At 45.4% G+C, this 71,895-nt stretch overlaps 1 protein-coding gene across 1 annotated transcript; it reads right to left on the reverse strand.

Moving 5' to 3' along the window:
• Positions 1–24,994: 24,994 nt before the first annotated feature.
• On the reverse strand, positions 24,995–42,924 carry LPL (lipoprotein lipase). The gene is made up of 11 exons (XM_068928232.1): positions 42,887–42,924; positions 42,587–42,789; positions 35,530–35,693; positions 35,217–35,396; positions 34,395–34,506; positions 32,359–32,592; positions 31,809–32,051; positions 30,559–30,679; positions 29,554–29,736; positions 28,222–28,326; positions 24,995–27,230 (listed from the first exon to the last, which is right to left on the reverse strand). Exons 2-11 carry the CDS (start codon positions 42,654–42,656, stop codon positions 27,185–27,187), a joined length of 1,458 nt encoding a protein of 485 aa, XP_068784333.1. The 5' UTR covers positions 42,657–42,789; positions 42,887–42,924; the 3' UTR covers positions 24,995–27,184.
• Positions 42,925–71,895: the final 28,971 nt, after the last annotated feature.

Genomic DNA, 71,895 nt, shown 5'->3' on the forward strand with positions numbered 1-71,895 from the left:
TGCTGAGTCAGACGCTGCCTTACGCTGCGGCAAGGGTTGCCCACAGAAGGGTCTCAGAAGGGCCTTTTTTCATATATGCTAAAACAAATAGACGGTTGTCTTCTGCTAGGCACCTTTGGACTGTTGTAACTACCTTTTTTAACTATAGACTCAGAATTTTCTCCAGAAGCATGACTGTGTTTTCACTCCTGGAGTTCTTGCACAGGCCTATTTAGATATCAAGACATAGTAAAGCAATAATAATCACCAATAATGGATAGAAGTGCTTATATTGACACAATTGGAGAGTTTAGCATGTGAGAAAATTTATAGTCAAGGGAAGACGTCTTGCTTTGTCATTTTTAATTCTGACATTCAAGATTGTGGTTGAAAGCATGATTTATGAAGTGGGATTCAACAAATAAAAACCACACTTCCTGCAACAGAAGAACAATCAAGTTTTTGTTCTTTGCTTTTTTTAGCAAAAATACAAAAGGGGAACAAAATAGAGGTACAGGTGGACAAAATAGAAACGTAAGTCTCAGATGAGATGCAGAAAATACTGCTAGCTATGCAAAGACGTGGCTTAAAGGCTTTATTTAAAAGATCTAAGATGCAAATTCATGAATACTATTTGAAGTTATTTACAAGTCAGTGACGAGCCGCATGGAAGAAATCACATTATTGCTTGAAAAAGACGTAAGTGAAAAATACCATGCATTTCTTTCTATTTTTCTTGCCGATGAAACAAAAAATTATTTTCATGTCTCATCTAAAAGCTGGATATTGTTTATTTATGATAAGTAGATTTTTCTTAATACTTTCAAGATAGTGCTCCCAGAGTAAGCAGTTTCTTAAAAACATCCAGCTGTTGCAAATACAGAGTATGTTTTCATTATCAGAATAGAATAATTTTTTGGTGTGTACAGTGACAGTTTGAGATAGCCAATATTAGTGAAACAGATAAGAAGAGACTTTTTTTAACCAAATACTCTTTTACAGAGATGGTGGTAATTTCACATTTCCTTGACCAAGTGTCCTGGCCTATGGAGCTGGTGTCACTAGAGTATCTAGGGTGACGCTGGAGTCCCGCACTTTGATCTTTGGGGTGTTGCTATGTAGTTGTTAGGACGTAACTTCTGTTAGATAAAGCACAGTTAGGCAGGTGGTGTGAAAAAAAACATGCCATTGGTAGAAATGGCAAAACCACACTTACTTACACAAGGCTATTTGCTCAGCGACTCGCAACACCGATCAACCAGCAAACAGCTCGGAGCGCTCTGCCCACTGGTAAAGATCAAGTGGTCTGGAAGATGCCCTCCCCTTCATAAGCCTCACCCACCTCCACCTAAAAGCGGGCCGGCAGGACTCTGCCCTTGGGGACGCCTGGCTGAGCAGGACCTCCGGGAACGGCTAGGACCAAGGTCATGTGGCCGGAGACACCGCACTCTGCACCCTGCTCCTCCCAAGCGCTGGCACCAGCGCTCCTGTCAGAAGGAAAGGGGAAGCAGAGATAACCGCTCTTCTGAGACTTTGCATTAATAAACACTCTTTCACAGATGCAATAAACATCTGAAGTCCTTCACATGGATCCAACTATGGTGTAGTCATTAATGCATGTGTTTCATCTCTCCTGACCTAAACCACAACGCTAGTAAAAATTGCGTCAGAACTGGGATCCAGAGGATGTTTTGGACGGTGAAAAGAGGACGGTACAGCTGTGGTACTGTCCAATGAATGTCAGCAAAGCTGGGATACCCTGCAGCTGCCACGCTACTTCGCCTGGGTATAACCACGCAAAGCCAGGTGGTGGGCGCTCAGGGGCAGCAGTTTGGAGGGGCACACACCCAATACTTGCACTGGAGGTAGTTTGTGAATGGTGTACATAAAATAGCAGTAACTGTCCCTCTGTATAGCGTGTTGATAAGATATTGCTATCTCCTGCACAATATAACATCTCAATAGTGTATATAGGATAACACCAACATTCTGGAAACACATTCAGATGTTTGGACCAGCAAGGAATGGACTGTAACTCTTCTCCTTCCTCGTATGTTTCTGTAATCAGTCACAGCGCCTGGTACACAGTCCAGTGAATCCTCCCTGCGCTGTCTGGGACATCCTTGGCACGAGACCATGCCTCCCGGGGAGGTAGTGGAAGATTGCATGCTCCTTGAGGAGCAGTGGGAGGAACTGGCGTCAAGGTTGGGTGGCTGAGCTGTGGGCAGCACAGCTTAACTCTCCCCATCCCAGCATCTGCGTGTGGGGGTTGCTCCTTGCAGCTGTTTCTGCCAGGTTGCGAGAGGCACTGAGAGCAGTTAGGCAAAGCACTGGCAAGGTGTGAAACGGAAGCCACAAGGACCCAAAATAGTGCCAAACTATGAAACTTAAGGATTGATTTTGAAAAAGCAGTAGAGGAAACCCCTGGGCATTCTCCACCCACCCCAGTCCCAGCCCCCGTATCAGCCCAGCCTGGGGCCATCAGTCCCTGCCTGCAACCCCACAGCGGTGCTGAGCGCTAGCCCTGCCATGGCCCTGCCCCTGCCCAACCACCTAAAAAATTTTGAGGAGACTTAGTATACCTGAAGGAATAGAATATTACAATGTCAGAAATGAAAAGATAAAGTTATGGACAAATAAAACATAGAATTGACTGGATATACCACCTCCCCTATTATCACAAGGCCTTGAGAATACTTAATTACCAACACTTTTATAATTCTTTTTTAAGAAACCAGAAAGGACTAAAAAAATGTTCCAAGATATAACAAAACCTCTGATCATAAAGAAAATCTCAGTGTAAAAAACAGTTCATACTTGAGCAGTAGATGGATGTAACCTTGAGTAATCTTAAGAAAAATAGTTTCAATAGTCACAGTTAAAGCCAAACTCTAATAACCTCATGGCCCTGGTAGGCCTTTTTGTTTTGTTTTACAGGGTGATCCTTTGAAGAACAACTTGCAAAGAAGCAGCCAGACCTAGTGATAAAATTGTTAGTTTCAGTAATGTTCTCTTAAACAAGTGTGTAAGTGACAGAAAAAACCTAGAAGAGAGTATTAAGAAGATTAAAAGTTTGAAACAAAGGGGAAACCAAGTAAGCGCTACCTGTACTTAAGTGATAAAAAGTTAAAAGAATTGTGGGTTTAGCAAGAGCATATGAAAGTTTAAAAAGTGGTAGTGGATAACAAGATATTATGACTGAATCAAAACAGAGGTAAAATCGAAGTAAGCATTACCAGATACTCGTACTTACTTAATAACCAATGAAAAGAAAAATGGAAAAACTGTGATGGCGTTTGTCCAAGTAGCAGAACTCAAGATATGTGGACTATCCTGTCATTCAGAGTAAAATGATTTGCAACCAATAATTTGTACAGGAGTCTTCAGGTAATGTCTGCAAATCTACCAATAGAGTGGGACAATGCCCATGCGAGACTGTAAAACCAACACTTCTGTGGCTGGAACTGGTAAACACCAGCTATTATGCCCCTGTAATCACACTGATGGATGTGAAAAGCTGTCTAAGGAAAGTGTTCATTGGCAGTACTCAGCTATGAGACTGGAGGACACCTAACTAGCATCCTCCGCAAACAAATAGACTTAGAGACACAATTCTCGAAACTACTAGAAGGCCTAAATACGCATCAAGAAGTAAAACTCAAGGTGTTACTTCAGCAAGGGAATGTACTTACGACTGCTTGCAGTGTCACCACTGCAACTGAAGCACACTGGTATGAGATATTCCCTGGTAGGTGCTTAAAAGCTAATACTTTATTTGACCTTGCTCACCATGTTTTCGTTTTGTTGGGAGCACATACAAGCTTAACCATCATTGGTACAGTCTTGTCCGTAAAGACGTGGAGACTGTTACAGGGGTCTCATTTACCGTTCAAGGAACCTCCCACCATGTATCATTAGATGACTGAGTGTTATGGCGGTATAGAGCAGGGGGTACGTTAGTGTCCTGGCCTATGGAGCTGGTGTCACTAGAGTATCTAGGGTGACGCTGGAGTCCCGCACTTTGATCTTTGGGGTGTTGCTATGTAGTTGTTAGGACGTAACTTCTGTTAGATAAAGCACAGTTAGGCAGGTGGTGTGAAAAAAAACATGCCATTGGTAGAAATGGCAAAACCACACTTACTTACACAAGGCTATTTGCTCAGCGACTCGCAACACCAATCAACCAGCAAACAGCTCGGAGCGCTCTGCCCACTGGTAAAGATCAAGTGGTCTGGAAGATGCCCTCCCCTTCATAAGCCTCACCCACCTCCACCTAAAAGCGGGCCGGCAGGACTCTGCCCTTGGGGACGCCTGGCTGAGCAGGACCTCCGGGAACGGCTAGGACCAAGGTCATGTGGCCGGAGACACCGCACTCTGCACCCTGCTCCTCCCAAGCGCTGGCACCAGCGCTCCTGTCAGAAGGAAAGGGGAAGCAGAGATAACCGCTCTTCTGAGACTTTGCATTAATAAACACTCTTTCACAGATGCAATAAACATCTGAAGTCCTTCACATGGATCCAACTATGGTGTAGTCATTAATGCATGTGTTTCATCTCTCCTGACCTAAACCATGACATCAGGTTCCAAACACTTTGCAGAGGAGTAGCAGTATGGGATAGAGTAGCATATACAAATCTTCACAGTCCTTCTTCTTGGGTGATACAAACCAAATTGCCCCACTGCATGGGGCTACACGAGTTGCATCACCTTAGATGCCTGCTCAATGTTATCATTGGTAACTCACTTTTCAGAAAACTTTTAATTTATATTTATATTATTATGTTACGGTAATTTGTATGTATCTTCCTGTAGTTTGAATTAACATGGCCTCAGCTTCATATCTGAGAGCTTCTCAGGAATGCCTCTACCCCCAAAGCAGCCTGATGGGGTATTAAGCCTTATCTCACGGCGGAGGATGTGAAGGCACAGACTATGCAACTTATTTGCCCAGGGTCACACACAAACAGTCTAGGAAATTGGTGCCAGATCTTCTGAAACATTGGACTGGTCCTTAAGCTGCTTTCTGAACCATCTTTTTATCATTTGCCTCATAGTTCACTTTCCTGAGGTGAACAGTTTCATGAAACTGTCTCACAAAACCAGACTGGATGCTGCAGGATCTGGCACTACTCTAACATCTTGTCTTAATTCAGAGATTATTTATCAGAGCTTAACTCTCAAAGCCACAACAAATAAGAGACATCAGGTCTGCACTGACCTTTTGAGGGCTTTGCATAACAAAGCATCTAGCATGCAGATATACTGTTGTGGCTTTCATATCTATTATTTTTTCACCTGCCTTGAAATGGGATCTGAATGTTCTTTCACGAATGCTTTAAAAGGTCATCTGGATCATACAAACCCCGGCATCTTTTGATCGCTGGCTATGTTTTAAGCCTCCTCAAGCCTCTTTCCTCCCTGAATCATTTTACATATATGTATAAAATATGGGCAGGTGGGGAAGTGTGTATGTGGATGTGTGTGTATGTATATATACGTATGTAGTATACATACACACATATAAAGGAAATACCATAGTTTGGTAGAACAGCAGTATGAATGGGAAGCAGAGCTAGTTTAAAAAAAGGCTTAGCCTTAGTTTAAGCTCCTCTTGATTTCGATAGAGAGGAATTCACAAATTCTTTTTCTCAGATGCATTTTTCCTTTCTGAATCCAGAGGAGGGATTAACACTATTATTAAAAGGTTATTTTTAGAGATGGAAGATGTATTCTTCTATATCTTCACAGCAATATGCAAGTTGTTAGTCATGGATATTTAACTCAGGAGGAATGATTGCATTCCGAAAAGTTAAACCAATTTTGATTACATTCTTAATACGACATGATTTATTTTAGGGTAGGCTGAAGACCTAGTCTTTAAGATTAATGTCATAAACAGTCCAGGAATATTGTACTGAAAGTCACTCTTGAAAATTTTCATCAAGCTTCCTGTAAAGTGTCATATTTTCCATTGATTTGCCACTTTTGGAGCAGGCATTATAAATAAGCAAAACACGGTCTGTAGCCTGCTTCAGGCTTTGGACTTTTGCCCTCAGAAGGCTCCTGCACTTAGGCTGCATCTGAGCCAATCTGCTTACAAGCACTAATGTTGGGTGTCTCTGGGCTGCTCTGTCATGGAGGTTTAGCTTGGATGCAGAGAGCTGTTTGCCCTTAGTAGTGTAGACGTTTGTTTTGCGTATGTTTTTCTTCTCATGTGTAAAATATCAGCAGCAATTCTCCACCCCTATTTTTGAAGGCGTCTCCTTCCCTTGGGATGAAAAACATCAGGTAAGTGCAAGCTAGCATTATGTTTAAATCCATTTATGGAGTAGGCCAAGCCATGACATGCTGGCATATATCTGGAGGCTTCAGATGATCATGAGTGACAGCTATCTACCTATCTCCTCTGGGCTTTTTTAAAAAGCTCAGTCTAAAAAATTCTAGATAGACCAATCTGTTGCAATACAAAATCCTTCTGAGAATGTACCTTCTCTTCTCAGCTCGGCATTTACTTTCCTCTTTCCTGGAGCAAGTGAGCTGGTCCCTTCTGCCTTCATGTGTGTTTGGCTTGGAAGTTAGACAATTCAATCTCTTTTGGATTTCCCCATTGAAATTTCTGGACAATCTCTGGTAATATACGAAATGTTAATTCTTTGCATCTGCTGTGTTAGGCTATCTGCTCTCACAGTGCTCTCAGCATGGTCAGGGCTTGAAGCAAAAGCAGCAAACAACTGAATATCCTTTGTACGCTCCTGCAGCCTTTCCATAATGCTGCACCCTTCTTCAGAAAGATAGGACTGTGCAATACTTGGAGAATATGGAACAAAAGCACCTCCACAGCTAAGTTCCTCTAGAATAACATTAATGAGGAATGGTGAGTAACAAGACTTGGGGGCAGCATGGGGCTCCATATGAACAGCTTCTGTTCTTGCTAGTGATCTTCTGTGTGATCTTGACCACTTCCTAATCCTTTGCCTGTGCCTCGATCTCCTTTTCTCTTTCCTCTTTAGCTGGCAAGGCCTGTGAAAGAATATGCAGCATTTATCTAGCACAATGGGGTCATGATCACTGTGTGAGATTCTCAGCATTGTTGCAATAAGAGTTCTTTCTTTCTTTCTGCTGGCAGGATCATGTTAAGCTGTGTTTGGATTAAGTTAGAAGTCCCACGTTTTCTCTTTTGCCATTGATGCTGCTTGGATGGTCCTGCCGGATTTTTACTGTGTAACTGCTACTGTTTTGTTTTTAGTGCCTGCGCCTGGGTTGTGGACTTCATAAGTTGCTTTATTGCAGCATCAGCCTGTAAAAAGAAGGAAGCCCTGCCTCAAGCAGAGTGTGGGAAGATATGTAGATTTTCATTTTGCTCCTCTAGAGGGAACTCTTACTGTGTCTTAAATCTCTGCACACATTTGTCTGTAAGTGCTGCAGGCTGGCTGAGACAGGGAAGAACTGCAACCTATTTTGCCAAAATGAAACCTAGCAGAATCCCACTCTTTGGAAACCAGCAGTAGTTGTCTTCACGTGGCAATGGCCTCTTGTTTTGCTACAGCTCCTCATTCCCACCTAGGCATTTCCACCTCTGAGAAGCATTCAGGACATAACGGTAGGAAGCCCCCAGACATCTCCCGTTTCACAGATTCTGTCTCATTTTTCCTACTGTATGGCTCCCCTGAGGAATTTGTATATGTACCACAGGGTGCTTGGTTCTCTTCTTACTGGATTCAGCACTTTCCTACTCTACTCCATTGCTCTGAACAAAGTCAGATCTGGTACATACCAGCTAGATATTTTCCTTTCACGGAGCAAAAATGGATTAACAGGGCAGAAGTGTATTAGAAACCTGCTGGTCGGGAGGGGGAAGCTGCTTAGACTGCCTCCTTTCTCTGTGTAACACAGACTCTGTTCATCCTTCCTTTGCATACTAGGACAGGACATGAACCCTGAACCCCTCACTAATTGATATAGGCCAGGTTGCATCCTCATGGCTCAGAGAAAAACACTCTTTTTCACGAACTTGTTGCATCCACACCATATACCGTGATCCCAGAAACCCAGAACACAACAACTAATTGTTGTTTTTATTATTATTATTTTAACTGTATCTATTCTGGGGGGAGGCTCTAGCAAGGATGCCCTTTTTCCAGCTCTCCATAGTGATACCCTGGTCTAAAGGATGTACATTCAATGCTGTATGTCATGAGCGGGGGCACAAAGGATTTGCACATTCGAATCCTGCTGAGATGAAGTTGAGGGACTGTCATGCCTGCTGTATGGTGTAAGAGGTGTCCCTCAGTCAGCAAACTGTGCTCCCGGCTGCCTTTTCAGAAGGAAGCCCAGGAGCAATGGACACATATGTGCAATTCGGACAACCAGAGGGCCTGGACCCAGGAGTGAAACAGGGAGTGAGGCAGATGGGCTATTAGACACACTGTTAAACAGGCTGTAACATGCATCTACTTTTTCGAATCAGAGGGTGGCTGGCTCTGCTTTTTGCAAATGCAATTTCTCTGGAAAGTCTGAGAGAAAGCAGGTGGCACAGTGAAGCACATGTGTTGCCTCAGTGCGCTCTGCGGTCATACAAGACACTTCCGGTTTGGTGCAGTCACCTCAGGCCTGCATATGTTTGCACTGATGTGCTCTCCTCAAGTTCACGACCCACCTGTCTTCACAGTCCTTTAATGAGGGCTGCTAACTAGAAATAAGGTTATCTGCACCTCTTGCCCGCTCAAGAGAGAAGCAGAGGGTGGAAAGTCCCATTAATCTGCTGTGTGGGCAACCCCACCACATAACTCCCGGCATGGGGGCAAGTCAGCACTTCTGCTCCTCAGACGCCACACCGTGTCCATCATGGGCAGCTTTCCCCTCTGGTGCTTCTTCCAGGGGAGGAAGTAATCTGAGACCACAAAAACACAGAACAGTTGTGGAAACGAAGGAAATGGGTGAATGTAGACTTCTATTTCCCAGGTTACCGTATGACCTGCTGCTGGGCTGCTGTACGTACGTATTACCCTCACTGTTCCCACACCTGCGCTGTGCCGGGCACCTCTGCCTGACGGGGGTGGAGGGGAGGATTACACCCTTCCCAAGATAGCATCTGTAATTTGGCATTGGGAAGAAGTCTATATGGGTAGCTTTTGCAACCTAATGTTTTCAGACTCCTGTAAATAAGTTGTTTTTTGCCTCAGGAGGAATTAGAAATTTTGCACAGCGTCTCCTCTGACATGGAATGAAGAATGCTTTCTCATGAGCTGAAAAGCCATAAAACCACAACCCAGTGAGTATGAAGACATTCCTGAGCCATTAGTTGACATCTGTCTGTCACATTACCATCCTGGGATCTGGGATCCTTTTACTGTTTGTTTACCCAATGAGACACTCAGGCTGTGTTTACCCTGCAAGACAGAGTGGGTCTTGGTACATCGAGTCCCACTGTAGGAAGAAAGGAAGAGAAAACCTACAAAGACCAATTGCAAGGCCTTAGCTTAAAGTCTAACTCATATAACATGTTAACAAATGAACAGTCAAGGACTGTGTACCTTGGGTTTCAGTATAAACATGTTAGCAGTAGTTGATATCGGTTAACACATTGTGCACCTCTGTATAGTTGCTGTACAGTCAGATAGAAAAATTTTATTTCAGTGCTAAACTTCATAATCTCTCCAGAAGGCATCACCTAATAATTTGAAATCCTTATTGTCAACACTAAACTTTTGAACCTCTGTTAAGGTAAAAAGTGTTAAATTCTTACTAAAGCAGATCAGAGGCATTATTTGTGTACCAGCCATCTATGAAATTTTACATTTTACGGTTTTCTGCAAATAAAAACAAAAATAAAAAAAAGAAAAACAAAAACAAACAAAAACAACAACAAAAAAGGAATGGGCTCATCCCCAGCCCAAACCAAGGCATTTAAATAAACCCAATTTAAGTGTACTAGTATTATTCTAATTTGGAAAGAGAATAGCCAGTAAATATCAGCTAGAATGTATGAAGATGATTGGACCAGGTGACAGTTTGCCCAGCTGAGAATCCTTCTGTGACAGTGTTTGATGGTGGACACCTGCAGAATAGTGCAAGCATGTAGGCAAATTTCTCCAAAATACTCTCCCGGGCTCCAGTCGTCTGATGCCCAGAGATTTCCAGCACCATGGTGTGCTGCAGCTCTGGATGGACTTTTCTTCTGTGAATACATCTAATCACTTCTGAAGCATATAACCTTTTGGCATCTACACATCTTGTGGCAAGGAGTCCCACCTTTAAGCTGTGCATTCTGTGAACTCCTTTGGTTTGTCTTGAGCTAGTTGCTTGATAATGCCATTTTGGTGCATCACAGAAATGTTACTGCCACAACTTAGGCTGGAAATGTGAGGAGAGAAAGCTCCTATCATGCTCCTCAGCACACCAGGGAGCACCCTAAGCTGCTGCGTGGGTGAAGCTTTGAGGTCTGCTGGCTGCATAGCAGGTATTTTGTGTACTGTTAGCCATCAGGTAGGGCCAGAATAATATGGATTTCTTGAGAAGGTCCCAAAAGCTTTTCCAAACACAATAGCACACATATACCAGCAGCATGGCTGGGTGCACATCAGTGCATGTGAAGGCACGGAGTGCTTGCAGAGCCCTTTTTCTCCCTCATGGGGCTGCTGGGGCATTTGCGGGGGAAAGGGGTCCATCCTGAGCTGAACAATGCCTGTGACCACCTTGCCTCATGGTCTGGGAGGTCTCACTGTGGGGCTGTTGGCCTGCAATGGTGGGACAAGGATGCGGAAGCAAGGAGGAGAATACTCGTCATCTAAAAGCGAGAAAGCCAAAGCACACCTGCTTTCAATTGCCGAGCTGTCTATGGTGTCCTTAGGTGAGTCCCTTAATCTACTCCACTATCTCTGTTCTGCATTTCTTTAATAGACTCTAATGAGAACAAAACTCATTAATGTTTTGTTGGTGGGCAGGCAGGAGGAAGAATGTACCCCACAAGTACCCACATATCCCAAGTGATAAGAAATTAAAAGGAAACAATATACCAGTTCCAATATACCAGCAGTGTCCTGGAAATAAAACGGTCTTGGAGCTCTAAGTGTTATTCAGAGTTTCTGCTCAGTTTCCATATCCAAAGCAATCCTTTCAGACACTTTACTTTTAAAAGCAGTTGCCCAAAAAACGCAACATCTCCCCTCAATGTCAAACCTTGCTCCTGCACAAGCAGCAGTCACATGCAAATAGCCATCCTGCCGCTTCAGCAGGAATTTGCCCGAAAGTAACCTTTTTCCCCTGAAGCAGTGGCATTGTTTAATTCCCTTCTCATGTTAGTTTCATGGTGGGGCGCTTTACTGTGGCTGTCAGGCAGCAGCCATCCAAGTGAAAAAAACAAGCTGCTCAAATGAGTCAACAAGCATCAAATATACACATAATCCATCGGTAAATACATACATATGTATGTGTATGTGATGATTTTAGAGAGGGGTGATACTGGAGGCTGCTGCTCTCAGAGAGTTCAAGCCTTGCTTCCCCCTGGAGGTGAAGGAAGGTTTAATTTCCATGGTGGAACTGGCCGGCAAAGGCTCTTTGCTATATATGTACACATATTCCTCTTCACTCCTCTCTGGTTTCCCTGATGTGCTGCATTCTAGGAGAGCTTTGTGCAGAACCAGAACAGCAGCCTGAAGATGTAAAAGGGTCAGAGTGTGACGTACAAACCGCGAAGGAGAGAGAGGTCAGGAAAGGATCAGGAAAGAGCTGTGCCCCTGAGCATTTATCTGGGGGCTGAGGGAGAAAACATATTTAGGAAGGGGCTAACGGGGCAAGGGTGCAGTGAGTAACTTCCCACTGCCCACTCATCCCGTTAGCACATCACTTCTCCTGGTCGACGTTTTCAGATCGTTTCCCCTTCCAGAGCTGCTGGTCCCACGCTCTGCCTGCCGCTGCCTACCCACTCGCGCAGGAAGGGGAGGGCAGAGGCTGCGGGTGTAGGGGTACGTCCCACCACCATCGCCCTTAAAAAGAACAAATGGCAAGTTATTGTGCTACCCAGACCGTTTACCTTAGCCCCCTGTTTCCAAACCTCAGAATTTACCCTTCATCTTACAACAGTTAGTAGGGAGTCCGGTCTTGCCATTTATTTTTTCCTTAAAGCTCCTGGTCTGGAAGCCATGTCATTTATACAGAAATCCTCACCTCTGCTTGCAGTAGTGGTTTTATTTTGCTTCACCTCCTAGCCTGAGAAAAAGCTCAAAAAATATACACCTAGCAGCTCTTGTAATTAAAAATGTAAAATAAAAACATAATGCTGCCTAAAGAAATGTATAGGCCTACATCGTACTTCTGGGAATGCAACAGGAGCCAGCTTTGGTCTCAACTAATTTCAAAACTGTCCCTTTTTGTAGGCATGTCTCCTTTCCCCTAAAAAAAAAAAAAGCTATCAAGGCCAGCTGGTGGATCCTGCTTTTGCTGGATTCCTTTCTTTATCCCTCTCTCCTGGTTCCCCACATGGCCCTCAGAAAGCTCTCCTTCCCTCCTGCAAGGTCCCCCTCTGCTTCTCTCACTGACTTATCTCCCCACCAAGGGGCCTCTGAGGGAGGGAAACAAGTCTCACAGGAACTGATAATCTGTAAGAGCCATTTTTAACATGTGGTCAGAGGGAGACATGTAGCCTGCTTGCAGCTCTGTGAAAACACTGCAGGCTCAAGTCCTGCTTTCTTCCTGTGAGAAGCGTAAGAAGGAGCTATGTTTTAGGGAGAAGTCCTCAAAGGCCTATCTCTCCAGAAAAAGCAAGGTCTCCTAAACTTTTCCATCTTATTCTGCCTTACTCTGCTTACTCTGCACAGCAGGTCTCCTGGGATAGCTGAAGCCACCCATTAGCGGCTCTGTGCAACATGAAGAGCTTGGGCGTTGCTCCTGGAAGTTTGCTTCAGCCACAGCTGAGAGGAAGTTAAAATATGCATGTATGCGTGTGTGTGTGTTCTGCATAGGTTTTATAGCACATGGAGCAGAGATGTGACGGGCAAGTCTAGCAAAGGGGAATGGCAATCCACCCTCCTTACATCAGCAGGACCCAAATATCCATGGAAAGGGCGCAATGCGAGGCCGCCAGACCTCCTGCAAGGCTGCTGTTGTATGAACAGCCCTGGCAGCACCCTTGGTGCTGCTGCAAAGGTCCATTTTCACCTCCAGCTTTATTTCGAGGTGTTCGCAGTCAAGGAGGGAAAATATCTGAGCTTAGGAACACTATCTATAAATTGCAACTTACAAACACAAAAAAGTGGAAAGGAGGGGATTCCTGGGGTTACTGTTATGTCCCCTGAACCCTTGAGAAAAAAAGGGTTGTCCTCATGCTACCCAGGGTAGAAAGAAAAGATCTGGGGTCAGTGACCATCTAAGACGGTATCTCTGGTAAGAGATACCAAGGAAAAGAGACCAAGCTGCACTGTGACTGAGTAAAAAGGGACCTTGCTAATTAGCTGCTGTAATTTCTGGGAGGGGGTGAGTACGCACAGTAGCTCAGCACTGTATGACACGGCTGGCTTATCTTCAGGGTTCAGTCTTCAGAGTACTGAATTACTAGGAAAGCTTTTTTTTTTTCCCTCTCCCTCTGGTTTTTAACTTTAACAAATGTGAAAGGTGCTGATAAATACTGCAAGTGAGTGATACAGTATTTACTCACTACTGCTTTCCCCTTGTTTGTGAAATTATTTGTCTCAGCCTGGTTAAAGATGAAAGATACTTTGAACATTTCATTTCTCTTACCTACAGCAGCGCTTGAAGCCAGAATACTGACCATTTTCTTCTCCTCCTCTACATCAGTCCCTACTGCTTCCACCTGCTCAGCTCAGGGGTGAAACGTTGGACCCTTCTGGCCTTCTGGAAAAGTTATCCTCAGGGTTCCTCCTAGACTCCCTCTTTTCTCTTGCCAGCTAGTTTCCACATGACGTCTTGGTCAGGAGTCTGTATACTCAAGCTGAACTCCTCCAGACACCTTCTAGTGAAGAAGACTCCTTCCAGTCACCACCCAACAAGTGCCGTTGCTGCCTTCATGCAAGGTCATTTGGTTTCTTGTTTAATGCCTTAGCAGACACTCCTCTGTGGCGCTGCTGTGGGATAACGTCTGCTTAGAGTAGTCTCAGCTATGTAGAGTTCGTGAGTTACTGATTTCTAGCATGCTGTTAAACTCATCAGAGGTAGGAAGGACACAGTCATGTTTCTTGCCGACCCCTCTTTACTGCACTTCACATCTCTGTACATTGTGCCAGCAATACTGGCAGGTTTTTTACGGGAGAAGATGGCACAGAATCAAAGGGTGTCCCATACGGAAGGTACTTTTGGAAAGACAATGGAAATGGTGTTAGCAAAAGATGCCATGTGATATGTTCTCCTGCATCAGTCCATAGCCAAAAAATCTAATTTATTCTCGATCCTGGATCTACCCTATTCTTCTCTAAGCTTTGCACCCACTTTCTCTTTCTTGTCATGGTTACTGGTACATTACAGATGGCCTTCCCTAAAGCAGAGAGCAGTGTGATGCCTCCCCTAGGGCTGCAGCCTTTGAAGTCCCAGTTGTGAGTGCTATAGCAGTGATTTAGATGTTCCCACAGATCAAGAAGGTCACTTGCTCAGGGTATACATTTATCCAGTGATAGGACTAAGGGATCTTAGCATCCCAGCTGTGATGTGATGGTCCTCCCCTGCTTGAGACTATTAGGAAAAAAATCTTGAATGGATTCTTCCAAAGTTAAAATGTATCAAATGGGAAAGAACATCTGTCATAGAAAAAGGGTTCAGAAGACTGTTCTTGAACTTTTATCAAGCTCAAATGTGCCACTGGCCAAGCTTGGCCTGTACAGATAGAATGAGCAGAATATTAATCAGTTTTATGCTACTATCAAACAATTTTTATTTAGTTATGGGGATTCCTCAAACCCTTATTTCAATTCTTTAAACCTCTCTTCCACAAACAGCTGTATTCAGAATCCACCTCCACTCACCATCAGCATATGAAATATAGCAAAGATTTATCTGGCACAGTGCTAGGAGAGAACTGTGAATGATGAGGGCTTGAACTTGATCAAATAAAAAGATTGCAATATTTACCCTGCAAAAAGACTTTCATTCAGTCCTGTACAGAGTGCACTCCTTTAAATCAATGATGAAAGTATTTCTCCTCAAAAATTTAATATTCTTTATCCCGTCTCTAGAAACATGAAATGTAGGACTAGAATTCAAGTACAGAAAATATATATTTGGGTTTTTTGACTAACACTAGCCAAGCATGCAAAAATTACTCCCCTTAGCAACATGCACATAAGACCATGTGGAGAGAAATGTGTTCCTGCTTCACAACACAGTATGTGCGTCTGTAACGAATACTACAGAAAACAGGATATGTAGTGGAGAGGATATCCTCCACAGGATATGGAGTCCAGAGTCCTCAAAATGCCATTGAGGCATTGAGACACAGAGGAAAGTCCACATAGGAGACTACTGCTATTTATTTAAATGAACAAACAGTGCAATTGCTGGAAGATGATTTCACAAATAGGTCTGCTTATTCCCATGCATTAGGTGATCAGCACATGGAGAACTTGGAAACACCTATCTCGTTATCTCAGTACGGTGCTTTCCTCTGCACTTCTGTGGTGGTTTAGATCAAAAGTTCAGGTTAAAGGGAACCAGATAGGAAAGGTAAAAAAAAGTCAGTCATTCTTAGAGAAGCAGTTTATGCAGGCCCATGTTCTATCTGGCTTCACGCCGACTGGAGCAGGGTAGTCCGGCTAAGGGTTACACACAAATTCGCCATGCTCCTACGAGGCCATGGGACAAGGAGCATGGGAGTTTTGGTGGGTGGAAGGATGCTGAATTCTGCAAACTGGCTCAAAAGAGAAATGAAAGAAGGAACGGAGAACATGGTTCAGGGTCTGCAGCAGGCTGGCATAAGTCTGGGGAGAAGGTCAGAGGGGCTTAGTCATATCTAAGTATGTCCAAGCACAGTAAGGAAATGTGCTCTCATTTCTGGCTATTTAAATACTATATCTTGGAGCTCTTTGGCAACTCAGTTACACTTGGCTTGGAAAAAAACTGCTGCTGTAGAACTGCAGATACTGCTACTCCAAAGGTGTCCAAGGAAAAGTCTTGCAGCGACGTTCTTATTTTATTACCTTCACAGCTAACAAGGTGCCATCGTAGGGACAGAGAGCAGCTGGACCCACAAGAAGAGACGGCCAAGGGCCAGTCACTCAAAAGAGGTGCCACTAGGAGACTGAAATGTCTCAAAGGAGGCTGACTAACAGTGAACGCTGGCAAAGTGCAACAAATAAACCTTGCGTAGAAGCAACTTGGCCTATTCGATGCACGCCATGAAAATTCAAAATGATGATTTCAAATGCACTGGGGGAAAGTGAAGTCCAGCTTCCAAGGGGATTGAGTGCTTCAGGTTTCCATTAAAAACATCCAGTCACAAAAATGCCAGTGTTTTTATGTGCCAAATTTTAAACTACATGTATTAATTAAGGGAGTAAAGTCATTGTCAAGAGAAAGTTCCTCTGCATTTCCCTGATTTCCTCTCAGGGCCTTTGAATTCATTTATGTTAAAGAAAAACAAAGAACTACAGCAAGGTGTTTGAACACAGCTATATTTAAAAAAAAAAAGCAAAAACAACAACAAAAAAAGCTTCTTCTAGGTCTTCTGTTATGCCTACATTTGCTTAGAGCAGACTTACTCCATCACTGTTTTGTGCTCAAGCCGTTAGGAGGGGACTGATGTTGATATTGACTGACACATACTTTCTGTTGCATTGAGTTTGGCCTGAGTCTCCTGTCTAAGGTCTGGGAAATAAAATCAGAGAGATTTAAGATCTGCTTTTCACCTTTGCACTGAATACCCTTCTAAGTAAAGGACAAAATTTTGCCAAGATAAACAAGAACATTTATCTTAATTTTTTATCTGGTCTATAAATACATTAAAAAGGGGAAAAAATAGTCCTATGTATATAATAACTCAGTTACTTACCAGAATATATGCTGATGACTGTGCTGGGTAGCATAATTTGCAAAGGCAGAGTTCTTCTTCACTTTTCCTCTTCCTCTTTCTCTTAATTTATTCCTTGTGCTTCGTAACTAATCAGCTGAATATTTGCCTCTACTTTTAAACTTTTATTTATATCTTGCTCTCTGTTGTGTAATCTATGTGATCTTTCTATAATGGGTCTTGACGTGTCTTAATCACTTCTCTTTACGATTTAATTGTTATGGACTGAACAGTTTTATAGACATCAACACAGTTCAAAGCACTTAAGTGACATAAATATATACCTAATTTAAATTGTGCACTTGAAGTCATGATTTTAAGAATCATAAAGCTTCTGCCCGGCTCTGGAGCAAGATGGGCCTCTTCTGGCCTGGAAGAGGCATCTGCTCTGACAGGGGTTGTGTGCCACACGGAGCAGCCAGCTTCGTGAGCCCACAGCTGCAAGCTGGAGGGACCCAAACATCTGGCCTGCTGGCGAGAAGGTCAAGGCAAACGGTGAGGTCCTGGGATCGTCTTATTTTCATACCATCCTACAAGAGCCTGTAGATGTTGAATGGGATATTTATATATCATGTTTCTCGCTTTTTTTTTTTAGTGTTATTTACATCATTGGCAACTATGCTGTTTGGGTCTAGCATCCCATAAGCAAGTCTCTACTGGTCAAGAAATGCTGAGAATATTTGTAAGAAGCTATCCAGAGCTGCTATTTAACCTAGCACGTGAGCAGAGCATGGCATGGCACTGTATACACTAGCAGGGAGTGTATGCAGTGGGAGGAAAACTTCAGGTATGCTTCCACTTTAAAGCTGGAGTATCACACTGGGTTTTAGGAAGGTGCTCAAGAGCCCACTATGCCAGGAAAACTTTACCCGGCTTCAGGGCTATGGATTATGCCCTCATACTAAGAGGGCAGAGTTGGTTTTTTTGTTAGGAGCACGATCCTGGTACCCATCTCTCCACATCCAGAACTGGCCATGGAGAGATTTTTTTAATCCCAAGGGCCCTTATTTGTGCTGCAACAACCTCCCGGGCTGCAGGATGACACGCCAAAACTCACCAATGCATAATGCCGCAGGAAGGAAGCAATGGCCTCACCAAAGCCTGAGACCTGGCAACAGTCTTAAGGAAACCATTCAAAGACGTCTTAATACCATGAATAAGACTTCTTTAATACTTCTTTTAAAAATGTATGGCTATTCCTAGCATTTTTTTCAACCTGTTCTAGCAGGAGAATTTGTTCCTACTCCTCCTAACTTCCACGGCGCACTTGTGCACACAAAAAAGTGAGGTTGGCATTAGCAGTGCTCTCCGTCTAGGAGTGTCCTTGCTTTACTATTTAGAGTATTCTAGGCTTAAAGCTAATTATGGGCAAAAAAGCTTTGGTAGGAGGGACAATGCAAGACATGTCCTCACTTCCTGGCGCTTTTGAGGACAGACACATGGCCAGCCAGGCTGTCTCTGCTCACCGAGTGCTTCGACGTGGTGGGGTGATGAACAGTAACAGAGACTCTCCAGAGTCATTGGTGAGAATCGAGTCTACTGATATCAGGCTACTTCCCACGGGAAGGCCCTACAATGAAGAACATGGTGTTTATCTGACATGAATGGTTGCAAGATTACATCATTGGACATACTCTGCACCCACATGCTAACACCTGCTACACCCAATGTGGGCCCTATTTAGCATCTGCTTTTCTGATGTGAGTGCATTGTTCTGGCTAGGCTAGCTTGAAATGATTTAGGGAAGCATCCTGAGCATTGCTGAGCAGAGATAGCACTGCACACGGATGTAGAGGCATTGTTGAGTCAAGCCCTATGTGGGATGTTCTGCCAAATGGTTCCCTTCCCTTCCTCTTCTCATTTCCTTGTTCTCCTTCAGTCGTCGGAAAATGCTAATCCCTTTATTTATTTATGTATAAACTGGTGACTTTCCAGACCTGCTACAAAAGGCATCAGGCTGGAAGGCTTTTTTGGAAAGAGACAGCAAGAAGAGCTGGGACTTTGTTTCCTGAATGATGAAAGAGTTGGTGGCAATGGTCCGCTTGGACCTGAGGATTTTGATATTGCTATGTTTGGAGTGATAGAGTCAGAATATGGAAAGCCCTGCATTGCTAGCTGCCTTACTGTAAATAAAAAATAAAATAGCATAGCTTATTTAATTCTTTACCAAAAATTTGCTTTCAGCATCTGTTTCTGACCAACTCTAAAATCAATTTATTTGCAGTGATGCCTTGCTCTTCCAAGGAAGCAAACTTCTGACATTTAGTTCACATCGTACAGAAATAAGCAGACACACAGTCCTCTGAAGAGAAAGAAGCATTTTTCATGACCACACATCACACGATCTGTGATGGAGGAAAAAAACACATTGGTCGGTAAAGAAGTGAGGCACCTACAGGTCCTCAAGGACCTCATATCTTATTGAAATTCTGAATCAAACACCCACTTTATAAATCTGCGAGGAGGAAGTTTTTTAATCTGAAACTGCTGAGTGCTCTCTCAGCCTTTTTTAAGAATGCCTCAATAATCCAGTTTATTTGTTTGTCATGAGCTTAGAGGAACTCATCTCGAACTTTAGGAAGTCTTGCCTCCTGCAGCATCTAGTGTTTAAGGCATTTGACCTCGATGTGAAACCAGGTGCTCAGTTTCAAGCAGCTATGAAGAAGGAGCCAAATCAGCTAACTACCAAACTACTAACTGAGTATGGTGACACCTCCAGATAGCATGTTTACTGCTAGTTTCCAAAAATTCCTCAAAGTGATATACCTAAGAGTAAAATCAGAGCACTAGGAACTGGAGCCAGGGCTTCCTTGCTTTGCAGGGCATAGACTGAAATCTTCCTCTATACCCTTTCTTTCTGACCAAGGATGGCTTTTTCTGTTGGAAGTGTTAGCTGGTGTTGGTTAGCTAGTTGGGGCACTGCCTATCCCCCCTCAGCCCACTGTGGAGACTGCAGTAGCTGTTGTGGCTGCCCTAGCACCTTTCCTGATGCAGCTGAGCACTGCAGGACAGGATATGACACTCATGGGGCCAGAGACTCTCGATCTGCTTTACCTAATAATGCTTCAGTGTGTCACACACTTTGCCTTATAAAACTCTATATGCCCATCCAGTCCCACGTGGACTTACATGGAAAGCAGCAGAGAGCTTCCTCAAAAAACCTGCTGCAGCACTTTCACTATTCCCTCTCTGTAGTTTGCCTTCTTCAGTGGTATGTTCTTCCTCTCCTGTGCGTTCCTTCTGGATAGTCACTGTTTTCATCCCTTCCAGTTCCTCCTCTTCTCTTTCATTGACCTTCCTCTGCCTTTGTTCCCACCCCTTCTCTATTGCACACTACTGGCCCTGCTTTAGCCAGGACTGAGGCTAACAGAATCAGCCAACAGATGCAGAAGTTTATGCAGTAGTTTGCTCACCAGGGCGCAAAGGAAGGCCTGGTATCATTGCTCAGACCAGCATGCACATACTCTGCTGTGGCGGTGACAGGACATGGGGCATGGTCCCCAACAGCTGTTGGAGCAACTGTCTCTGCAATAGTGGAGGCTTTGGCTGAGACGGAGCTACAAGACGAGGATGCAGCCCTGCAAATCTTCGGCTGCAGGGAGCCTCTGGGGCTGGGGCTGATGATCTCCCTACCTGAAAGAGGTGGGCTGTGGTGGAGGAGCTGAGCTGCCAAGTCACAGAGCTGCAGGAGGAGGTCGGCAGAGTGCCCAGCGTCACACAGGACAGGAAACGGATTGACTTAATCTTCCATGAGGCTCTGCAGCTTCAGGAGCCCAAACATCAAATCGCAGCGGAGGGGCAGGCAGAGTCTGTGCCTATCAGTCCAGAAGGTGGAAGTCACCGTGGAAGATGGGTGCTGGTGCCTTCTGGCCCCAGGAGGAAGACATTTGCTGCACCCAGAGCCTTGCAACTTTGGGATAGGTTCATGGCCCTCATAGCCCTCATGGAGCTGAGAGCATTGTCTGACAGAGCATGGGTGCCAGCTGAGCTGCAGCCAGCTACGAGCACCTGGAGGAAGTAACGAGTAGTAGCAGGGAGGACTCCTTGATGAGGCGGATGAAGGCCCCCCTGACCTGCCATCTAGGGAGGTTTGATGCTTGCTGGGGGCTCACATTCAGGATATTGTGTAAGGGCTGCTGAAGCTTGACCAGTCCTCAGACTGGTGTGCTTCTGTGTGGGCCCCAATGATACTGCCAGGGGAGACCTGGATACCATCAGATGTGACTACATGGCCCTGGGGATAGCATTCAAAGGCATGGGGGCCCAAGTGGTGACTCCTTAATCCTCATGGCGAGGGGAAAGGGACTAAGGAGGACAGGACAGATCCTGTGGGCCAACATCTGGTTGAATAGCTGGTGTTGCCAACAGGGTTTTTGTTTCCATGACCACAAAACCCTCTTCAAGGGCCAATAACAGAAGAGACCTCTTAATCAACCAACCAGATCTGAAGTGGAATCATCTCAAACATATACAAGTAAATAAGGAATTGCCTATGGGGCTACATTATGAGGAAAGCTCTCCTGCCCTTTCTAGGAAGACAGCATGCCGAGGTCCCTCTCCGAAGTGCCTGAACACTAATGCATGCATCATGGGGAGCAAACAGGAGGAAATAGAGGTCTGTACAATTATAGGGCTACGATTTCATTGGGATCAGGGAGACGTGGTGGGATAGCTCGCACAACTAGAGTGCTACAATGGATGGATACAGGCTCTTCAGGAAGGGCAGGATGGAACGGAGAGGAGTGGGAGTTACCCTTTATGTCAGAGAGCAGTAGGAATGCATGGAGCTCTTCCTGGAGATGGGCGAGGGGCCCCCTGAAAGCCTGTGGGCCAGGATTAGCAGGCAGAGCAAAATGGGTGACATTGTAGTGGGTGCATGCTGTAGACTACCTGATCTGGAAAAAAAAAACAGATGATGCCTTATTCAGACGACTGGAAGAAGTCTCACATGAGGCCTTGACCCTAATGGGGGACTTTAACCACCCTGATATCTGTTGGAGGGACAACACAGCAGGGCACAAGCAATCCAGGAGGCTTCAAGAGTGCATCAGTGGCAACTTCCTAACATGAGATCAAGGAGCTGATGAGGAGAGGCACTCTGCCAAACTTCATATTTACCAACAAGGAAGAACGGCTCGGATATATGAAAGCTGGTGGCAGCCTTGGTGGCAGCAAACACAAAACAGGAGAGTTCAGAATCCTGCAAGGAGGGAGCAAAAAGCAGGATCACAACCCTGGATTACAGGTCACGAGGGCCTCTTCAGAAACCTGTTTAGAAGAATGCCATGGGATACAACCCTGGAGAAAGGGAGGGGTCCAGAAGATCCAGGTGATTTTCAAGGATCACCTCCTCCAAGCTCAAGAGCTGTGCATTCCAACAAACTGGAAGTCAGTCAAAGGCAGCAGCAGGCCTGCATTCATGAACAAGGAACTTCTGACTAAAATATAAAAAAGAAATGTACAGGAGGTGGAAGCAGGGAGAGGTGATCCTGGAGGACTGTAGAGACACTGTCTAAGCGTGCAGGGTTGGGATTAGGAGAGCTAAAGCCCACCTAGAGCTGAAACTGGCAAGGGACATTAATGGCAACAAGAAAGCCTTCTACAAACACATCAGCTGCAAGAGGAAAGCTAGAAAAAATGTGGGCCTACTGCTAAATAGGACAAGGCCTGTGGTGGCAAAGGACATCGAAGCCAGAAGTCCTGAATGCCTTCTTTGCCCCAGCCTTTGCTGGTGTAAAGGAATCCCAAGCCCCAGAGAGCAATGAAGCCTTAGCCTGGTGGATGATCACGTTGGAAAACACTTAAACAAGTAACATGCACAAGTCAATGGACCATGACAGGGTGCACCCACGAGTACTGAGGGAACTGGCCAACGTCATTGAGAAGCCACTTTGGATTATCTTTGAAAGATCATGGTAACTAGGAGAGATTCCTGAGGCCTGGAAGAGCGCAAATGTCACTTCTATCTTCAAGAAGGGCAAGAAGCAGGATGTGAGGAACTGCAGGCTGGTCAGCCCCACCTCAGTCCCTAGGAAGGAGATGGAGCAACTAATCTTGGGTACTAGATACTGTTTCCAGGTATGTTAAAGACAAGAAGATGATCTGGAGTAGTCAGCACGGATTTATGAAACAGAAGTCATGTATAACCCACATGATAACCTTCTGTGATGAAGCTTGACAACCGAGGGAGAAGCAGTGGATGTTGTAGTTTACCTTGGTTTCAGCAAGGCTTTTGACGCTGTCTCCCATAATATCCTTATAGACAAGCTGATGAAATAAAAGCTAGTTAAGAGCATAGTGAGGGGCATTGAGAACCAGCTGAATGGCTGAGTTCAGAAGATTGTGATCAGTGGCGCAAAGTCCATTTGGAGGCCAGGCACCAGTGGTGTAGCTCAGGGGTCAATACTGGATTCGATGCTGTTTAATCTCTTCATTAAAATGGACATCAGCCCTTTTTGCTGATGATACAAAACTGAGAGGAGTGGCTGATACACCAGGGGGCTATGCTGCCATTCAGAGGGACCTCAATAGACTGGAGAGGTGGGCCAACAGGAACGTCATGAAGTTCAACAAAGGGAAGTCCTGCACCTGGCGAGTACAGGCACCAGTACAGGCTAGGGGCTGACCTGCTGGATGGAAAGCAGCTCTGCAGAAAAGGACCTGAGGGTCCTGGTGGACACAAGTTGACCACGAGCCAGCAGTGTGCCCTGTTGGCAAAGGCGGCCAACAGCCTCCTGGGCTGCATTAGAGATGGCATTGCCTGCAGGTCGAAGGAGGTGATCTTCCCTTTTACTCAGCCTTGTCTGGAGTGCTGGGCCCTGAGCTCACCCGAACAAGAGAGACATGGACATACTGAAGCAGGTACACTGAGGCACCACTAAGATGGTGAAGGGACGAGCGCATCTGTCATATGAAGAGAGCCCGAGAGAGCTGGGACTGTTCAGCCTGGAGAAGAGAAGGCTCCGAGGGAATCTTAAGACTATGTATAAATATCTGATGTGAGGGTGCAAAGAAGATGAAGCCAAGCTCTTCTCAGGGATGCCCAGTGACAGGACAAGAGGCAACGGGCGCAAGCAGAAACACAGGAAGTTCTATCTGAACATAAGAAAACACTTTCTTACTGTGAGGGTAACTGAGCAGTGGAATAGGTTGTCCAGAGAAGTTACAGTGTCTCCATCCTTGGAGATATTCAAAACCCCAGGTGGACACCATCATGAGCAACCTGCTCTGGGTCACTCTGCTTGAGCAGGGGGGGTTAGAGCAGACCATCTTAAGAGGTCTTTTCCAACATCAACTATTTTGCAGTCCTGCTCCTGCCAAAGTGTCACCTCAAACCAAGTCAGAGCTGCTCAAATTACTCTTTATGCTGTCCCCCGTGGCAGATGGATGTATTCATACCTTCCCTTAATCTGGTGATCCCCGTCCAGTACCCCCAGCACCTGTTGTGCAGCCGAGCAGCCTTCAGGCTGCTGGAGCTAGCACAGGGCAGAGACCATCTGGCGACAACCCCTCAGAAACTCAACAAGGCAAACGGGATGTGGGTTGAAGAGCTTTTTCACTGTTACTTCCTTTACTCACAGGTAGTGGTTAGGGATAAGTGCTTGCCTTCTGTACCCAAGGGGTTAGAAGCGTAATTTGTGGAGAACATTTTTGGTATAGAGAAAAGGGAAGTATAGTTCTGCCATTTCCCAAAAAAAAGAGGAAACGCCTTTCAAAGTACGGGCTGTCCCTAAAAGGGCATGAAGCTTGGAAACCACAAACTGCAGCTAGCTGGCTACTTAACACGTGGCTGGGATGCTTATTGGTACAGGATGATTCTTTGCTGCCTTGACTTGTGATTTTTGCATCTCCTCAAAGGTATCACAAAATGCAAAAAGGATTACAAGCTGCTTTGAAAAAGTCCTGCCCTGTCTTCTCATCCCAGAATCCAGTTAATAGGCTGTGGGTTTCACATATGACAAGACAGATACCTCTGAGCTTATTTCATCAAAAGGAAACTAGTGACTTGGCATCAGTTCGAAAATTTTATTAAAACCATAGGTTTCCATTTCGTACAAAACTGAGGAGCTTTCTTTTTTAAAAAATGTATTACACTGCATTATTTCCGATGTGGTTAAGTGGTTCATTGATAAAAATCTTTCTGAAAGGTATATACAGGATTAATACCACACAACTGTATAAATGCAGAGACTCTCAGTGGCTTTAGCAATATATACAAACTACCTTTACACACATAAATATGGTATTTACAGCTAATAAATAACATTCAAAGCTAAATCATGTGTCCTCATGTACAAGAGCCTTCACTATTTGGTGACCAAGTACTGTACGTGTTTGTATTAGATCCTGTATTCAAAGCAGATCTGTTTACAAAAGTTTTGTTTCCAAAGAACCTTAATCTGTCTTAGGAGAAAATTGCAACAAAACGTGAAGTCTGTACGGAGCAAATCACTGTATTTATTTTTAGAAGTCTCAAATGCAGTGGCTCAATACTCGACCCCTCCCTCAGTGACTCATTCTCTCTCTGCTGTAGTTATTGGGTCAGAAAACCCAATGTGAGCAATCCTGGGGTAGTTAATATTCCGACCTATTGCACTGTTTAGAACTTTTGTCCCTACATGTAGCAATGGCCATGGCTACGAAAAGAACCTCTGCATATGCATGCACGTGTCAGCTTTGTTTTAAATTTGGAATGATGTTGGAGAATCGCCACCTTTGCACTGTCTTGCACTTGTGGGAAGAGATTAGGGAAATCAGCATCTATAGCTCACATTACCACTTCTCCAAACATCTACTTTCCAGCCTTTCTGCCTCCCCAGTAGTTTGTTTATCCTCTATAAAGCTAAATGAAGGCTACTGAACCTTTCAGGGCCCTAGAAAAATTACATACAAAAAATAAGAGAGCCTTCAATTCACCTATTTTTGGGTACTCACAGCATGTCTAATTCAAGTGTTTCTCAGAGCATTCATTTTTGTGGATTGCAGTCAGGCTCCTTTTGACTGCTCCAGCCTCTGCTCCTTGCTGCATCGCACCTCTCGTCAGAAAACTGAGCACCTCCGGGCGTCTAGCACAAGTACTGTGCCACAGCCCAGCAACAAAGAGAGGTTGGTCACTGGAAATGAGATTTCCAGTATAGGGGAGCGTGACCACAGCTTGTCGGCTGTCAGGTTGATTCAGGACCAGACCTGATACAGCTGCCACTCAGCTGCATGACTGACGTTCAGTGTCAAAGAGCAGAACAACTGTCACGGTTTTAGCATCAGGGATGCAAGCAAGGTGAAAAGTCCATTTCCTGCAGTTTCCAGTAGCTTGATTCCTTTGCAGTTCTTAACTCAGTGCAGTGTTGGAGGATAGATGGTTTCATTTTTTAAGAGATGAAAGCACGGATGAAAAGCACAATATCTGCATAGGACACTGGTATTGCTGTCTTGTCCTACAACAGGATATTTATTGCAGGATAAGCTGCATAATAACATATAGCTTAACAGATCATACCTATTGCTAAGCAGCACTGGCATCTATCCCCAATATAACACATTCATAACCACAAACTAAGAAATTTATCCCCATATTCATTCAGTCCCTGACACCTTTAAGTAAAATCTTTACAGAAAGGAAAGGTGTTTTTTTCACATAAAAAGTCTACTCATCTGCTAAACACACACTTGAAGACAATAAGATCTGGCCATTGAACTGTCAGAAAATTCAGTTAGCCAAGCCAGGGGGGGAAAAAAAAAAAAAAAACACACACACACACACACACACAACTGTTCAGTTTCAGAAGACTCCTGAAATACTATACCAGTTAAGAAAGAAAAGCCAGGTACAGGGCTTTGTTTCTTTTCAATAAATACTAGAAAATTGCCATAGAGAATTGGATACCAAGAAATCTTGTCACAAGGCACTATGATTAAGCAAAATTACTTATTCCTTCCCAGTACTCAAGCTTTTGGCAAGTTGTTTTGGGGAATTTCTTTTTGTTTTTTACTATCTGGATAATGTGTCTTTATGGTTAGTAACAACTTTCTGTGTGCTGAGACTTCCTTACAAGAAGTCTCCTAGAATAGCTAGGAATAGCAGGCAAAAAAGCCAACAGCAGATAAATACTTCTATATATTTGGTTCTGAACACCCAGTTCACAGGGATGAATGGACTCTCCTCCTGTCCAGTGTGGAAAATCTCCATTCTTGTCACTTCTAAGCAGATTCATGAGCAGAATTTTCTTTAGAGGCTTTCTTGGCACTGCAGGGGGAAAAAAAAAAACGAGGTAAGGTAAACAAGAAGATAAGGTACTTGTTCCTTTTTGTCTTATTTTTGAGACTTAAGAGTACAAAAATATGAGAAGATAAACTAAATGCTTGGGCTTTCAGTAGCTGCTGCTTGATATAACTTGGGCTTGATTTCACAGGTATACTGTACATACGCAGAGAGGGCTCAAGGCCTTATCAGGTCATTGCCCTGGAGTGAAGGTCAGCACGCGTGCCTTTTTATGCAGAGCTAGATCTCAGTTTGTAAGTGTCCCCACGAGACCTTTCACCCATAGCAACTGCACTAAAATAAATATAACCACTTCTCCAGCTCAAACCTTAGTGGATAAAGTCCAAACAAAGCTGGACCATTTTTGAAAGTTTAATATTTTTTTTCCTGATCCAGAGTAAACAGATAAGAAAAAGCCATCAAGGGCTATTAAACACACAGATGTAATCTCCGATGCAAATCTGAGATGCAAATCTCAGGAAGTCAGTCACCTGGAGGTTGCCAGCAGCAAACAGTATACTGGGCAGAATACCTGTGTATGCCTATTCAGCGTCTGTACTACCCTCCAAATCTGCTGCTGGCCAGAGGGGAAAAGAGACTCTGGATTGACTCAGCATAGATATTTGGATGTTCTTGAATTAGGGGTAAATGTTGGTCAGCTTTAGATAGAGGCCAAGTTAGGAGCGCCTTGTTCGTAAACCCTCTATAACAATCATTTATGCTTGGCCACTGTGTGAACATGAGAGGCAGTATTTGCTTTGCAGAGGTGCAATCAACCACACAAGGAGAGAACCAAATTCATGGCTTTCAAGCTGTCAAAAGCAGACCCCAAGTTAGTCTGAGTTGTAATGCTCCCCAAATCTTCAGCAGAGTAGTATACCAGTCAACCAATATTGGGAGGTTTTATGAAATTCTCCAAAGATTCCTTCCAACGTTCAGTTTCCCACAACCCTTCACCAATACTGCTTGTGCATACCCTCCTCTCTTCCTGTTGACTGGCTGCTCCAGGCATTTCACAAATATTGCTGCTTCTTCTCCTTTACTGAGATGTGAGATGCCATCTCGGGAACAGAACACCACCCTGTGGAATAAACATTGAACAATGACGCGAGCGAGTCAGACGTGTCCTTTTAACTACAGGAACAGAACCGATGCTTGGAGGCAGCCTTTATGCTTTTGTCATGAGGGATGCTACTACCTTAAGTGCCTCAAGCGCCAAATCACTGTGAGAAAATGACTTTTCTAAAAAGCAGAAAACGTGGATTTTGTGAGGGAAGAATCACAGCGCCAGGAAAAAAAAAACTGGTAAGTGCACTAAGCGCTGACCTAAAATTTCAGGCATAACTTTCTTTGGTCCTTTGCATCAAACCTCCCAGTGGCTGAGACAACAGAGCCTCTGGCACAAAGTCTCTTGGATCTTTGTTTACATCAGCCCTCGTGTGACTTGCTTCAGGTGAATGATCTTGGAAGACAGCCTTGCTCCCCCGAATGTTTGCAAACACATTAGGCTGCCAATTCCAGCAAACCTCAGCGGCTGCTTTTATACTTATCAGTACTTTCCCCACCCCTATGTTTGTTCACTCTGATAACTGTCTTTTTGATGAAGCGGCTGCCTTGTTTATTCAAAGAAGGAACATATTATCCACAATGCTGTGCATGGGACACGAATATTCTCTAGTCTGGACCCATTTTCTGCCAACAGTTTTCATGCCTCATGAATGTGAATCTTTCCAAAGATTCAGGTGAAGAACAGTCCTGTTCAGGCTTTGAGTACTGTTTTAGCATTCATATATTGGCAATGTCTTATAGGCCTTCCACAGAGTCATGTGTTTCTGTTTCCACTGACTGTTCAGGGATTCCCAGCTCCAAGGAATTCCAGGTTAACGAAGCAGTCATTTCCTGTGCAAGTACAGTTTTGAGAAGGAGACTTTCAGAAACCTTTCAAGCATGTTCTCTGCAAGAAAACTCGCACAAATGTCCAGCAAGAGAAAGGAGGGAGCAACTGCAAACACGATCAAAACTTCTAGTTCGCGGAGGTCCTCTCCCGCATATTATAACTAGCCTGAAATGCATGAGACAGTGGGACGCAAATGATTCCTGTGGAAGTAAAATTACAGACTGCAGATCCCCAGGGAACAAAGCAACTGTAAACCCAGTTGCGGTAAATGTAAATATAGGTTTGGTGCCACTGAAGCCCTGACTATCAGTGCTGCACCCATTTGTAATTGCTTTCCATGTTTTATCCCACCCTCTCAGGAAATATCCGCAGTTAAAACTAATACATTTTATGACAATGAAAACAAGTTACTTTTTCTGGGTTTCTCCTGACTTTACTCTGACCCTCTGGATGTCGAATGTAAAAGGAGTCCACCAGTCAGACCAGCTGAAGAAAGTGTCTTTCTCCCACTGCAGTTTGAGCATAAGCAAGTCACCAATATCCACTTCTGTGTAAATCAGGAAGGAGAACGTCTTGTTTGAGGAAACTTCAGGCCTGTGAGAAGAAAAAAAAGAAACAAAAAGAAGTAGCAATTATTGCAAAGACCATAAGAGCCAATAAGACTAATCAGTAGTCTTAAGAGCGAGCTATGGAAAGACTGGTGGGATGGGGATTACGCAGAAAGAAAACAAAAGGAAACAAAGGGAAAAATTGTGCAAAACAGAAACTCTTCTCTGTATTTCTGGTCAACAGAGCAAGCAGAAAAAAAAAAAAGAAGAAGAAAGTGGTTTTGTAGGGAGAAGAACTTTGGCTAGACACTACGAAAAGCCTTCTGGCAGCAAGAACAGTAAAAGCCCAGGACAGGGTGCAAGGGGTGCCGTCTGTTTGCTGGTGGCTCTCTGGAGGCTGTTAGACAGACACTATACAGGAACAATTTAGGTGGAGAGTCTGCCCTGCTAGAGTGGGAAATGGATTTTGCTGCCTTACAACCCCACGCCCTGCCAGCCCAGCCCACAAGCAAGGAGACACGTAAGCACAGACTTCTTATTTGCAAAGCTGCGAAAGCAAATGGCATCTCTTTACTTAGCTTCTGTGCCAGGACCTTCAAACCCTAATGAAGGGGGTTTGACAACTAATTCCAGGTCACATCCTGATTTTAAGTTGCTTTAACAGAGCTGGAGCATGACACAACCGCTCAGAAAGGGAAAAAACGACAATGACATTGATCAATGACAAGGTCCGACAGATTTCCACAGCTGGAGCTAGAAAGGCAAATTTTGCAACCGGGGCTTTAAACAGATTTGGGCTAGACATAGCAGTGGGGTAGCAAAACACAGCGGGTTTAGTTGCGCTGCAGTGTTTTCTGTTGCTACTCACAGTGTGAAAGCAATGTTCTCACTCTCATCTAGAGTGCCATACAAAGAGATCAGGAAAGGCTGGTTTGTCTTGGTTGTATTTGTCTTCCCAAAGAAATGGATCTTGACCTGGTAATGAAAGACTGGAAGAAGAATATAAAAGAAAAGGGTATTATGGAAAAGCCTCAGGCAAAGAGAGGCTACTGATGACAAAACACTTAAAAAGCCCTGGACAAATCCTAGTTCGGAATATGCCAGCATCACTAAACTGAGGAAGCTTGTGGGTACTCAGGGAAATTTTCTTCCGAGGAAGTAAAATTTAGAACGCAAAGGCATCACAATTAAAAACCTTTGCAACCCTTGTAACTAAACTCAATGTTTAGCTGAGTGGCAACTCAGTAATGATGGTGTCTGCAGTATGGCCTTAAAAACTATTATATATGTGCATGACTTGCACTCTTTGGCTTGAATCAAAAGAGCTGTGCCCTTCTCCTCCTACCTGAGTCTTAGTGAAGTAAATTTGACCTAGTGACACTGCAGATTAAGTTCCAAATGCCAGCCAAACCCTAGCCTTGCATCTGTCCAACTCTGCAAGAATTATCCTCTAATTACTGGTCCCTCACACCGTTCCTCTCTGCTCACAATGCATGCAACAAAGCCACGTGGCATAGTCAAAGCTAGAGGGAAAAGAAAAAATCTAGTTTAGCAGTTACTTCCCTAGCTAAAAGCCTTCCAGTTTTGGCACTGTCCTTCTCAGACCTACCACTGTGGCAGCGGAAATCAACAAGTGCTGTGAGATTTTAACATAAGGGATGGTGCTTCTCCGGCAGAGGCAGTCTGAAGGGCATAAGTCTGACGACTGCACATGTTTAACTTACTCATCAGGCTGAGCTTTACTGATTGTTTTCCCAGCAGCAGGAAAAGCTCATTGGGAGGGGAAAAGTACCGGAAAAATTCACAAGATTCAATTGTTCCAAGTAACTGTCCTGGCTGCACAGTACATCATCTTCTCATATGGTCACTTAGAAGATTTTTTGCAAAATATCTCCCTTTTAATCTTCTACACAATAAATCCCACACTATGAATAAAGTCACGCTGCTCATCAAATGCTGCGATTTTAACTGCTCTTAAAGGCAAAATGCAGGTGAGTTGCAGCCCTGCTCTCTCCAGGCACCAAAGAAGTAATACTATCATCCGGGGCAGGCACCCACTCCTACACACAGCTGAGCAAAACTACCACTCTTGCTCACCAGTAAGCAGGCAGGACCTACCTTTATAGGGCATCTGCGCACGAGTCTTCAAGTACATTTTGCTGTTTCTCTTCGTTCTCACTCTGTTGACCTTATAACCCAAATTGTTGCAACGGTTCTTCCGGCAGCTCAGGCAGAGGCCCTTCTCAAAGGCCTCCTTCGTGTTGCAGCGGTAGGCCATGCTTGGCTTTTCTTCATAGAGGAGGGAGTCAATGAAGAGGTGAATGGATCGCTCGTGAGAACATTTCACTAGCTGATCCACATCTTCAAAGAAACAAAATATATACATTAATACTTTATTCACACACACATATATATGTATGTGTGTGTGTGTATGTATGTATATATGGGTATTTATGTATGTAAAAGCAATGATACAAAACTGCTAGCAGTGCCATCAACAGGCAGAAACCTCTACTCCAAAGCTGGGCTTTACAAGGAAACTTTTAAAAGCACCTAGAAGAAGAACAAACTTTTGTGCCTCTCACAAGGATCTTCGCTCGTATGAAGGCCACATGCTACTGAAGATTTCCCCTTAGATGTTACACTGCTTGCTTCAGAGTAGTCTTACCGGCAAAGCCTTTTTCTGCAATCAGACGAAGAGCCTCTCCTAAGTTGCAACCCGGCTGGAAACCTCCGCCGTTAGGATAAATGTCGATGTGCCCGACCGGCTTCTGGATCCCAATGCTGCGATCTGGAGAGCCCCGAGTGTAGGTGTGTAGGACATCCACAAAGTCCGCGTCGTCCGGGGAGAGGCGGGTGGGGGCATCAGCATACTCAAAGGTGGGACCAGCAGGATCCAGTCCTTCATGAGGAAAGCACAAGAAAATGACTGAGATGGCAGCCTGCCAAAACACTGCCAGTGGTAACAAACAGCAAACTCACTTTTGGGCTGGAGATTTTTTTTTCGTGTTGTCACTACAGTGGGCTCATTTAAATAACATTCATAAGTGAAGGAGGATCAAACACCCTAACTTGAAATGCTGTCACTTTTTTAAGAAAAGGTATATGTAAACGTACGTAAAAAAGCACAGATGACTTCTCCATAGCAGTAGTGTTTACAGTGGTTGGGAGAAACTAGCTAGTAAATATTTTCTCAGCGCTTTCCTCTCTTGTCAAGAGACAGAGAAAGTTAAAAATTTCTATTCGAAGTGTTTGAAGTGCGGAAAATGCCTTGCTGCTAGCCCCCTGCCAGGGGGACAAGTGGGAAACAAAAAATGAGAGTTTCACTGTCTGCATGCCTAAGGGGAAGGGGGATATTATGGTACACCGGGGATATTGTGGTACACTTCCAAGTTGCCGCAATACTGTTGCATCAAAAACATTCACAGCTATTCTGCCAGGAAATGAGAACTTCCATTCACAAAACAGGCACAAGCAGCTTCTGTCACTGCAGGATCTCCTACAGCAAGACAACGCGCTTGGGACACGGCGGCCCGCAGAGCTGTCCCCACGGGATGTGTCCTCCTTGCAGCACCAGGGACCGGTGCCCAGGCGAGCCCACCCCAGGGTGCCTGCCCACCCACCCCCTGTGCCCACCCTGACCTCTGCTAGGAGGACTTCAGGGACCCATCCCCGCGCCCAAGGGCTGGGCTGCCTTCCCAGGGAAATGCCTGTCCTGGGCATTGAGCGGTATAACAGAGCACTGTCAGTATTTGAGTGATGTGGGGCTGCAACTCTTAGGCTCCAACAGATCAAAACAGGATACTTCCAGCTGGTCTTACGCTGCCCCAGCAGGTGTTGCTGCCCCAGGGCAAAGGTAACCCAAGAGCTGGGGCACCAGCTCCAGCAGCACTGCTGTTTCCAGACTAGCCCAGCAGCATGTGTGCGTTCACACCAGTTTGCAGCGTGGCATGAGCTACCTTGCATGCAGCTCAGCTGCAGCTCATCTAGCACGCCACCGCATCCAGCACAGTACTCTACCTCTGTAAGCAGACATTTAAGCATGCACAGAAATACAGCAAGCACACGGATGCTTCCCACCCCTTCCCAATGCTCTCCCAGTATTGTTTCAGCCTAGGTTGCTTGAGTCTGTTACGATTTATTCATTTAGTAACCTGCAGCGGGTCTCTTCTGGCTACCTGTCCAGTCGGCCTTTGAGCCGGTATAAACTTCTTGCATCCACAGCGTCCACTGGTAATGAGCTCAGCAGGTACTACACCAACTGCAGGAGGATCCCCTCCTGTTGGCTTGGGCCAGCCCCCACCAGCAGCGAGGGATGGCTTCTGGCTCAAGAAGAGCTAGCTGAAGCTCTTGTGCTGCAAGAGATGGCAGCCTTCTCCAAGTCATGGATTTGGTCGGCCTCTGTCACCTCCTCCTAGCTAGTCTCTCTTCAAGGCCAATGAATCCCCACCTATTCACTCATTGCTTGTACGGAAGGAGACTGAGATTTCTCACCCGCTGCTTCTGTTGCTCTGCTCTCAACCTTTTCCCGTTGTACTGTGCAAACATGACCAATCCCACCAATTCAAGGACGAATGAACACATAGCCCAAGCACAGCAGACAAGCAACAGTTATGTGGGTCATCTCTCCAAGGAAAGTGATATTTCAGCTTCCTGAAGGAAGAGACAGGACCCTCCACTCTCCACAACCTCAGGTTTTCTTACCAGTAATTCTGTTCACCTTCTTCTTAGTCAGACTCCCAGCAATCCCAGCAGCATGAGCACCCAGACTGTACCCCAGCAAGTGGATGTTGTTGAGAGGGTAACTGATTTCCTCCTGGAGGAGAAAGCTTTGTTTGAAGTCTGAAGTCAAATCACACAGCATCAGAACAGGGGGGTGAGGGGAGGGATGTTATCTGAAAAACTGACATTTCCCTTTGAACCATAAGCAGTAACACAGAAAAAAAAAAACCCACTAAATACAACTAAAATCACTTCATTCTGTTTTAGCTAATTTGAGTTAACTAGCTTAGGATAAAAATCTAAGCAGAAATGAATGCAGAATTAGGGACAGAACACAGGACACATCTCCACGAATACTTTTTTCCCCTAAATCAATGAAGAAGTAGTAGTGTTTTATATCAAAGGTTTTCAGCTTTCCTTCGACACACACCAATTTCTGAATCCCCTAAATATTTCCCAAAGGCAGGGCACGTTTCTAAGAGTTTCCCACAGGCTGGCTGCTGCATAATCTATAGGAACCTATCTGTCATAACTACCTCTCACAGAGACTTTAGAAATAGTCTGTGGACCCAGAGGGCTCCCTGGACCACAAGGTGAAAATCTCCGCACTGTAATATAGAAGGTCTCCTTGTGTGGAGATAGCCACAGAGGTAAAGCCAGGATTTTATCAGTTCAGTAAAGCACTGACTATGACAGCTCAACCCCATCTATCCAACGGGAGACTATTAACATAGCGGCACCGATGCTGCTTTGTCTCTTAGGACCTTGTATACAAGGTGCAGCACACGTGACTGCAGGCCTTACCTCCATCCAGTCAATAAACATAGCGACATCCTTTCCCACCAGCTTAGTGTACGCAGCAGACACTGGGTAGTGCTGCTGAGCCCGAGTTAGCCAGTCAACCACGATGACGTTTGAGTCGGGTTCCCTCTTGTACAGAGCATCCACCAACTTTGGGACCCAACTTTCATACATCCCTGTCACCTGGTTAGAAAAAAAGAGGTTCATAACGTTATTGGTGGCAAACAGACACAGCTGCAGAGATATCTAACAGCGTCCCTCAGGAGCGCAGTCAAACGTAACTCCTAGAAGGGAGATTCCTGCCCTTTCTTCTTACCGTCCACCCATGGATCACCACAAAGGTTTTACTGGTGTAGTTGAAGTTGCAGTGTGCCAGGGTTTCCACCTGCCCAGGAACCAGGTAGCAGGCATCCTCATCAGGCTCAGCAGCCGTCCGTAAGGAAAACTTGCTCTCGATTCCCTGAAAATTCTTCTCAGCGTCTGCAGAGCAAGACCATAGGAAACAGAAACCAGTGCTTTAGGAGTATTAAGGCAAACAGTTCTGCTGTAGGAAGGCTAACAGGAAGTAAAAGATAGTCACAGGCATTAGGTTGGAGAGAGATCAAAACCAGTCAAGAAATGGGCACTTGGTTTCCATTTACCTCAGTGCTCCTTTTGCACCACAATGGCTACGTACAAGGGCAGTCTGGGTGAAAGCTGCTCCCACCTGAAGGTCCTAACCCTGCTAAAACAGGGGCAGTCTGGTCAGCTATCAGATCTGTACAAGTTCATTTCAGGAGTCAGTATTCTCTCAGTTGTATTATTAATAGGAAACCTATGACTTACCACAGTGGTGGAGAAAACGGTACAAGAGAGTCATAGCATACGTGGGAAAGCAACAAGCTCCTACCACGCTATCATATATTTTGGAGGCGCACCTTCCACATCACTTCATCCCTAATAGTTCTTCAACAAGGCTCTTTTTAGCACCCAGTAGTTGCAGCCCGTTAGGAGTAAGAGCTGTAAACTCACCGTTGTCTTACAAAGCACGAGTATTAGACTTCGCACCAACAGTGAAAAGCAGTGGGTGAGAATATCAAACACACTTTAAGGGAACTTAGTCGAGCTAGCGAAGTAGAAATCTGTATTTTGAAGGCAGTGTTATTTCAGATCATCTGATAACCAGGTTTTCAGGAGAATCTTCCTCTGTCTGAAGACATTTTGAATCTGGAGCGGAGGAAGATTAGGTGCTGGTAGCAACACAGCACGTGATGGGCCATGCCTGAAAGGATCACTTCTTTCTCCCAGCACTCTCCCTCCAGTTTCCAGACTCAAAACATAAATTGCTCTTTTTGTTCCTGACAAGGCAGAAGAGTGACTTTAGATTTTATGCTTGCTGACTCCTTTGTCCGGAAGGAAACTTAAATGCCTCCTCTTTTTAGGTCTGATTCAACACCTAAGCACCTCTCTTCAGCAGACCCTGTCATTAATTGTGGACTTAAGCGTACACTCCAATGCTTTTCTGAAACCAGGACCTACTTGCGCAGCTTCCACTTAGCAAATATTGACTGCCTGTTTTCCAAGTGAGGCTGAACCCAGGCCAACTCTGTCCTGCTCAGTGTCATTTCCTGGCATCATACCCCACGGTTTCACAAAGCTGCTAAGGGCACATTAATGAATGGCTCAGAGCCATCACAGGCAATGCAAAGGTACAAGATGAGGTCCTCCTGACAGACACACAAAACATTTCTGCTCCCCTTCTTTTTCCCATTGCAAAAGAGGCTTTTGTGATACCTGGTATATCCGTATTTCTCCATAAAGCTGTGCTGCATCACTTGGAGGCTACTCCGACAGTGAATTATTCATTGTTTTCTAAAACTTTGTCTTCTGGGCTCAGTCAAATTACACAGGAGGAAAGACCTATTTCTGCAGCCTTCAGCTCACAGCAGAAGCTGTCTGATAGTTCTCCCTGCCTTTCCACAGGAAAAAAAAAAACCAAGCTGTGCATTTAATTAAGACAGAGTGAGAGGGTCTGCCATGGGGGATGCAGGCTGCAAGCGCTTGGGTGCAGACCTTGGAGTCAGAGCAGGCATCTGAAATCAGCTGCTTAACGTTGCCCGAGCCCATCAGGACTCTCCACCCGCTGCAAGTGAAGCCTGTGCACAGACATAACGCGAACTGCTCACTGAGCGCAGTGCTCAGCCCTGGGTGCGACCTTGACTGCACCAGGGTGGCTGGCTAATCCAGGATAATCATGCTGCGGGCCCCCCTCCCTGCCTCCTCTCCCCCAGGAGCAGATGCAGTTTACAACATCACTAAAATATATATATTTTTTTCTCCAAATCAGTAGAAAGTGAAAATAAGACTTTACGTACTGAAAATGAACAAATCTGCTATACGAACACAATTTGCTTGCCCTGCGACTGATCCTAGCCCTAGGTCTTTCACAGAAGAAGTTCTCCCTTTTTCGTATTTTTTGTGTTCAAAATGTCACCTCTTCACCAACTAAGAGAGCGCAAAACCCCTTTCTGAAACGAGTCTTCAGAATTACACTCTTTCTTTTTTAGCCAGAAAAAGGAAAAACCCACAGGCTGATTAGCTGTTGGTTAAATAGCCACTGTTTAACTTTCACTCAGCAGTGAATCTGTAAAACCTTAAAAATACCAAGAACAGCTTTCAACTGCAGTGTGTACAGTACCAGGACTTTCAGTTATGTATATTTCTGTCCCATACAGGAAGGCAAACAAGAAGAGTCCACCTGCTCACTAGTTATACTACTTCCTCTCATATTTAGGGATCATTTCCCTTCTCAATTAAACCTATTTGATATTCATCAAAAATCCAAAATATTATTTGATATTTATCTTATTGCATGTGTTGAGTCACAAATACACACTGTAATGTGCACAAATCTCAAAGTGTATCTCCCAGTTTGTCACAAGCTTATTTCCCCAAATCTATGCTTTAAATCATATGTTACTGATGAGGAGAGTTTGCAGCCTAACAGCATCTTCCAGTGGAGAAGTGCAAAGTGCTTCACCAGTATTAATATGCTTCAGTCTCATAAAAACTTTGGGATGGATTTAGGGCACAGGAGCTCTTGAGCTAGCACTGAAATGCAGGCATCCCTGGTAAAGCAGCAGCTGCAAAGCAGCAGCCCGTGAGTTAGGGAAATGGCAGAAGGCCACCTGCTCAGCTAGCTATGCTGTAGGAGGAATTAGAGAGTCAGAAGAAATTATGATTAGCATCTTTTATGCCCGTAAAAAGCGTCATAGTGTCTGATGACCACCCATGTTCAATTCCCAGCAGCAAGATACCTTCCGGATGAATGAAGAGTAAACGTGCTGGGGTTTGTCACTAATACTACTTCCTAGCGTTATGTGTTATTTAAGAAGTCGTCCTCAAAAATTTTCCTATGTTTAGCTTTGCAAATTCTGGCTGGGTCACAGTACAAGATAATTCATTTGTACCTCACATTGTAAAATTAGGATGTGCTGCATGCAATACCACCTAGTAGCCTACTATTTGCAGATTTAACTTTAGACATATCATACAGAGATAAGTAATAAAACAGATGCACTTGCCACGCATACATATTGATATCTAAATATACCATGCTTTAAAACTGCAGCAGCATATCCCTTCAGAAGGCTAGCATTTGCCACTTCTACTTTTGTACCTTATAAGCAGCGTCCTGGTCTCATTAAAAAAATAATCGAGATCCAGACTGTGTCATACATAGGCTTTTGTCACAGACCTTTTCCTCATAGATTTAAAATGAGAGGTCTCCCTGAAGCATGTTCCAAGTTTGCCAGGCAAACATTATGGCAGTGGGTTTCATTCCCCCAGTCTCACACAAGGCCAAAGAAATGCCGAGACCGTCTACACACACACTCACCTCTGGTTAACTAAACATGTGTTTTAACACAAATTAGTCAAACCAGTGCAAATCCACAGGTGGAGAGTCTTCAGCATGTTTCCAAATGGTGGACACTAACGTAGCAGAATTGGCTTCAGACTTGACATAATGTAGATGGATAGAAATCATGTATAAAGGAAACTATGTGCATCTATATTGAGACGTCGAAGTAGTTGTAGCGAAAAGAAGGAAACTCCATTTCTAAACAACACCTTGAAGAGAAACAGATCTTGAAGTTTAAATGCACAGGCAAAACAAATGTGTGCTTTTGCTAAAAATTACACTTTCCAGAGCTTAGTTCAGCAGAGGCATTAAGGCATGTACTCTGTGTTGCAAAAACTTCCAGGCACACAGTTGCAAATACAGCCCCTGTTGTGAAATAAAGTTTTCTGGCCATTGCTATGTGTTTAGGGCTGACAAAGTGGCCTATAAAGGGATATCCAGCTAGCTAGGGAGTTGGAAAAAATAGAATGAAGAATTAAGCCAGCAATTTCAGGCTGGAGCTGGCTTTTCTGACAGCATGCAGGCACTGTGGCCAAATTCTATCATTTTATCAGGCTCTGCAAACTTTGTGATGCTTTTCGTAAACCTCCACTTACATACTCTCAACTTTAATCTTTTAAAAAAGCTGTCCTGTAATTCAAGATATGCTGCAAAATCTTGAAACTCTGAAGAAAGTGCAAATAAAATGCTTAGAATCTGAGACAATTCAGTAGTTGAATTTTCCTATTTTAACCACATTACACTCTGCTTTGGACCTGCAGTTTGTGAAATTCCATTAAATCAGACTCCTACCAATTTGCAAAGAACCCCACTGACTTTAGGCATTCTGACACAGTGTAAATGCAAGTTTACACCCTAATCAAGAAGAGAATTCAACCTCAAATTTCCTTCATGGGAAATCTAAGACAGTCTTGCAGTTGATTTTCATGAAGGAAACTTTATCACTAGTCAGCTGGGTGGAGAACTTGGATTCTGAGGAATAACAGCATCTGGAATATCAAGCAAAAATTAAACTGCCAGCCTCAGACACAGGCGGCCAAAAATCATAATAATGCAGTTGCCAAAATCAGTGCATCTGAACTGTGAATTTAACAGGGAAACTTTGACAAACAACAATTTCCTCATGTTATTTACACAAAAATGAAAATACTATCAGCTAGGTGCAACAAACATCAGAAATTAGACTGCTTGCCCATGTAAACGGAAGTCCACACACACACACACACACACACACACACAGCCACAGAGGCACATATCTGCACATCAAGTCAAACATTTACAGAAACAGCTGGAGTTAACTGAAATAGCTTGTCCTCCAGATGATAACCGGCACTATGGCAAGGCATCAGTCGTACTGAATTCCTGCATGGCGTCTCAAGCAAACTCAGACAGCTGTAATAAAGGGACTGTATCACAGAAGGTGTTACTGTTTAATTTGATATTTTCTATAAACTGAAATCAGACTTCTGTGTTGCAATCCCATAAAACCTACCCCATAAGTCAGGTTATTGTTTAACTTTGCTGTGACAGAAATTCGACTTCCAGTTTATTTATGTCTTCCTTAACAGCAGAGCTCTGAGCCCAAGTTCTCCCACATTTCCCAGGCAGAGCCAGTGGAAAGACCAGCACCTCTGAAAAGCCACGGGCCCTAAGCTTAGGCGCTGAGTGGGGACCTGCCTGCTCAAGCCCCGCAACTGGTGGTGTGAGGCAAACCCCCGCTCTGCCACCGTGCACGTGGGTGCCTGCCCCACGGCCGAGGCGCTCCCTGTCCAGCAGATGCTTACTCAGCTGCAGCTGGGAGGCTTGTAACTCAATCAATTTAGTAGCAGAGCTCTTGCCATCCATCAGTCCCTCTGGGGTATCTGGAATTAGCCCAAGACAAGAAAATACAATCACTGTCAACTTTACAGTACAAAGGAGGCATGAGAAAGCCACACCATGCAAGCACCTAAGAAATTCCTACACCTAAGAAATTCCAGCAAGCTTCCTTATGAGCGCTTATCCTGATGCTACTCTCCAGCACACTTTGGATAGCCTGGATGCCTCACCTCTGCTCGGTCTCAGAAATGCATTGCTGCTGGAAACACCATGCCACAGCTGCTCTGGTAGGTCTATCCCAAACAGCCGTAGCACAAGCTGGCAGCGCACATCACACAACAGTGTAAATCTGGTGTAACCCCTGACTCTGGATTTACACCGGTAAAAATAGAGAACAGAATGCATTCCCAGAAATGTTATCTTTTCCTGGAACACCAATGTTATCTTCACCTAGAAGATTTTTTTAATGTTGTTTATTAAAGACTCTGGATTCCTGGAGGGTTGGGTCATGTATTTTCCATGGTTTCAAAACATCTTTTTACTATGGTGAGCAAGAAATAAGAGTGAGAGTTGAGGCTTAGATAGTTTTAGGACGGTCACACAACCTGTTCTCATACAACCTGTTTCCATGGAGAACTAATACAATCATTAGAAAGGCTCTGTAGCAAAGCAGTTCCTAGAGGGATGAAAGCTTGCTCAGAAAAAGTTATCTCACTTTATGAAACTTAGACACTTTGATGAAAATCACTTTTGATTGCCTCTGATGGCACAAGATAGAATTTAATACGAGAATACATTCCTCTGGCTGTGCCCTAGCACCCCATCCCCTTACTTCTGAATACTTCCCTCCAGCTTCTTTATGCAGAAAGCAAATAACAGAAACATCCACAGTGAAAAAAGCAGCAGACTCTATTTTCCACTTTAGTTTCACTTTGTGGCTATAACAGATACATCCACATTTTCTTCTAACAGTGTGGACTTTTAAAGATACACTAATCTCTCACACACAATATCTAAGAAAGCGAGACCTTGACAGGGCACTGCTATCATAAATTTGAGGACTGCAGGACTGTTATAACCAGCTTCTTTGCTTGTTAAATCTGCAATCTTCTCACGGATTAGCCAAGAGAGTATTAGTGAGCATCTACTACTCACTGTGTGTAGATGCTCTAATTTCTATATCCTGGGGGGTGCCTATACATATATATAAAACAGGTATTGCATAGGCATAGTGATGCACATATATGTAGTAAAGTACACATATGTGGACCCTGTTAGGGTATAGCCATCCCTTTGTTAGCTTTTTTCTTAATACAGTCTGTTGCAGGAAAGGCATTAACTACAACTACAGTGCCATGCCCCGGCTGAAACTCAGCCGTGTGCCCTAGACCCCGCAGTTCCTAGGGTCCGAGAAGGGTAGGAAGTGGGGACGCGGGGCTCCCTGCGGCCCCCCGGGGGGCAAGCAGCACCCCCCTGCCCAAAACCTCCCCCCTCCCCCCCCCGCCAGCCTCCTCCCCGAGCGGGGAAAAAAAAAACCAACCCCTCTTCCCCACCACGGCGGCGACACTAGTGCCTGCAGCCGGCCCGCCCGCCGCGCAGCCCGCGCGCCGCCCCGTCGGGGCCGGGGACCCACTCACCCTGGGGACCCACTCACCCTCGGCCGCGGCCGCCGGCACCCAGCGCAGGCAGAGGCAGAGGGCTGCCAGCAGCGCCGCCCGCCCCATGTCGCCTCCTCGCTCGCTTTCCTCGCTCTCTGGCGCGGCGCAAAAGTTTCGGTGCAAGGGAAGAAGAAGGGGGGAAATAAATAAATAAATAAATAAGTGGGAGGGTGGGTGGGGGGAAAAAGTTTTAGAAGAGCTGCAAAGCGAAAAAGAAAAAAAAATAAAAACAGATTAAGCTCACTTAAGGAAAAAAAAAAATTAGCTGCCCCCCCCCGCCTCTCCCAGCAAAGCACCCCGGCTGCGGCAGGCGGGCGCCCCCTCTGCCACCGCGGCTCCCCGGTGGCCCTTATGTCCCCGCCGATATGCAAATATGCAAATGAGCCCTGCACTCATTGGCCGAGCCGCCGAGGGGCGGGGCCGGGGCTGCCCGGAGCCGGGGGTGGGGGGCGAGGCAGCCCCGTGGGGCCCCACCGCCCCGGCACAGCACGGTCCAGCCTGGCACGGCACGGCACGGCACGGCACGGCACGGCACGGCATGGCACGGCACGGTTTCCCCACAGCCCCCTTCTGAGATGCTTTTCTCGTGCGGGGTCCCAGGAGTTTCTCAGAGGGAGGGATGGCCGAGACCCAGGAGCTCAGGCAGCGCACAGCGGTGCCCACATCTGCCCCGCTCTCTCCTTGTCCTGTGGCACCTGCCCCCTGAAGGGCCCGCTCTGCCCTGCCGTTTCGCTGCGGTGTGGGCATCAGCCAAGGGGCTCACCCGTGCTACTCTTCCTTTTGCTTTGCATTTCTTCCCTGTCCTAACTCCTCTGTGCATGCAACAAGATCTCCCTTGTCGTCCACCTTTTTGTGCCAAGAACCAACTGTTAATTGCACTCGTAATCCAGCACCTGCAATGGGCCTTCTGCTGTTCACTTGAAAAGCCCCTGCCAAAATCCTGTTTTGCCTGTGCTTAAGGGAGTACAAGTCTGAGGTGTAAATAAATACCCTAAAGACTGCATCTGTACTCTGGAGAAATGCAAAGTTACATCTCTGAGCTGTTCAACTCTCAGTGCCCTTTTCTCAGCAACATGGTTTGCAAGCAGCTTTCCATTGTTAGCCACAGGGTGAAAGATCAGTTATGTAAGCACTTGCAATAAAGAAATATTAAGTTAATGACAAGACCAATTTTTATTTCATTCTGCGGTGCTTTGTCAAAGCCCCAGTTTCATAAAGAAGCCTTGAACACACGGAACGAGAACTCCTTGGTTTGTGCAAGGTGGAACAAATGGGATTCCCTTTGGGTATGACTGATTCTTCTGATTCATATTAGTGAGGATGTTCAATACAAGGTTACTTCAGCACTGCAGGACAGAGGTCACCATTGCAACTTTAGATTTCATAGGAAGAGTAATAAGACCTTTAAGAGAGAATACATCTTCCCCAGGACAAAGCACGAGGTTCCTTCTCTACTAACTCCTATTTATATCCAAAAGGCAAAGAAAGAATTTAATGACGGTGTGACTGAGCATGCTGAGACTTACTTTCCAACTGAGACAACTGGGCTAGGGTGCTAACCTCTGTATGGGTGAGTGGGAGAAGGTGGGGTAGACAGGAGGTGAGAGGCTGGGGGGAAAGGGGAGAGACAAGTCTGCCTTGCCAGAGGAGTATAGTGGTATGACAAATGGGGTTTGTGCTAGCTGCATCTTGCTCTTGATAAATCAGCGAGTCACGTCTGATCAAAACGATGGCAAATTTTTTTTCTCTCTCTTTTATTTTTATTCAGTATTGACTAAACAATGCGCTTTCTCTTGGTCCCATTCAGCTGAAACTCTATAGCGTAATTTGCCCCCAGAAATCTGTCTGACTCTATCTAGGTTCAGACAATAACTGTAGGAAGACTAATAATTTAATTTTAACTGCTAATTGGATCAGATCAAGCAGGTGGAAAAGAGCAGTAGCAATGCCTGGTTGGTCAGCCCTGGGTGGTCTACTGGCCCCTACGAACCTCTGGAGATCCACAGGCTGGAATCAGAATTTCAATTTGTTCCCAACACAAATCTTGTAACTTATCAGTCGCAAGAGCAGGCAGCAGATTTGCAAACTACTCAGAATAAAAACTGAGTCGTTACATGGAAAATGCTTGCTTGCATAATTTTATGTTCCTTGTCATGCCCACGCCTCATCTTAAGATATAGTCTGAAAGCGTTGTGCAAAGTCTCCACCTAAAAATAAAGAAGGAAAATTAAAAACAAAACACAAATAGAAAACTTCCATATAGTAAAAAAAAAAGCCTGGTGGGATATTTCCGGTTTCCCGGTCTTGAACAACTTGTCCAAGTCTGCTGTAAACCGAGCTGCAAAATAATCTGAAATATATGGGACTTCATGAAGGCAGAAAGCATTCCTAAACACTAAGCAATCTGCAGTAGCACTGTTCTGACATAGCACGTTCTCCGACATTTAAAAATGTTCTTTCCCTTGCAGGTAATGGTAATCAGACCAAGGAGAACCTTTGAGGCATCAACTTGAATGCGCCTCAGTGCAGTTAATAGTGGATATGAGTTTTGGTTCTTCTGCAAAATAAATAATCCTATAAGGGAAACCAAAGCTCCATCCATAAAACAGAGCCTAATTTATAATACCAGAGGATTCCCAAGTGGGTAGAAGGTAACAGTGAGAACTAAAATACATTGTTTCTATCCAGAGGGGGAAAAAGTTCAGGAGGAATGGAGACAGGAATTGCATAACTAGGCTGGTACTTGCACCCACCGACCATGTAGAAGGTTAATGTCAAAACAAGCCAGCAAGAGTCCGCAAGACAGCATAGGCAGCATCGGTTTGTGTGGTGCAGCTGCAAGAAACCCTGAGCAAATTCACCAGACGGACTCGACTGCGAGCGAGAGAATACTCAACACCAAAATTTTGTTTACACAGCAATGTTCCAAAGAGCGCTTGAAACACCAGGCAAAAGTGTAAAAACCAGAGCAGAGAAACTAACTGTAACTGTGAAAAATTCTGTGTTGCTTTAACCCTTTTCTAACAAAAGGCTCAGAAGCTAAGGATGAGAGGTCTTCTAAAGAAAGACTTCTGCTCAGAAACAAGCAAAAAAACTGTTCTCTTGCTTTCTTTCCCCTTAGGAAATGCAAATAAGTAAGAAGTCTTTGTTTACATTTTATAAATATTTAAATTTTGTCTTTTCCTGAATGGAGGAAAACAAGGGAAATTACATCAAAAAACTCAGAAGGAGGTTCCATGTGTTTTCTATGTGAGTAAATAACAATAAATATATTTTTTTCAAAGATACCAATGAAATATTTTTGAAAAACCCTTTCTCATGAAAACCAGCCATTTCTAACAAAATTTCAGTTTGGGAATAAAAGTGGCCCTTCCCAGCCTTTGCCCACAATGACATTTGGGTTGTGGGCACGACTCCACCTGCAGTGGAGACCCTCCAGTCCAGGGCTGAGGATCGTTGATGTGCTCTGAGGGAGGAACAGCATGTCCTCAAGCCATCCAGGCACAAACAGGGACTGGGTGGTCCTTGGCGAGCCTGTCCCATCAAAGCTGATCTGTAAGTGTTTTTGGGCACGGTCTTGCCTCCCTTTCCACCCTGGACAAATCACAGCGGGGGTGGCGAGCATGGGGCAGAGGCGCTGGTCGGACGGGGCAGGGTCACGCGGGTGGGAGCTGCGGGAAGGGTTTCAGCAGGGGCTGCCTGGGTGTCTGTTTGACGACGCAGTCCCGTGCAATTTCACTTTGTTGGTGCCTGAAGAGCTCAACGGGAGTCAATGAAAGGCAGCGAGCTGTGCTGCGGCTGCGGCTCTGCCCGCAACAGGGGCACCTGCTCCTCCTGCACTCTTGCCTGCCTTGGGTGACCAACGTCACCCATGCAACAGGAGGAAGAAATCTCCTATGGAGGACGACTGTTAGCAGTCTTGGTTTCCTACCCTTTCTACTACTGTGGTAGGACTTGCTGTTCTGTTCCCAGGTTGCCTCATCTTGCAGACGAGGTCCACTTCTTGCTGGTTATCACCAGGATTCATTTCATTTCATCCTGCTCTCTTATTTTCAGCGTCAGACGCAAGCTGCCCACTCTCCCGAATAAAGAGGTACGAGCTATAGTGAGACACCCCGCTCTGCTAGGGAGCTGCAGAACTGGCTGCAGAGTAGGCTTGCGCTGCAGTGTGCTTTAATTAATTATCACGCTGCTGGTACTGCCTGCCAAAGTCAGCTGGCTGTCTCGCCAGACGTGTCTTTCAAAATGCAACGCCGAGGGAGTGACATTCCTGCACCCCTTTTGGGGCGGCCGGTAGGGGAGTGGAGGCCACCTCCCCACCCATTGGTCGTGGGGCTGATGTGCTGACCATGTGCGGTTCCCCTCGCTGCCCTTCACGTGTCCCCCCCAAGCCCTGCCTGCAGTAGGTTAAAGATGACATTGTCTGAAACTTTTTGCAAGGTTACGAAAATGTGCAAGGGCAGGCGGGGAGAAGGAGAAATGAGAGCGTTTGCCTGAGGCGCCCTGCGGGGCAGGAGCCAACCCCCTGGCCTTGCCAGCGGGGTGCCTGGTGGAGACCCTTCATCGTCCCCCCACCGCCCCTCGTTATTCTCCTGGGGCTGATTAAACCCGTCTCTCTAACCACGGGAGTGGAGGTCCCTCTCACTCAGATCCCAGCTTGCCCAGGGAAGAGCGAGGGGGACGAGGGAGAAACGCAGGGCACGGCCAGTGTGGGAAAACCTACGTGTCGTGTCCGTTTCAAGCAACGTCTTGCGGAGGAGAAGCCACATCCCGCGGCGTCTGGGCTCCCCGGCGAGGGAGAAGATAATCGCGCACTTTCTGCTTTTCCCTTATTTTGCTCCGCGAGGCTGACAGATGGCGTGTGGCACAGCCCAGGCGGGCTTCCAGCGCGTCTCTCCTTCGGTCGCTTGTGACTCGCTCAGAACAGATTCCTCCCCGGGCTGACATTTCCATCTCGTCCCAAAGGGGATTTGCTTTAATTCTCCTTTTCATTTAAAGTTTAGACTGAGTTAGTATTGCTGTTCTGGGGTTTCGCAACCGGGTAAAGAAAAACTCCCCCTGGCCCAACACCCTCCTTCCTAATGTGGACATCCCACCCAAGTGCTCACGGAGCAAGGGGTGCCCTCCTAAAGCAGAGCCCAGCCTCCCCACGGTCAAAGCACCCTCCTGCAGTATCTCCAGGGAATACAAAATGATTTCGCACCCCTAACTCTAGGGTGCCTCAGTTAAATGCCCAAAGTCACGGGGATTTATCTCTTTACACACACATTGACACAGGCACACATGCATGCACACCCTCCTCCCTCCGTTTTCTGCTCTTCCAGCGCTTGCATACAACCAGCTGTTACATGAGGTGGGATTAGGACTCAGATGGTCGCTCCCAGTTCCTCTGTTCAACATCAGATGGGCAGCAAGCACATGCCAAAGAATGGGGGAGAATTAAAAAAAAAGAAACTTTTGAGCGTGTCCCCAAGACTGAAGTGCAGAGCAGAGAAGACAAGTTGCTGGGTACCTTTTTTTTCACCGTCTCCTCTTCAGTTCAGTGATGTCAGGATTTAGCTCAGTGAAGCCTAGACTTAAAACAGACCAGGAGCCAATTTTTTAGTTCTCATGGAGATTTGAAAGACTTCAAGCAAAGCTTGAACTCAGTCAGTGAGTTGTCTTCAAACTATGAGCAGGAAGCAGGCCAAGTTTGCATATGCACAGTGAAATTTCCCTGTCTGGTTTATTCTACTGACCACATACAAACAACCAAGAAGTAGTATTTATTTCCCTCCACTTCTTACTTCATTCACGTTACTTCACTTTACTCACAAGCCTGCTGACACTTTGTAAGGACATACACAGCTGCGGTCCCTGTCCCAGGGATATTCCTACCGATGCTCGGACATGGCAACGAACAGGAGATATAAACAAGAAGGAGGGGAAGGGGAGAGGAAGGGCAGGGGCTGCAGTAATAAGATCCCACCGCTTCTCAAGCGATCCCAATCACCATGTGAACTATGGGAGGAACTTGAAAAATGGCAGTCCCGATTCCTGTGTTATGGAGAGCTTCAGATCCTATACACAAGGTTCTCCAAGCTGGAAAACAATGTTTTCCCTGGGCACCCCTTCATTAAGAGGCAGCCTAAAAGGGAAGTAAGCTCAGGGCATAAAATGGTGTCATCTGTTCATGGCAGCCACAAAGCTGGGGGAGCTTTTGCCTGTTTCTAAAGTCCCAAAGTGGTCAGTCCAGCACTTTAATGCCAAAGGCGTTGCCACACGGCACGTTAGAGAAGAGACATGCGCCAGCTCCTGGTGGTGTCCTGCCCTGGATGCAGAGGGCAGCACCTGCAACCAGCCCACGTGGGGATGCTCCACTTCCAAGGTCCTCCTCTTCCTGACTCAGTCTTGTTGTGTGCTTCCCTGGGCCATAGGAGCCGTTAGTGAGTTTCTCTTGCAGCTCGAGGTAAAATCACAGGCAATGACCCCCAGGGCTTCGGGATGCTGGGCGGAGGCGGCTCCTAGGGCAACCTTCATACCAGCGGTAGGAAGCAGAGGTACGAAAAGTTCAAATGACCTGACCCGAGGCCACGTGCAACAAACGGACCCAGAGCCCAGACCTCCATCCTTCCCTGCCTAGTGGTCTTCCCAAGGTGGGTAAAACCGGAAGGATGCTGATTATATAACTAAAAGTAGGTAAAGTGTTTGCTTCCCCCGTCTGCTAAGGGTGCCAGTGATTTGCGGCTCCATCAGTGCTTTCACCTCCTCCATGTTCACATCTCCCCAAGTGTCCCTGAAGTCCATCGAGGAATTTCTGTTTTTGTGGCTAGTGGTGAAAAAGTAGTCACGTGTGTTCATACCCAAGTTTGCAGTGGTGTAGATGGAAGGATGCCAGACAAAAATGGCTATTCTTATAGACCTTCCTGTTTACCTACTATGGGAGCTACCTCAGTAAATGTCCCTGTGTTTAGAGTTATAAAGAGGCCATTCAAAGAACTACTAAAGGGCTTAGAAAGCTCTGAGGATCAGACTCCAGGCCTGAAGTTGGGTAACAGTTAGTCATATTAGCATAGCTTGTTTTTCAAGGTGGCTGATAACACTGTAACTAATGAAGCTATGAAATAATTTTGCCCCAGGAAACAGGCAAAATAACTCTGTGGGTTGTTTCAAATTACTTATCCTGTGGGAATTTCAGGAATTCTTGTTAAATAATTAGGGACATGTGAATTTGATTTCTTATTGTTCTGATGCCATGAGAACTCTGGGAAAGCAGCTTTTTTTAAAGAGTGTTCATCCTTTTGTTGTTAAACAAACTTTTTGCTCAAATTTTCCAGGGCCATAATGTTTAAAGTTATTTACATCCTTGTGCATTATTGTCCATCAGAGTAAGAAGAAAGGGTTTCAGGAAGTAGGAATATAATCATAAAAATTGTTTCTGAATCAAAAGTCTTTCCAAAGTCTTTCCAAAAGGAGAATCAGACCATCTGACAATAAGGAGAAGCCTCTAGTGCATAAACCGTGTTGGGTTCCCACGGCCAAGATGGGGATGTGGATATGGATATGGCGAAAGTTTCCTCTAGCAAAAGGGGAAACATCAGCGATACGTTTGCTCCATCACTGGCAGCAAACAGCCATCAGGCACATACAACCCCCCAGCCCTGACTGCAGGATGGGCTGAGTTTTCAGCAAAGAGGAGATCACACCATGCGTTCGGTGTTGCCCCTGGCAAGGCACCCGCCGCCTCCGTTGCTGGGAGGTGGCAAACCTCGCAAACTTCAAAAGAACAGAACTATTTTGACTAAACCCATTTTGGGGGTGAGGGAAGGCTTTTGCTCTCCAGGGAAAACACTCTGTTGCCGTTTTACATTTTCCTCCAAGCACTGAGACTTTCCATAGCCCGTCTTGATGTACACCTGACGGAAGTTGCTTAGGACGAAATTTCCCACAGACCACCAAGCGCCTCTGCCATCCTCCAGCTCAGCCTTGCCCCTAGGCTTGTCCTGGCTGCCTCTGCCTGCCTCCGGCCCAGCACTGAGCAGCGCATTTGCATGCAGCAGCTGTAACGCAGCTTTTTTGTTGTGCAAAAGGCAGTTCCTCTCTCTTTTGAGCATGCAAACCACACCTAACAGAGAGGGCTTTTTCTAGGGACATCTGCCCTCCCCTGTCCTGGGCTGCTTCAGGCCGTGCTCAGGCACTCTGGAGGACGCAAGGCAGGGTGACGCATGCCCATCTCTCCGGGGCAGGCGGTCCTCACCTCGGCTGGCACCGAATCACTCCCGCGAATTCAGGCCTCGGAAATGCTGCCTGAACTGGGTGTAAGCGCCACTGCCGAAAATGTGAGGAGATGCTGTGGCTCAGAGCCGGGGCTCTGCGGGAAGCGGGTGATACTACCTTCCTCAGGGCAGAGGTGGGAGGATGAAGTCGCTCTTAGCACGGCTCTGCGTGGTCCACGGCTCCGCATGGACCTAGACTACCCGTTCCACCCTCTGCAGAATGGGAGACAACCTATTGCAAATGCTTTTTGTTTCAGCCCCGTGGGTTTGCACAGATGATGTGGTTGGGGTACGGGGCTGAACGGATAGATCTGAGGTGAAGCTACAGAACAATATATGCAGCAGAAAAATGAACTCGACACAGCCTGACTTAAAAACTGCTGGGCTTGCTTTGTTTTGTTTTAAAAGACAAATGCCGAGGTATTTCTTTTTATTTGCCTTTTGGTTTTTGAGGTTTAGCATTCTTGCTGTCAAGCTCTTCTCTGTGGCCACGAAGGCTAAACATTTACTCTTCAGTAAGGCGAGCTGTGAGTCTTATGTAATTCCAAGACTCTTGGAGCTGGACTCTTACATAAACTACCTGCTCCCACGAGACTTCCCTTAATTCCCAAGAGCTTCCACCCCCTTTAGGATTAGGGAACAGCTCACAAGCTGCCCCAGTTTTCTTTTGCATCTTAATCTCTGATCAGATTTGCTGAATAATTTTTTATCGTTACTTGTTTATTTTTGCTAGCAGACTGGTGGAAAGCCACTTTACCCCTCTTCTGACGATTCATACCTGGATGTTGTAGTTTGTCATCTCAGCCAAGCAGGACTTTTTTGTTTTGTTCTGTTTTTGCCTGTGGATTTCTTTCCCATGACTGCCTGAAAGCTTTTCAGATGGGAGAATTAGCCTCAAAGGAGCTTCCGCCTGTGTACAGGGTGGGGGAAAAAAGGTTCCTAGGAAAGAATTTTCCTTCCATAGGGGAGATCTAAACAAATTATTTCCTTGTGTGTTAGGGACATTACAGAGCCCTAATCAGAGGGCAGAACCACCCTTGTGGGTGCCCTGCAGGCAATTGAAGAAGACAGTCACTGCCCTGTTTGGTGCTGGGCTGTCACCTTTACTCCCTCCCAAGATAAAGCAGAGACAGACGACAGAGCAAACAAAGCTAATGGGATAAGGCAAATTTGGGGCTGATTAGACATGGTCAAGGAAGGAGTCAAAGCTGCATGGTTAATTCACGATGAAACAGCTGCAGGCTCCTCTTTGGAAGCAGAGATAGAGCTCAGCGAAATATCTTCAACCCAAATAATTCTTGGCTTTGAAAATTTATGTTTTGACTGTTTTAAGTATTTTGCAGTTTTGTGCTGAACTGGTCAAATTGCTCAAGATTAAAAAGTAATAATGCCCCTCAACCCCTTTGTTTTGGCATTTTTCAAAGCAAAGCACTGCTATTTAAAATTTTGCATTTGGAACCTTCTTTCAGCTTCATTTAAAAAATGTAGAAAGGGAAACCAGCACCTAGCGCTTGAAATCTAATTTGAATACTGATCCTAGGTTTAATGAGATGTTTTGTTTGGCCCCAGACAGGTATTTCAGCTGTAATTTTTTGTTTCACTGAATCTCGCCTGCACTTTCCATTTAAATATCCCATGTAAATCCATGAAGACAGATTCAGCTGCTCTGCACCTTGTGCAAGTGCCAATCTCAGAGGTGCTAAGCAGCTATAAACTTGGTTCAGCTGGTGGGGTAAGACATAAAACAATTCCTTTGCTTTTGCTGTAACAGTACTAGCCGTAGGAGTATACTACAAACCCACTAGCTTCACTGATACTGGCAGTAAAATATCAGTCTTGATGGTTATCCACTTCTATAATTCTTGGTCTGTGATTCGGAGCTCTCTAGGGGAGAGCACTTGTGCTTCTGCATAAAAACTCAGTACCGCAAACACCACTAATTAGATATGCTCCTAGATCTGTGGGACTCGCTGCAGGCAAGATATGTTGGGGCTATAGCTTTTGGACTTGCCCAAACTGGCAGGTCAGCATATAGCTCTATGCATGCAGGTGTGTGATTCACAGTGTGAATAAAGGCTGCGGTGCCATTGCTCTCCCCCATTTATCTTGTAGCATATTTGAACAAAAAGTGGTCGCTTGTCCTCTTTCCAATTGAGTGAGGCAGGAAAAGGTCTATGTGTATAAGATACACGTAGTCTTAGAAATTTTCAGTTTCTCCTCTGAGCATCCCATTTCCTTTCTCTTTTCCAATTTCTCTTTTTTCTGAAGAGTAAAAACATGGCATTTCAAAAATTACATTTTTCCCCAAATGAATCACCTTCATCTCCAGAAAAATAGTTTCCAAAGCTTTATAATAGAAGCACAAATCCAAAAATCTTGAAATTGAATCTGAAAATATGAATATATGAAAAATATAAGCATAAACCATTTATAATTTGGAGTTTGCTCCCTCTGGAAAGGTATTTTCCTCTGGAATAATAGACTAGATACTGTAATCAGCTCTAACCTGCTCTAACTATTACTTTTGCAATAGCAGGTAGTGAAGTCTTAGGTTTCCTTAAAATGAAGAAAGACCTTTTAACAGATGGCCCTTCTCCTGGCCAACTGACCCTTGTTCTGTAATGAAGGGTTTACATGTGTGGAAGCAAAAACTGGTACCTCCTCAAAGAGGAAAATCACTGTGTATCCTGACGTGGTTTGCAAAGGAATTGGCTCATTCCTCCCAGCGCAACCTTTCAGTAGATTTTTGGTCTTGTTAAAACACAGGGCTGGCAGTAGTGATTGACTTGAGCAGGGGACAGTATTAGTTTCCTCCCAGAGGCCAGCTGAAATATGTCAGAATGTGTATCTGCGCTTAGTTACTCCTTCTGATGCGTTCCCTGACCCTCAGTGAGACATCCCCTTCCCCACACTTTTTACCATGGTTGGGCACTGGCACAGACAGCAAGTCTTGCAGCAAAGATATATTACCTTAGCACCTGTCATCTGGTGACCAAAGCATGCATGGCAAAAGCTAAGTTTCCAAAAGCTAAGTTTCCAGCTAAGTTTCCTGTAGGCTGGGTCACCTTACACACTGGAGAGAGGTAATAAGCCAACATGTTAGAGGAGAAGGATTCTTGTATCCCAAAATTGCAAGGAGGATTTTCACGGACAAAACCCCAGGAAGCAATGGCCTCAGGAAACCATTTGCAGTGCATAACAGCTGGTGGCTCTAGAAGGTGATGATTGGAGGCAGGTATTCCTCTGTGCCAGTTGTTTAATGAGCTTCAGTCATACAGACCGGTGTATCTGCCAGCCTTCCCGTAAGCATCTGTTGTCAAGGCAAACTTTTGGGCCGAAGGGACTATGGTCTGGCCTGGTCCAGCCAGTCATACGTCCTGCTTGTAAAACTCCTGTAACACCAGTCCGGAGTTCAGTTTAAAGTACCAAGGCTAACACAGCAATCTTTGTGAGAAGTGGCGTAGAAAGAAAAAAGACTCTGAAGCTCCAGTAACAACAGAGCCCCACCAACTCGTCAAAAATAGAGAGGATTCGTGCAAAATGTTGCTACATCCTATGCCAAATAATTCTTGCAACCTCCTAACAGCCTGAAGGAGGCCACCCATCCACCTGACCTAAATCTGAGCAGAATCGGTTCTCTAACTTCTCATGTTTTGAGTGCACAAGCTGGAAAGGCTTCTGGCATTACAAAACTTCTAGGATAACACAGTCAAACTGGGAGACTGTGTTTTCATGAAAACACCACCTTTCTTAGTGAAGTTCAAAATCCTACTGAGAAAAAACATGTGGAAATTGTAAGTTCCAGTTATTAATTTCTCTTTCTGGCTAGCTCTCTTTTTTATGCTCCTAGTCACTCTAACTGTGCAACCCAACCTATCAGACATATCAGCAGACTGTAGAGCAGAAGTAGATACTGCATAGGCTGTTCCACTGATAAGGTCTCAGGTGTCAAGCTCTCCTGATACAGCTCTCCTGATACAGCGCTGTGTGGCATGAATACCATCACTTTTCTGTATCTTTTCCTTGTGTTGCTTATCTGTTCACCCCATTCTCACTTGAGAGCGTGGCTCTCTCTTTCACCCCACTGAAATCAAACATAAACCTCAGGGTCCTTGCGCTTGGATAAATCATCCATTAACGTCCATCCCAATAAACCAGTGCCTAGGGATCCAAGAGGAGAATCAAGCCTATTCCCCTCTAGCCTCAAACTTGCTTAAACCCAAGTCTGATATTTTGTTCCAGGACCTTACACCATCGTTTCTTTCTCCCTATACCCACATGAACCCAATGGAAAATTCACTTCTTCCCCAAGGATAGAGAAGGGCAATCTAAGTCCCTTGGGAGTCCAGCCATAACCTTCTTAAAAGCTAAAGGCCTTTCCTGTCTGACACAATCCCCTCGAGAGGGTACGCAGCTGAAGTTGCATGAACTGAATTTGTTTTGCAGCCACCCCAGCCAACTGATTGCTAAATGCTACTCAATGTCCACAGCAGATGCTTATATACAACCTGCAAACACCATCTTTTTGTGGTGAAGCTCAGAGTTAAGAGAGGTGGCAGCCTTGTGGACAGGTCTTTGGTACAACGTTGCTGTGCACACCGAGACGTGAAAGCACCCCACAGAAAAAACAATTCCTTGAATACAGCTGTGGCGTGTCCTCACCACCTTCTGAGATGTCTCATTCACTGCTTGGATTTGTGGGGTTTTTTTTGTTTTATCTATCTGGTGCACATATCTATCTTCCAGTGTGAAACTAAAAAAGAGAGCATAATGCTGGAAGCAAATTTGACTAGCTGTTCCCTTCCCGGTGAAACCTTGTCACAGATTTCAAACAGGGCTCCAAGGTGCCTTAGACCCTCGCACAGGAAGGCCCTGATCCAGCACACAGTTAGCCCCATGAAGCATTTCAGTGCACGCTGACTGGAAACACAGTGCATTCAGGAGTAAGACTTCGACTGACTGAAGAACCAGCATGTAGTGAGCTCTACTGAGAAATAAGCAGGAAAGGAGGGGCCAAGCACCAGGTCTTGCATGATTTGTCCCGTCTCCCTGCCGAAGGAGGAGGCTTTACCACCCTCCAAGCCCCAAAAAGTGCCATGGCAGGCAGCTGGGACTGCAGCCCTTCCACCTCACATGTTCGGCCCTGCAAAGCCCTGGAGAGTCCACTGGAACAGCTCTCTGGGACAAAAATAGTACTATTTCTATCCCTCCACCTACTCAAGTCCCTACCACTAACTTTTGGCAGTCACTTTCTACATTTTTCCCTTGCTCCACATCCCTCAGGAATACAGTTCAACCCCTAGAAAGTCAGATGCAGGCTCACAGAGCTGCTCAGCTAATGCAGCCAAAGGAAGATTCCAGTTGTTTCTCTTGGATAACACAGAGGATTTGATGAACAAGAAAATAAAACAGCTTTAGGGCCTGATCCAACTCACAAAGTGCTCCCCCGGCATGCTGCCTGAATAAGGATGTCAAGGCAAAGATCTCAGCTGGGGGCCAAGAGATTTCAAAGTTTCTTAGAAGATCTGAACCCTTGACACCTATTTATTTCTAAACTAGGCACCTAAATCCATTAACCATTTCGGAAGAACTCAGCGTTAGTAGACAATATCAAAAGCAGGCAATAAGCCATTACAAAGTGAACTGTCTGCAGGAAAAACGTTGGCGTGCCTTTTTGTTCTACATTGGGTCCTCAGACATGAGAGTTAAAAATACACACAGCTCTGGAAGATTCATTACTGGTTTTCCATGCCCTTGGCAAGGAGCCCAAGGACATTTCTGGTACATCAGGTGAGGTTGGGGGAAATACTAAAAAAGGGAAAAAGAATTTGCAGCTCAAGCACACACATCGTTAGATAGAAGAGATAAGGAGAAAGCTTCTTGGGGGCTGCTAACAAGGCAGAGAAAGTTAAAAATAAGGAAGCTGGGTTTATTTCCATAAGAGTGTGTCACACAGAGTGGAGTGCAAGAGAAGAAATAAAATCTCCACGCAGAAGTCCACCACAACGCTACTGAATATCTAAACTTTCGTGAAAAATCAGGAAAGAACAGCATGAATTGGTTAATTATGCAATAGGACATAAATGTCTATCTTTCATCCCTCGTGTACAGTTAAGAAAAAGATAGCATTACGCAAATTATGAAACTTATTTCTAGTCTTGAGCTATTTTAAATTTTCTTCATTATTTACTGAAATTAAATGCAAGCTAAGGAGTTCAGAAATCATTTCTCAATCTGCTTTTGCCTCAGGAAAGGTCACTTGCTGTGGGAGGGTTTATTCCAATGAGAAGGACTAATATCTTTTAACCTGTAGCTCTGTCTCATCTGCCAGGTTCTCACCATTAGCAAAGTGACCACAGATGGCTTATTACACAGGAGATGAGATATAATTTAAGTATTAAAGCAAGTAATCCCCATTCCTACATTGTGTTCAGACATCTGTCCAATACTGAGACTGTAAAACTATCTGGTGCAATTTTGTCTCATGCTTTTCTCAGATGCATCCCTTGCAGGCCTCAGGCACAGGTATTTCAAGCAGAAGCAGACCTACTCTATGAGTCAATGCTTTTCTGAGGTGAGCTTGTAAAGAAATTGTGACCCTCCCAGATGTGAAACATGATCATGTAAACTCAAAGGGTTTATGGAACTTGACCCTCAGAGATAGAAAGGAAGGCATGGGGCAAAACTCAGTTTCAAACCTTCACCCAGAAAGACTCCCATCACTCAAAACCCCAGTGCCCCGGGGTCAGCTGGAATCTGGCATGGAGAAAAGATCTTGTCCTGGTTTTCCCCACTCTGGTCTCACAGACATCCTCAAAACAGCCTAGGTACTTAGCTTTGCCTCAGTTTCCTCCCATGGGACTCTCAGTTGCCAGACCTTGCAGGAGACAAATTGAGGTCCACAGCGCTATAAAGCTGAGCTTTTCAAATAATTGGTTTCGTAGAAGAGGACTAGCCACAGGCACATTCAGTGGAAACTGCCCCATTCCCAAAGCCCACACCTCCTTGCCAAACTCCAGCAGTGGCGAGTCCTTCCCAATAACTGATGCAGTTTGTGAAAGACTTGCTCCTGAGCTGAAGAAGAAAAGCCCTGAGACCCATCTCAAACCTGCTGGAGGTGCATTTTGGTAAAAATTAGAGTGTCTGGCAGCTGTTTCCTTGCCCCATCAACACTGGCCTTCACGCAAGTTGGAAAAGTCTTTCAGTACGTGTTTGAGACGTATGTTGAAAGCAGGACCCTGGTCTCGTATGGTCCTCCAAGTTCCAGCCTAGCACAAGTAGGAGTATCCGGCACACCTCAGGTTGACGCCTGTGCTTACTAATAGGGTATAAATAGAAAAAGCAAGCTCTGGGATTCATTGACTAAACCTGTAAGGGAACACACTTCCACTTTGTCCGTGGCATGTCCACACCAGTTTATTCTTCTGTCTCCCCATTAATGAACGGCTGCTAATCCAATTGTCACAGAGCATTTCAGGGACGCGTGCGCTTTTAGAACAATTTGTCATTTTCCGCCCTCTTGTCCTTCTGGGCTGTTTTTTGTTTAGCTTTCAGGTTCCAAGCACAGTCCTAAGGAACTGTATATCCTGGGCACTTCCTCCCACCTCCAGACAGAGCTTTGCAGGCCCTGCAGATATTTAAAAACAAATAATTAAGCCTGAAGCTTGCTTACACACCTTCTTTCCTTCATGCCAGGAAGCATGTCCAAGACAGAAGGAAGTGCCAGTATGCCTCTCCAGCATTGTCACCCTTCAGAGGCTTTGCATTGCTACTTCCTTCTCCGCAGCCTTTGTTTCTCAGCAAGTAACATGCTGCCATGATGTTAGTGACAGAATCATCTCCCAAAAGCTTCTGGACAGGTTGTCAGTTTTGATACTGATTCCTAGGTTTCATTTGTCCTGAATAGCAGGAAAAACAAGACAACACCAAGTACTTTTATAAAGTTATTTCTATATTATTCAGAAAGCATCCTTCTTTGAAGTAAAGACACACAGGCATTTATGGTCTGACCAAGCAATGAGTCATATTGTCTGCCTTCGTTTTGCCCTCCTTCCTACAGTGCAGTCGACACAATCCATGGAGCTTTTGTAGCAGAATGAGAAACATCCCTTGGAGCTGCACACCTGGAGGTGGATGGCACACCACAAGGACTGGGACCTCTGCCGTCACCAAAAACTCAGCACTCGAGCACCTAAACCATTCCCTACTCCTGGTTACCATGGCAATGCTGCTACCCATAGCCAAGCAGGCTACTTTAGGGCTAATTCTATCCAAATGAGCGATGTCGCAGCAGTGATGACATGCCCTGCAAGACTAAAGGCTATGTTGAGAAAGGGCCATGGTGGAGCAGGGCCCCACGAGAGTCCAAGGAGGAGGTGCTGTGTTTTATGCCTCCTCTGCCAAGAGTGTGCTCCCTGGGGCTTCTCTCAACTGAAGGAACAGCCCAGCCTGGGTCAGTCTGACCCGTGACATTTTCAGATCAGGCCATTTTGGCCACAGGTGGACAAACGGGATTTCTTAATTGCAGAAAAAAAGAAAGCAGAGCCATCTTTTACAAAACAATTGATTTGCTGAAGCACAGACTGCCTTTTACTTGGCTGTCAGCTCCTTGATTGCACAAATGAAACAGAGTCTTACATTATTTTCTTTTGTTAAAACAGAGAACATGTACATTCACCGATTCATTTGAAGCAAGGGGTTTCCTACCACAGCAGCCTTTCCTGTTCTCCGTTCCCCATCCTATGCAAGTCGACTCTGGCTCACGTGCTCTATTCATGACATAGAGTGAGCAGGTGACGAGCTGACTCGTAGCCCAAGCTGCATTTCCCCCTAAATTCCTCCAGTGGTAGTGAGTAATGCTATTCTTCCATTGATCCATGAATATGCAATAAATAATCTGTATTGCGTTACACAGAGGCCAGCTACTGAAGCAACATCTTGCAGTCAGTCGTCTGTGAACCCTGTGGTCCCATAGGTCCTGTACTACATCTGCCTACTTTGGGTAGAGAGCTTGGACACCCTAGGATATCTAAAATGGTATTGTGTGCATGTGCTTAGGAACCTGAATCAAGCCTAAATTTTCCATAAGAGATTGCAACCAAAAATGGCAAAGCCACTGTGTGAGAAGACAATCTGACCCCACACACGAGAATGTCCCACCGCTTGTCATACGTCATTTTCCAAGAAGAATAGAACTTGAGTGCTTTTCAGAAATTTAAAAATAAGTCCTGAAAGAGTAATCTAAGTAGGCTCCATAGAATTAATATACAATGGAATCGAAAGTCTTTTAATTCATAGTGAGCATTGTCTGATGCTAATTATATTCTTCATTCAGTAGTCTTCAGTCTGGGACAAAGCAATATTATGATACAAACTGAAAGGTATTTAACAATGGTCGTCTGATAAGGAAATGTATTCTCCAGCCCTTGCTTCTGCTTCAGGCACTGGTTCAGGGGCAGACATCTTCAGCTCTGGCCAGCTGGGTGAGGGGCAAGGCGGAACATGGGATCTTGCAGACGGGGGTTAAGTGGGAAGGGGTCAAGACTCACTGTCCATGTTCTGAGGTCCTGCTAATGGGACACCTTCCCCGTTGCTCAGGTTCCTGTGTCAGAAGAGCTCCACTCCCACTCCTTCAAGGTGTAAGGTGGCCTCTCTTTGCCACAGATCAAGGATCCCAGCTGCACAGGAGACAGTATGCAGAGCCTGGTCTATTGGGGCTTCTTCAACTCCTGAAACAGGAGTAATGCACTCTGACAAACCTTTTCTAATCAGAAGATGGAGACAGCACAAGATACAAGAGGGAAATCACTGCAGAGCCAAGGGCAGACTACTTGGCCTTGCCATAGCGAGCTTGAAGCAGACAGAGATAACAGGACAAAATAGTGGGCTTGGACCAGCTCTTAAAACTTTCCCATGTTTCACCATCATACTATGCAGTTCTCCAGGACTGGCCTGGACCCAGTGTCCCTCCAGACAGCTATTCATCCTACTCTGCAATCTGTCCTCTGCACAGAGTGTCCGCTCAGAGGAAGCAGATAAATCACTCTCATCACCTTGCCCAAGACACGCCGCATTTGGTAAGGTTCAGGTGATGCAAAGAGGCACCTTGCTCTGTTGATCCTGGATATGATGATACAGAGACAATTGACTAAAAAGTTGTGCTTCCACTTTCCTGAGTCAGGAAGAGTGATATGACCATTAACGCCTGTTTCAGATGCAGGTGTGCAGGGCAGGTCACAGGTGATATTGGGCAAGTCACTTCATATATCCTGTTCACCTCAGTCCCCATGTGGGTGAGAGAAGGATGTGTCTTCTCCTCATACCTCTAATCCAATGGTGCAGAATGCTGGGGAGGTCCTGCAGCAGCAAAGAGTCAAGAGAGGCCAGGTTTTCCCCTGGGATCATGAATGTCTCTGAGTTTTCTTTCCTGGATGCAGGACAAGATTTGGGGGTTTCACCACTCGGACTTTCAACTGAAAGCAGCCTTTGTGCTGCTTGCCTTTCTCCTCATATGCTCCTCCTCTCCCAAGAGCCTGTAGATGCTCTTCTTTTCTGATGGCACCATAGCCATCCGCCAGCCTGCCAAGTTCCCTTTCCTGGAGTGCTGAGTCTAAGCAAAGATGCATTTCCAGTGCCAAAATTAGGAACTTTCGACATCCACTTGGAATACTTCCCACCTTTTTTTTACTATTATAGAGAGATGGTACCACATGTGCTCTATTTCCAGGATAGGAAATGGCTATTCATTGGGAAGAGAGATGGCACAGTCACATCCTTGGTAGTCTGTGCCATGGATCAATGTGGAACATGACCACAACCCTGGTTGCCACCCAGGAAAAGATGGAGCTATAATTGCCAGTGGTCCAGCCCCACTGAGCAAATTGCATTAGGCTGCATTAAGGCACTATATAAGCAACAAGGCTGTGTAGTCTAGTTCTTTGGTATCACATGCTACCACACCATACAGCCCTGTTGATAGATTGATCAAGTTACAGCATGAAACTACCTAGTTTTCTAAGAGGAAGTGCTTAAAGAACTTAATTCCTCTGGTGGTTAGAAACCTTTTAATTCCCAGCCCAAATTTAGACACTAGATTTGGATGCTGCTGCAGTGTTGGGAAAGGTTGTAAGGCTTTCCAACAGGGTCCCTCTGAAGGCAGGGCCATACATTTTGCTAAGATTTTAAGCACTTCAGAGAGTAAGCAATGCCACCTACTGGCACCGAAATGAAAGATTAACTACTGCAGTGGGTTGGTGCAATGGAAAGATCACACAGGAGGAGGCTGTCACTGTTCTTTAGATGTTCTTTTGCAGCTTCAACTTCAGCTGAAAATGAGATGGAGGCAGACAGGAGCTTTTCTCCTAGCAAGTATTATCAGGTTAAGCTCTGCAGGAAACATTTAAGAGCTGACTCATTAGCTTTCACTGTGCAAGACTGAACAGCGAGGAAAGCAGTAACGAGAGCTGGTGCTGGTATGCACCCTCTGTGTCAGGGTGGCACCCAGACTTCCCTAGAAGGTGAATATGCAGTGATTAGGAGAAATTACACCCTAGCCCAGGAGCATTTGTGACTGAGTGCAAAGTGGATGTGGGAGAAGCCTCTGAGCAAAGAAAGAACCTCAGGCTGCTACAGGGACTGGGGGGTCAGACCTTCATGTCAGAAAAAAAAGTCATCAGTGGAAATTTAAGGTTATGCCTCAGATACTGAATGGGTTAGTGGACAATTCCAATCTCATAATAATACAGGGATGCGGAAACATTTGCAAAGAATAGACTTAAAACATATAAAGGGAAATAACAAAGCTGTGCAACTAAACTAAGGAAGTCCCTAGCACAGGATAATCCTGAGGCAACTAATACTGTTTGTTCTTCTGAGTTCCCTTTCCCTTCTACAAAGGCCGAGTGCAGTGAAGTAGGCGCTTACACAAGAGGTAGTGCATCAGCAGGGGGCATTTCCAAGGTGTTCATTATTTCCCAGCTCTGCTCCCTCTGAAGTCAGTGAGGTTGCTTACTGGGGACCTCCGTGAGAAGAGATGCAGGCTACCACAGAGCGTATCCAAAAAGCCTCTTTCTGCTTAGAAGAGCCAGCTGGCCACCATGGAGCCACCTCGTAACTTCCCAGCAGTGGAAGCAGAACCCTGGGAGATGAGGGCCAGGAGCCAAGAGAGAGGAAATCAGCTATGTTCAGCGGCCGGGTGAAGGAAGATGCAAGAACTGGCATCGGCACCAAAAGAACAGACAAGGGTAAACCTCCTGCTCTACCCTCTCAGCAGCCCGCCAACTTTCTCTGGTGCTGGAAAATGGTAGCTGTGGTCATTTTATCAGTATTGCCCTTGACCCCCGCCCCAGAGCCTGCCCCCCTGTCCCTGGTACACCTACGAAGTCCTTTCCCCTCGGGGCTTGCCAAGGTTTCTTTCTCTGTTTTCTTTTGTGCTCCAGGGCAGGGATATTCAAGTTTTGGCAAGGCTGAGTCTTATAAGGTTGGGTCCTGCTGAAGGCCTTGGCAGTCACACTCACTCTGCGAGCTAAATGAGACATGGTTTATCACCTTCACTGTGCTCCTGGGCTTTTCCCACAAAGCAGTGCAGGGGAGAAGGAGCATGGGACGAGCAGCAGTGTAGCAAGTCCCAGGGCCGCCCTCTTGCGCTCCAGGAATTTCTGACTGAGCCAGAAACCAGTGGAGGACCCTTACACCTTCCTCTGCACCAGCTGTTCCTGGCCATAGCTGGTGATAGGACATAGAGGGACCAGCTGGATGCCTTTGCCTCTCTCAGCCACCTGCCCAGCAGTGCCAGCCACAGTGCACCAGAGGTCCTTGCAGCCCGACACGCACTGCGGTTCACGCTCCACATCCCAGCAGATGCTCAGGAAGCAACAGCAGCTACAGGAACCAGCTATCAGCTATCAAGAGGCTTTACTGTGTCACAGCATTGCCAGTACCATCACTCAATTCTTTGGCAGCCTTCATTCAGAAATCCCAGACCTAGGGCCTTGGAGACTTTCTCTGCTCTGGGGCCCCATGCTCCCAGGCTGCTGAGCACACCCCTGCCACAGGCTTTCTCCAGGGTAGTAGGAACACAAATCTGGGGAGGGTGTTAGACGCCCATGCAGACACAGGCAATGCCTTCCCCCCACGTGCTTTCAATTAGCACTTACAGGTGGGAATCAGCTGGGAGAGGAGCACAAGGTCCGTGCCTTAGGCAGCCCCAGCCCTACAGCGTCTTGCTAATAGTTGCTGGCATCCACATGCAGCAGGAAAAAACCGAGGTGCTGCAAGCGTAGAGCATGAAATTTGTAGGGCAAAGAAAGGCGTTGAGCAGCGGTGAAGAGGTGGTACTGTGGAGGCAAAGCAGAGCAGCACATGGTGCCATCCATCAGGTGTTCTGAGTGATGGAGAAAACGCACGTGATCCTCCCAGCTGCTGTCAGTCCTCGCAGCGAGCGCGTGAGACTGATTGCAGCTGTCCCTTCTGACCTCTTTTCTGCAAACTTACTGACAGAATTAGACCCTACCGTCCCACAGTTACCCTCTAGGCCATGAAGGGATTCTGCTCTGTGCTCGCTCCTCCATGAACATTTTTCCAGCCTGCTCCTAATAAGAGAAATCAATACCTGACTGCACTCAGAAGTCTTTGAACTGTGAAGTAAAAATGATCCCAACGCTGGAATCCTTAAGAGGAATAGAATAATACAGACAGTCCCCAGTGACTGTAAACCAGACTAAAATAAGTGAGGTCACATGAGTTTACACAGCAGAGAGTTTTCAAACAGTGCTATCGCTGCAATTTAATAGGCTGAACACTCAATTACATGCATACAGATAGCTTACTGCTAATGAATTAATTCCCTGTCCAACTCTTACTAATATTTTGTGATGCTAGACCCTGCACAAGTTAATAAATTAAGAGAGATTATAACTAATTGTTGTTTTAATGGCTGAGATTAAATGCATCTCTTAGATGCATTCACCCTCTCTCACTTGCCACCTATTCCAGGAAAAATTAGTTGCAAAGGAAAAAGAAATAACGAACAAAACCATAAAATCTGAAAAAGTACAAGTCAGAGCTTTGATAACAGTATTATATTTCATACTGATTTCAGTTCAGAAAGCATTTAAGCGCAGAGTTTATACAGTTTTAGCTTTGGCCAGGGCTAAAACTGCACTGAAGGCAAGGGAGCTGAAATTGTTTGAAATCAGTGCAACTGAAGCATTGTGGTTATATGCTTTCTCCAAGACAGAAAGAGGATTTATGCAGTGGTTTGGAAGAGGTTGGTTCGTTTCCCCTCTTTTCATGTATTTTCTGAATGATCTAACAACCCTGGGGATAATGGGATGTGTAGCTTATAGCCCCGTTGTTTTCATGTAACCTCAGGTGCATTGATGGTGTGAGCCAAACTGTGACTACTCAGTGAAACATGGATGCACTGCTTCATTTCAGGTCTGCTAAATTCCTTCCATGAGACGGGCCAGGCAGCTGGCTACAGCAATATCTTAAATCACTCAGACTAAATCCATGTCCTACACAGATCACGGGATAGCAGAGTGATTGCATATTTCCATGATGAGAGCTAAGCTAGTACAGTAGGAAGATCTCCCAGCCAAGACCTCCATGGCCAACAGAGACCGCATTGTGCCTGAGAAAGAGCCAAAGGCTCTCAAGTGACGCAGGGGGAAGAGGAGCAGAAAGTCCCGCCTTTTCCCTGCCCACACTACAACCTAGCGGGGCTGTCACTCACCCGAACTACAACAGGGCCCCCCCACTCAGGTCAGCTACCAGGCCCTGGGGCAATTTATGTGCTCTGGATTCATCCTGGGACAGAGAATAAATATCATTGGTATTTAGCTACATGCAGTAGACATTTATACACCACCTGCTGTATTAAAACACTGTGCGGTCACCAAAGCCATGCTATGGTCTAGTGTGGACATGAAGCCTTTCAAAAAACCTTTCCCCTCACCAGAGTCCTAGGAAATCTAGAATATTCCCCAGATATTCCACATATTACCTCTTCACAGTCATCATACTCAACAGCCTATTGATTTCTGTCCATCAGTGAGGCTTTCCAATATATACTTTGTTGGGTAGTTGTTTATAGGTGTGTTGAGATATTGGCAGGCTGAGTACAGCATCTACAGTAACCTTCAATCTCACACAGTTTAAGAGCTTGCTGTTGATCTGACAACACCAACTTAACTCCATGGGGGACATGGAATTAATTGACAGCTATCAAAGGTACATTTCCCACAAAGAGTGAGAAAGTCATGTTTTTGTCTCCTTCCGATTTAGAGATCTCTCCAGCCACGGCTGTCAAGGTGAGCGCCAACTTGTCACTGGAGTGGCTGGATGTGAGCAGCCTGCAGCAGGGCTAAAAGCAGTCAAGACCTTTCCATCATTTTATCAGCAACTTGCTGAGCTTTCCGGACATTTCCTGTTTGTTTTGATTGCCTTCCTCCATAACAGGATGCATCTTCCACTGACGAGTACAGGACATTACAAAAGGGTAGGATTCCTGATTTTGGCAGGGGTGTCTAAACTCTACTGTTTCACAGGTAATAAATGACAACACAGGGCCACTCATCCAGCCGTTACAAATAGCCAAGTGTTCACTCCTACTGATTGTTTCACTACTGCGCATTTGATGACTTTTAGGGGTTGAAAGTGGGAGCAGGTTTCAGTTACGATGCAAGAATCACTTCTACATGCCTTAGTTCTTTGGGGAAAACAGTGAAAAACTAGTTCAACATGGTGCCAACAGGAATAACTTCACCACCTATTTTCATAGCTCATGGCATAAAGAAGCTCAGGGAACTTTAAGCCAAACAGGGCATCCATCCTTAGGAAATGCATTTAAAGAGCATGGTGGAGTCCAGAAAAATGCAAAGGTCTCTTCTGGCTATCAGCACCAAATCTGCCTCTGCAAAGTCTCTGCAGAGAGGTAAGGAGCAAGACGAGGGGTGGGATTGTGTTTCTACAGCTGGCGTGAAGGAGACCAATGGTATAATACTGCTCATGAGCATATAGTACTGCTGTAACGGTACTTGAAATGCCTGTGAATAGGGACACTGAGAAAACGAGAATGGGCATTTGGTGGAAGGATCAGAGCAGGCACCTGGAATGGAGAGCTCAATCTGCTTAGCTCTTCAGTGCAACTAGTGAGGCTACAACTGCAGCAAGCATCTCCTTGGAAGAGAAAATTCTGCATCCTGAAAGGCTTTTTAAAGCAGAGGAAGGTACAACGGGAAGTGATGGTTGGAAATTGAAGCTAGACATTCATACTGAGATTAGAAAGACTTGTAAAAACCAGGAGGAATTAACCATTTGGTAGCAAGTACCAAGGGCAGCATCTTCAGATTTCTTCTCGGAGGGCAAGGTCTGGCTCTGTCCAGCATATTGATAGACGCACTTTTGGAGTGATGTGGGGAAGCTTTCAGCTGTAATGCAAAGGTGAATGATATAATAGTATCTCTTGACATTATGCTCCATGGAAGGTAGATGAGGCTAAGCTGTTGAGAACCACCACTACCACCAACCCTCTGTTGGACCATTTCAGGCTAGTAGAGGACTCTGCAGCTATACCATGCTATTTCTCTGGGGGGAATTTTCATTTCTTTCTTCTCCTCTCTCCTCCTCCTTCTTTTTTGAACCTCCTTGAGCACTGGAATCTGAGCCATTTTTTTCCTCATGGCTATTACTATGCTTTCCACACCTCTGCTCTTAGGAGAGCAAATCTTCATTCCCAGTTTAGCCCTACAGTGTGAAAGAAGGACACCTTCAGCTAATTTACATCTGAGTGAGCATTTGTCAGAGAGAATAAGGGTCTTACTGTGCAAAATGGCTCCTGTGGCAGCGCTAATCAATACTTGTTTGATGGATTGCCTGCCAAGAGTCTTTCAGGCACATCATTTCAGCTGCTAGACTTTTTGCTTGCTCACTGCTTAACAAAATAAATAGAGATGAATCACGGTATTTAACACAGAACCCCAGCTCCAAATCAGAGTGTTTAAAATGCACATTGGTTTGCTCCGCTCCATCCTTTCTTCCCTTTGCTCAGGAAGAATGTTCAGTCCTGGCTTTTTTGGTGGAGCAGGCACAAGGCTTGAATGACAAACTACCTCACCAAGGACTGCCCTTTGTCTGCAATCAGCGATTGCATACCTAACACAGGAATTCATTTCTCACTGCCCACCTGAAGTGGGAGCCAGCTGAGGAAGTAGGAATTAAGATGTATTCCTGCATGGCTGATGGGAGGGTAGTGTTTCACACAGGCATGTGCCTTTTTTTTCAAATACTGCAATCCAATGCACAAACATTCCCTCTGCCCCTGAGCTGTTTGCACCCCATGTGAAAGCTGGTGCATATCTGGAGTACACAGCTCCCACCACTGAACTGTCCCCACTTGCAACTGCATTAAATTCCAATCCATGAGAAGCCATAAAGAGCCAGATTTTCAGAAGTACTTAGCCTCCCATTAATAATGACCAGGTATTTGACTCTCCAGAAATTCAGTTTCCTATTAAAATGCATAGCTGAATGCTAACTTCCTTACCTGGCTTTAAAATGGGGAACACTTTTCTCAAAACCCTGTTATAGCTGTAAACCAGTAGTAGCCTGGGAAGGGGTGAATAATCACAGCAGCAGCTTTTCAGGCCAGAGAGGACCATCACATTTTATCTAGCAACTTGTGTCTCCTCTCTTGTCTTGGTGATGCCAACATCACCCTGCAGCAAAACTCGAACAATCAAGCACGATGCTTGAAATGGTGTGGGACCCATCTCTAGGCTCTCAGAAATGCTTCCTGTTTCACTCAACAAAAGGCCTCAGGACTCCAGGCTGGGGCAAGGGACAGAGATGCCCTTCTTTTTAACCAGGCACACTGAGCCCGTGGGTCTCCTTGCCTGGTCTCTCCACTGCAATGGTTCTTGCTGCTCTCTCCTTCGTGCTCTGCCAGTGGGAGCAGTTGCCAGGCTTGTCTGAGCCCATCTTTCTCTTCAGAGCACTGAATTTGGTCTCTGGAGGTTCCTCTTTCTCTCCAGGAAGCTGAGGGAAAGATCAGCCCCACCAACAGGGTGGACAGGTTAACAGTCTCGTCTTCCCCATGCGCTTTCCCTCTCCAGCCCACCTCCCGGCTGAGGAGTTTTCCAGCCACATGTTCACACAAGCTGCCACCCTTGCTGGCCAACAGCTCTCTTGCCAGCTCCCTTGCCCTGCCCCAGGGAAGGTTTCTCTATCTCTCTCTCTCTCTCTCTCTCTCTCTCTCTCTGGACACTGAGATCTTACCGTGCAGCTTCCTCATTTCTTAGTCCTTCAGTTCTGCCTTTCAAGCCCTTCTGTGATGTCTAGGCTCATTCCCTTTGCCTTTCTCCCAGAGCATCACCACTGCCCTTTAAACTGAGGAGTAGTGCATCCTTGCAGCACAGTTTGGAGTCTGCTTTGATATCTTTGTGGGGCTCCTACCTTTTCCCCCTCCCTTCCCAAGAGCACCCAAGGCAATAGCCACTGCTCCCTCTTCACTGTCATATCAGATAGGCCTGTACAGCTGACCCCATCCCAGACAAGACCTGAGCAGCTCATGCCCCAACTCTGGGGAGCATTGCCCACTGCTGCTGCAACCCCACTCAGAAAGTGTAGGCAGAGTGAAGCAGATGGTCACCCCCCTGGGGATTTGCAGCACTCTGTGCATGATGACGATCACACGCATGCTCCCTGTGGGCTCCCTGCCTCCCTGCCCTTGAGCTGAGCATCGGAGCAAATTTCCCAACAGCCCTCCTCAGGCTCAGGGTGTCTCCACAGCAGCTGGAAGGGTGTTACTACTGGAGGAGCTGATAGGGAGTGATTCGAGGGCTGGTGTCTGGACAATCAAGAAGTGGGACACACCCCAGCAAATCTGGGCTCAGATGAGACCAGCCAACACGTTGGCAAGACAGCTTTACAGCACTGCATGGACAGGGAGAAGCAGGTAGCCAGAAAAGCCAGAAGGCAAATGATCAGGAGTAGAGCAGCAAGGACAAGTTGTGCCTTGTTGCAACACAGGGTTTCAAGGCAGAGAGTTACAGTACTGGCATGCTGTGGGTCATATGGAAGCAGGTACAAGCAAGACTTTATTATTCTTGGGCATATAGGTACACAGAGCCAGGGGTAGTGGCAATTTGGCAAGAAGTCAGAAAGGAAACTTGCCTTGGAAAGGCTGGCAGGTTGCAGACAGCTTATTTCCAACAGGCAGTCAAAGGGGCTTTAAGCTGGAAAGCTTTCCTTCTGCCTTTGCACGCTCACCCAACCATCCTCCTTCCCAGTTTTTCCAGGGAAGGCAGTCTGGAAACACATGTGGAAAGCCAGTAAGTACACTGCACCAGGACAGATCAGAAAAACATATTTTCAGCCTGTTTGAGTTCTACTGCTGTTTTTGACCATCGTACAAATACTCTACGGCCACATGGTGCACTTCTGGGTGGGAAGTAGAAGATCACTGCACCTGGAGCATTTTTTTTTAACAGGGAAAAGCAGTTCAATAGTTGCAAAGTAGATCTCCTGAAATCTTAACATGAAGGCTTTCCTTTCCTAATTCAAACGTGTAGAACCACAGGGTGAGGTTTTCTGGAGTGCTCTTGTGCAAAAGCTGGGACTCGCTGCCTCGAAGCACGTGGAGGTGAAGTAACTTGTGTGGTGTGATGGCAGTTTAGTGCCAGGAATAATAGTCCAATCTAATGCCTTGTGGACTGAGCATCACTGACTCTTACACGTTGTCAACAAGATCCTTTCTGGCTTTAAAATCTGGGGCTATTTATTGTTTTCTTTTCCCAAAGAAAAATCTTGCACTCAGAATATTTTGCTGTAAGTTTGGCAGCTTTGCCAGTTTCCAGCATCCTTCTGCCTTCTCTCTAATTTTGTTGCAATCTGATAGATCCACGCTTAATAACTTTTGTGACAGTGACATCTTTAAATTATACGTAACATTGTCAAAAACAATCAGAGGAGAATTTGAATATTTCATATTAAAACTAAAAGTTCTATGTTTGTTTACAAAGTGAAATTAATAAGGAGAGTTGGCCAATGGTGAATAACTTATGCTGTGCTTAAGCTTGAAAACTGGAGCTAGTGCTTAGATTTGTTTGAAGTCATGGTCTCACCTGGCAGGATAAAAGCTGCTGGCATGACAGAGCCAACCTTCACTCTCAATCCCAGCTGCTCCTGTAAAGGGGAGAGTCTATTGCATGTAACCAGAGCTTAAAAAATGAAAATAATAACAGTAATAGTATGGGCAAATGACCTCATTTCTCAGTTTGCCTGTTTCTTTCTCATTCTTGAGCTTTCTTGTCTAACTAACTTGTCTGTTAACTTTTATGCTGTGCAATCAACAAGCGCATATGACCCTGCTGGCATCAATAGAAAAAAGCTCAATAAACTTGTTACCTCCAAATTTCAATTCAGGTATAAATCTTTGAAGAGCAAAGGGATCAAAGACATTGTCTGGACCTTTGGGGGACTTACACATTGCTTAGCATAACAGAGCATTTGCTCTGAACACAGCTGATGACAGCAGTACAAGCAACCACAAATAAATCTGTGCTGTTCCACTGCTTCATTTTTAATGGTGTTTTTGCACTGATGTAACAAAGGTGCAAATATGCCAGGGCTGCCAGTCTTAGCTGCAGAGATTCTGTCAGTTGAAAAGTTTTATCTAATCAAATCCAGCACTAGAGAAGCTGAGAGCAAGAACGAAGGATAAGACCAAAAAGGGATAATTTTCCTGAAGGATGGCAGGGTGTCAGAGTACTAGAGGCAGCTAAAAGAGGAGAGTGACCCAGAAGTGATAGTCTGGGATTTGGATATGAGAATTCAGCTTACATATTTGCTCACAAATTCTTGGGTGATGGCGTTACCTTGGCTTCTTGTGCTTCCTTTTCCATCTAGAGGATGATGTCATATGGAGAAGATAAAATATGAGGGGGTCAGTTACCACAGTAATAAGAGCTATGAGGAGCACAGAGAAGCAAGGGAAGACATACTCCAATGAGAGGATGCTACAAGTAATATTAGCAACCAATGAACTTTAA

This window comes from Struthio camelus, chromosome Z (assembly GCF_040807025.1).
Source record: "Struthio camelus isolate bStrCam1 chromosome Z, bStrCam1.hap1, whole genome shotgun sequence".
Lineage (NCBI taxonomy): Eukaryota > Metazoa > Chordata > Aves > Struthioniformes > Struthionidae > Struthio > Struthio camelus.

Coding starts and splice junctions, on each gene's coding strand:
- LPL (XM_068928232.1), bottom strand. CDS start 42,656: ATGGGGCGGGCGGCGCTGCTGGCAGCCCTCTGCCTCTGCCTGCGCTGG. Junction 30,680..31,808: donor TGCGCAGATGCCCTATAAAG/GTAGGTCCTGCC, acceptor TTCTTCTTCCAG/TCTTTCATTACCAGGTCAAG. Junction 28,327..29,553: donor TCAGGAGAAACCCAGAAAAA/GTAACTTGTTTT, acceptor TTTATTCCACAG/GGTGGTGTTCTGTTCCCGAG.